Source organism: Coregonus clupeaformis, chromosome 2 (assembly GCF_020615455.1).
Source record: "Coregonus clupeaformis isolate EN_2021a chromosome 2, ASM2061545v1, whole genome shotgun sequence".
Taxonomy (NCBI): Eukaryota; Metazoa; Chordata; class Actinopteri; order Salmoniformes; family Salmonidae; genus Coregonus; species Coregonus clupeaformis.
The window spans coordinates 9,452,491-9,515,712 of NC_059193.1; the positions used below are offsets into that span (position 1 = coordinate 9,452,491).

The following is a 63,222-nucleotide window of genomic DNA, read 5'->3' on the forward strand; positions in this document are numbered from 1 at the left end:
TTTTCACATTTTAGCTTTACAGATGATTATCTCAAAGATTGTTCACAGACATTGAGGGCCAGTTTCCCCGACACAGGTTTAAAATAGTCCTGGATTTAAAAGCATGTTCAATAGAGATTCTCCATTAAAAGTGCATCTTAGTCCAAGACATTTACATTTACATTACATTTACGTCATTTAGCAGACGCTCTTATCCAGAGCGACTTACAAATAGGTGCATTCACCTTATAGCCAGTGGGACAACCACTTTATAATGTAATTTTTTTTTTTTTTTTTGGTGGGGGGGTTGGGGGGGGTTGGAGTAAAGGGGGGGGTGGGGGTAGAAGGATTACTTTATCCTATCCCAGGTATTCCTTAAAGAGGTGGGGTTTCAAATGTCTCCGGAAGGTGGTGAGTGACTCCGCTGTCCTGGCGTCGTGAGGGGAGCTTGTTCCACCATTGGGGTGCCAGAGCAGCGAACAGTTTTGACTGGGCTGAGCGGGAACTATGCTTCCGCAGAGGTAGGGAGCCAGCAGGCCAGAGGTGGATGAACGCAGTGCCCTCGTTTGGGTGTAGGGACTGATCAGAGCCTGAAGGTACGGAGGTGCCGTTCCCCTCACAGCTCCGTAGGCAAGCACCATGGTCTTGTAGCAGATGCGAGCTTCAACTGGAAGCCAGTGGAGTGTGCGGAGGAGCGGGGTGACGTGAGAGAACTTGGGAAGGTTGAACACCAGACGGGCTGCGGCATTCTGGATGAGTTGTAGGGGTTTAATGGCACAGGCAGGGAGCCCAGGCAACAGCGAGTTGCAGTAATCCAGACGGGAGATGACAAGTGCCTGGATTAGGACCTGTGCCGCTTCCTGTGTAAGGCAGGGTCGTACTCTCCGAATGTTGTAGAGCATGAACCTACAGGATCTGGTCACCGCCTTGATGTTAGCGGAGAACGACAGGGTGTTGTCCAGGGTCACGCCAAGGCTCTTCGCACTCTGGGAGGAGGACACAACGGAGTTGTCAACCGTGATGGCGAGATCATGGAACGGGCAGTCCTTCCCCGGGAGGAAGAGCAGCTCCGTCTTGCCGAGGTTCAGCTTGAGGTGGTGATCCGTCATCCATACTGATATGTCTGCCAGACATGCAGAGATGCGATTCGCCACCTGGTTATCAGAAGGGGGAAAGGAGAAGATTAGTTGTTTGTCGTCAGCGTAGCAATGATAGGAGAGGCCATGTGAGGATATGACAGTGCCAAGTGACATGGTGTATAGCGAGAATAGGAGAGGGCCTAGAACTGAGCCCTGGGGGACACCAGTGGTGAGAGCACGTGGTGCGGAGACAGCTTCTCGCCACGCCACTTGGTAGGAGCGACCGGTCAGGTAGGACGCAATCCAAGAGTGAGCCGCGCCGGAGATGCCCAGCTCGGAGAGGGTGGAGAGGAGGATCTGATGGTTCACAGTATCAAAGGCAGCAGACAGGTCTAGAAGGACAAGAGCAGAGGAGAGAGAGTTAGCTTTAGCAGTGCGGAGAGCCTCCGTGACACAGAGAAGAGCAGTCTCAGTTGAATGACCAGTCTTGAAACCTGACTGGTTTGGATCAAGAAGGTCATTCTGAGAGAGATAGCAAGAGAGTTGGCTAAAGACGGCACGCTCAATAGTTTTGAAGAGAAAAGAAAGAAGGGATACTGGTCTGTAGTTGTTGACATCAGAGGGATCGAGTGTTGGTTTTTTGAGAAGGGGTGCAACTCTCGCTCTCTTGAAGACGGAAGGGACATAGCCAGCGGTCAAGGATGAGTTGATCAGCGAGGTGAGGTAAGGGAGAAGGTCACCGGAGATGGTCTGGAGAAGAGAGGAGGGGATAGGGTCAAGCGGGCAGGTTGTTGGGCGGCCTAGGTTTAATCGGTGTCTGGGAAACCGGCTCTAAAGATGTTAAAAGGTTTTGAATGAAACATAAAAGATGTTAAATGTTCATTGTGGAAGAAACATTTCCATTGAATGTTGAGAGGCAGATACATCAGCCATCTGTTGGAAGACCGGAGACTTCGAATGCCGTAAAGGAATTGTAGACTACACTTGTAACTGTGGATTACAACAAAAAATGAAATCAACTATTTTCTATTGTAGTTAAGAAAATCCTACTTGGCATAACGGAATTTCTAAAACGCATCTTATTCCCTCTGATGGTTATTTTGCTAGATTGTGCTCAACTTTACCACAGCATGTTGCCAAAACAGCAGACTAATTGCTGAAAGTCTGCTTGCATTACACATAATCTTCAATGAAGCCATCTGGTTCTACAGTTACACAGCCATCCTACTCTCTAATGCCCACAATTAAACAGTACCTGTCGGCCGTCAGTGTTCTTGGTGTGTCTGACCTCTTAGAGAAACATCCTATCCCTGTAGTCATAAAAACGTTTCATAGTTCATCATTTAAACACAGTATCTGCCTACAAACGTAGTTTGACGGAGGAAAAATGTACATCTTACAGTAAGTGAGCAAAGGTCAAGTAAGCTTAAGGTCTAAGCCATTTGAATATGTTTTTCAGGTTTGGTTTGAACGGTGTTGTATGCACACTACAGTCCACATAACAACCAGTGACACCTGTATTGACATCACTGGACTATGTTGCCTTTCTCACAGTCCTAAGGCCTACTAGTTAGTGTGGCTGAAATACAATGGTTGAAGGGACTACTTAACACTGTGTATACTTGTAAATAAACATTTACCATTAAGGTGCAACATTTCGGTCACATAGATTCAATATTCCCACTTGAGAAATACCAGTAGATAAAAATGATTACTATGTATACAGTGTTTCAGTATGTTGGCATAGCTAGGTGAGTTACAGAGTGGGTGGTGTACTGTTGAATGGAGCTTAAATATTTCCTCCTATCCAGCTCGACCTGAAATCAGAGGAAAACCAGCTCCTTTTGGCTCTGCCCCCTCAGAGTGCTACTTTAGTATCCTCTGTGTCCCTGCCAAAGTGTGTACTCATCTCTCCCAATCTCAACAACATAAAGCGCTGGCAGAGAAGAGGAGTGGGCCTGAGGGAGAGCTGATTTGAGTTACATAAAGGGGATTAGATGTTGCATCTTAAAAGCATGGGATGCATTCCCAAATTGCACCCTGTTCTCTATATAGTGCACTCCTTTTGACCAAAGCCCAATGGGAATAGGGAACAGGGTGCCATTTGGGACACCAGTGTTTTTTAGATCCCAGGGAGTCAGTGATGATACTCTTTAATATGAACTGCGACAAAATTCTCAAGAACAGAGAGGAGCCTTGTACAGTACAGTAGGTCCCAACTGAGATGGGCCATAGAAGACAGTAGCCAATAGAACCTGTGTGTGTGAGCCCAGGGTTTTCAAAGAGCACTGACTGAGGCTACATGTTAGGTAACAGCTAGCGTAAAAGACGTCACGCTGCTAGCTTAGCGAGTACCACATCCTCCTGATTCGGCTCACACAGAAGCTCGAACCCAAGACCTCCACCTTGCTAGCACACTTGACTGCCTTCCTGAAGCGTCTTACCAGTCGGCGTCATGCGAAAAGCTAGCTATTCGCTGGCAGAGGTGGGGATATTTCACACTCCTCCATGTCTTACACTAGGTTTCTATTGTTGAATGTCATTCTCTAAGCACAATAGGATATTAATGAATTTATTTAATACATTGCAATTTGATAAACTAGGTATTGTTACAGACATAAACACATATCCTGTACATAGGCTCCCAAACAGTCAACAAATAAAACCCAATGTGGCATGGTGAATTGTCATATTTGTTGAGCATATATCCAAAGCATGTTAAATATCTCTGTATCAGTAATGTGTTGTTGGGAGATGACAATATGTCAGGGGCATAAGGCATGTAATTGCAGTCCTGAATCATAAGCTTGTGATTAATTCACTTAATTTGTAAGGGAAAATGTTTTAAAAGTAATCAAATTAATTTAAATAGCTTCAATAAGGCTTACATTTTTCGTAAACAAAACCCATTTTGTATTGCACATAGGAGGAATATGGTGATACTCATTTAAATTTATTTCAAATGCTCTATTATTATGTTGGCATTTCTGCCATGCATTGGAACCATACTGATGTAGGATCTTCATTTGATCACTCTTTTGTTGCAGAGCAGGAAATAAACTAGTATATTTGAGGTTTTTAAAAGGCTTCTAAAGTTAGTAATTTCCACTTTCAAATTTCAGACTTGATTTGAAATGTAAATTTGCCCTAACAAAAAATTTATCAACCGCTACAAAAAATATCCATGAATTATAATCCACATAATAATTCACATTTCCTGTTGCTGCAGAATTATTTTCCTGCTGTAGCAAACCTGCTCAAATTAAGATCCTACATCTGTATGCAATAACTGTCTCCATTGGTTTGTCAGGAGGATCAAAGTAATTGCTGTGTGGATGTGTTTACCTGGATCTGGATGTGAATTCATTATACCTGTTTTGACAGTTTGGGTTGTGGGAATTCAAATTGTTTACCAACAGATAGCGTGTCTGTGTTGATGAGTAACTGCAGATGTAAGATCTTAATTTGATCACTCTTTTGTTGCTGAGAATTTTCCTGCCCAACAGGAATTGCAAACTTGTAGCATATTCAAGGTTTAAAAAGGCTTCTAAAGTTTGTAATTTCCACTTTAAAATGTTAGACTTGATTTGCCTTTATGAAAAATGTATAAACTACTACAAAAAATGTCCATTAATTATAATCCACATAATAATCCACATATCCTGTTGCTGCAGGATTATTTTCCTGCTGTAGCAAATTGTCTCAAATTAAGATCCTACATCTGTATGACACCTTGAGGCAGCACTTATGGACTCCCTTCATCAATTCAAACCACAGAATGGATTCCAGGTCTGGAGAATGGAATGACCATTGCAAAATGTTGATTTTGTGTTAAATTCATAATTTTTTGTGGATTTTGATGTGTGATTGGGGTTATTGTCTTGTTGGAAGATCCACTTGCGGCCAAGTTTCATGCACCTGGCAAAGGCAACCAGGTTTTTGGCTAAAATATCCTGGTACTGGGTAAAGTTCATGATGCCATTGACCTTAACATGGGCCTCAGGACCAGTGGAAGCAAAATAGCACCATAACATCAAAGATCCACCATCATATTTTACAGTAGGTATGTGCTTCTTTTCTGCTAATTTTCTGCTGTGTGTGTGGCCAAAGAGCTCTGATTTCATGTCATCTGACCAAAGCACAGGTTCCAATCCAAGTGCCAATGCCGTTTAGCAAACTCCAGGTGTTTACATTTGTTAGATGATATGAAAACAGGGGTGCCAATACTTATAATTGTTTTTATTTTTATTACTTGGTTTCTCTGAGCAATTGTATTAGTAGACTAATATCCTCAATTGGTGTGTCAGTAGGTTCAAAGTCATTGCTGTGTGGATGTGTTTACCTGGATCTCAATGTGAATTCATTATACCTGTTTTGACAGTTTGGGCTGTGAGAATTCAAATTGTGTACCGAAAGATAGTGTGTCTGTGTTGATGAGGAACTATGATGCCTTGAGGCAGCACATTTTGAGTGAATAATTTAACTGAAATAGAAACCCTGCTCATATTTTTTGTCTTCAGTCAGAGGCTATGAATAGAACATGGTATTCACAAAGGGTAAATGGTGTGTGGGTAGTCCCCTTCTACTAGCTAGCTACATTGATATGCTGTATACAGTGGGGTCCGAAATTATTGACACCCTTGATAAAGATTAGCAAAAATAACTGTATAAAATTAATAATTAAAACACTGAGCTATATTGAAATTATATTACATAAAATGATTGACACCCCTGTTTTCAATACCTTTCAATATTTCACCTTGCGAGGAAAACGGCACTGAGCCTTTTTCTCAAATGTTTTAAGAGTCGGAGAACACATCAAATCAAATCAAATTGTATTAGCCACATACACGTGTTTAGCAGATGTTATTGCGGGTGTAGCAAAATGCTTGTGCTTCTAGCTCCGACGGTGCAGTGATGTCTAACAAGTAATATCTAACAATTTCACAACATATACCCAATACACACAAATCTAAGTAAGTAATGGAATTAAGAATATATACATATATGGACAAGCAATGACAGAGCGGCATGGACTAAGATACAGTAGAATATTATAGAATACAGTATATAAATATGAGACTAGTAATGCAAGATATGTAAACATTATTAAAGTGACTAGTGCTCCATTTCTTAAAGTGGCCATTGATTTCAATAGGCAGCAGCAGCCTCTAATGTGCTAGTGATGGCTATTTAACAGTCTGATGGCCTTGAGATAGAAGCTGTTTTTCATTCTCTCTGTCCCAATTTTGATACACCTGTACTGACCTCGCCATCTGGATGATAGCAGGGTGAACATGCAGTGGCTTGGGTGGTTGATGTCCATGATGATCTTTTTGGCCTTCCTGTGACATCGGATGCTGTAGGTGTCCTGGAGGGCGGATAGTTTCAAATCAAATCAAATCAAATTTTATTGGTCACATGCGCCGAATACAACAGGTGCAGACATTACAGTGAAATGCTTACTTACAGCCCTTAACCAACAGTGCATTTATTTTTAACAAAAAAAAAGTAAAAATAAAACAACAACAAAAAAAGTGTTGAGAGAAAAAAGAGCAGAAGTAAAATAAAGTGACAGTAGGGAGGCTATATATACAGGGGGGTACCGTTGCAGAGTCAATGTGCGGGGGCACTGGCTAGTTGAGGTAGTTGAGGTAATATGTACATGTGGGTAGAGTTAAAGTGACTATGCATAAATAATTAACAGAGTAGCAGCAGCGTAAAAAGGATGGGGTGGGGGGGCAGTGCAAATAGTCCGGGTAGCCATGATTAGCTGTTCAGGAGTCTTATGGCTTGGGGGTAGAAGCTGTTGAGAAGTCTTTTGGACCTAGACTTGGCACTCCGGTACCGCTTGGCCGTGCGGTAGCAGAGAGAACAGTCTATGACTAGGGTGGCTGGAGTCTTTGACAATTTTGAGGGCCTTCCTCTGACACCGCCTGGTATAGAGGTCCTGGATGGCAGGAAGCTTGGCCCCAGTGATGTACTGGGCCGTACGCACTACCCTCTGTAGTGCCTTGCGGTCGGAGGCCAAGCAGTTGCCATACCAGGCGGTGATGCAACCAGTCAGGATGCTCTCGATGGTGCAGCTGTATAATTTTTTGAGGATCTGAGGACCCATGCCAAATCTTTTCAGTCTCCTGAGGGGGAATAGGCTTTGTCGTGCCCTCTTCACGACTGTCTTGGTGTGTTTGGACCATGATAGTTCGTTGGTGATGTGGACACCAAGGAACTTGAAGCTCTCAACCTGTTCCACTACAGCCCCGTCGATGAGAATGGGGGCGTGCTCAGTCCTCTTTTTTTTCCTGTAGTCCACAATCATCTCCTTTGTCTTGGTCACGTTGAGGGAGAGGTTGTTGTCCTGGCACCACACGGCCAGGTCTCTGACCTCCTCCCTATAGGCTGTCTCATCGTTGTCGGTGATCAGGCCTACCACTGTTGTGTCGTCGGCAAACTTAATGATGGTGTTGGAGTCGTGCCTGGCCATGCAGTCATGGGTGAACAGAGAGTACAGGAGGGGGACTGAGCACGCACCCCCTGAGGGGCCCCCGTGTTGAGGATCAGTGTGGCAGATGTGTTGTTACCTACCCCTTACCACCTGGGGGCGGCCTGTCAGGAAGTCCAGGATCCAGTTGCAGAGGGAGGTGTTTAGTCCCAGGATCCTTAGCTTAGTGATGAGCTTAGAGGGCACTATGGTGTTGAATGCTGAGCTGTAGTCAATGAATAGCATTCTCACGTAGGTGTTCCTCTTGTCCAGGTGGGAAAGGGCAGTGTGGAGTGCAATAGAGATTGCATCATCTGTGGATCTGTTGGGGCGGTATGCAAATTGGAGTGGGTCTAGGGTTTCTGGGATAATGCTGTTGATGTGAGCCATGACCAGCCTTTCAAAGCACTTCATGGCTAAAGACGTCAGTGCTACGGGTCGGTAGTCATTTAGGCAGGTTATCTTAGAGTCCTTGGGCACGGGGACTATGGTGGTCTGCTTGAAACATGTTGGTATTACAGACTCAGTCAGGGACATGTTGAAAATGTCAGTGAAGACACTTGCCAGTTGGTCAGCACATGCTCGGAGTACACGTCCTGGTAATCCGTCTGGCCCTGCGGCCTTGTGAATGTTGACCTGCTTAAAAGTCTTACTCACATCGGCTACGGAGAGCGTGATCACATAGTCATCCGGAACAGCTGGTGCTCTCATGCATGCTTCAGTGTTGCTTGCCTCGAAGCGAGCATAGAAGTGGTTTAGCTCGTCTGGTAGGCTTGTGTCACTGGGCAGCTCGCGGCTGTGCTTCCCTTTGTAGTCTGTAATAGTTTTCAAGCCCTGCCACATCCGACGAGCGTCAGAGCCAGTGTAGTACGATTCAATCTTAGTCCTGTATTGACTCTTTGCCTGTTTGATGGTTCGTCGGAGGTCATAGCGGGATTTCTTATAAGCGTCCGGGTTAGAGTCCCGTTCCTTGAAAGCGGCAGCTCTACCCTTTAGCTCAGTGCGGATGTTTCCTGTAATCCATGGCTTCTGGTTGGGGGTATGTACGTACGGTCACTGTGGGGACGACATCATCGATGCACTTATTGATGAAGCCAGTGACTGATGTGGTGTACTCCTCAATGCTGTCTGAAGAATCCCGAACATGTTCCAGTCTGTGCTAGCAAAACAGTCCTGTAGCTTAGCATCTGCATCATCTGACCACTTTTTTATTAACCGAGTCACTGGTGCTTCCTGCTTTAGTTTTTGCTTATAAGCAGGAATCAGGAGGATATAGTTATGGTCAGATTTGCCAAATGGAGGGCGAGGGAGAGCTTTGTATGCGTCTCTGTGTGTGGAGTAAAGGTGGTCTAGAGTTTTTTTTCCTCTGGTTGCACATTTAACATGCTGGTAGAAATTAGGTAGAACGGATTTAAGTTTCCCTGCATTAAAGTCCCCGGCCACTAGGAGCGCTGCATCTGGATGAGCGCTTTCCTGTTGATTTATGGCCTTGTACAACTCATTCAGTGCAATCTTAATGCCAGCATTGGTTTGTGGTGGTAAATAGACAGCTATGAAAAATATAGATGAAAACTCTCTTGGTAAATAGTGTGGTCTACAGCTTATCATAAGATACTCTACCTCAGGCGAGCAAAACCTCGAGACTTCCTTAGTATTTGATTTTGTGCACCAGCTGTTGTTTACAAATATACACAGACCGCCACCCCTTGTCTTACCGGAGTCAGCCGTTCTATCCTGCTGATGTAGCGTATAGCCCGCTAGCTGTATGAAATCCATGTCGTCGTTCAGCCACGACTCGGTGAAACATAAGATATTACAGTTTTTAATGTCCCGTTGGTAGGATAACCGTAATCTTAAGTCATCCAATTTATTTTCAAATGATTGAACGTTGGCTAATAGGATTGATGGAAGAGGCAGTTTACTCGCTCGCCGTCGGATCCTTACAAGGCACCCCGATCTACCTCCACGATATCTCTGTCTAATCCTCACGCAAATGACGGGGATTTGGGCCTTGTCGGGTGTCTGTATGATATCCTTCGCGGCCGCCTCGTTGAAGAAAAAATCTTCGTCCAATACGAGGTGAGTAATCGCTGTCCTGATATCCAGAAGCTCTTTTTGGTTATAAGAGACGATGGCAGAAACATTATGTACAAAATAAATTACAAATAACGCGGAAAAACACACATAATAGTACAATTGGTTAGAGGGCTGTAAAACGGCACCCATCTTCTCCGGCGCTGTTTTTGGTCTGTCTTCAGCCCCCGGTAATGTCTGTCTTCAGCCCCCGGTAATGTGTTCGGCAGACCACACCACCCTCTGGAGAGCCCTGCGGTTGCGGGCAGTGCAGTTGCAGTACCAGGCGGTGATACAGCCCGACAGGATGCTCTCAATTGTGCATCTGTAAAGGTTTGTGAGGGTTTTAGGTGCCAAGCCAAATTTCTTCAGCCTCCTGAGGTTGAAGAGGCTCTGTTGCGCCTTCTTCATCACACTGTCTGCGTGGGTGGACCATTTCAGTTTGACGGTGATGTGTACGCCAAGGAACTTGAAGCTTTCCACCTTCTCCACTGCGGTCCCGTCGATGTGGATAGGGGGGTGCACCCTCTGCTGTTTCCTGAAGTCCACGATCATCTCCTTTGTTTTGTTGACATTGACTGAGAGGTTATTTTCCTGGCACCACACTCCCAGAGCCCTCACCTCCTCCCTGTAGGCTGTCTCGTCATTGTTGGTAATCAAGCCTACTACTTTTGTGTCGTCTGCAAACTTGATGATTGAGTTGGAGACGTGCTTGGCCACGCAGTCATGGGTGAACAGGGAGTACAGGAGGGGGCTGAGCACGCACCCTTGTGGGGCCCCAGTGTTGAGGATCAGCGAAGTGGAGATGTTGTTTCCTACCTTCACCACCTAGGGGCGGCCCATCAGGAAGTCCAGGTCCCAGGTGGTCCCAGACCCAGGTCCCAGACCCAGGGCCTCGAGCTTAATGATGAGCTTGGAGGGTACTATGGTGTTGAATGCTGAGCTACAGTCAATGAACAGCATTCTTACATAGGTATTCCTCTTGTCCAGATGGGATAGGGCAGTGTGCAGTGTGATGGCGATTGCATCGTCTGTGGATCTATAGGGGCGGTAAGCAAATTGAAGTGGGTCTAGGGTGACAGGTAAGGTAGAGGTGATATGATCCTTGACTAGTCTCTCAAAGCACTTCATGAGGACTGAGGTGAGTGCTACGGGGCGATAGTCATTTAGCTCAGTTACTTTTGCTTTGTTGGGTACAGGAACAATGGTGGCCATCTTGAAGCATGTGGGGACAGCAGACTGGGATAGGGAAAGATTGAATATGTCCGTAAACACACCAGCCAGCTAGTCTGCGCATGCTCTGAGGACGTGGCTAGGGATGCCGTCTGGGCCGGCAGCCTTACGGGGGTTAACATGCTTAAATGTCTTACTCACGTCGGCCACAGAGAAGGAGAGCCCACAGTCCTTGGTAGTGGGCCGTGACGGTGGCACTGTGTTATCCTCAAAGCGGGCGAATTAGGTGTTTAGCTTGTCCGGAAGTGAGACATCAGTGTCGGCGACGTGGCTGGTTTTCCTTTTGTAGTCCGTGATTGTCTGTAGACCCTGCCACATATGTCTCATGTCTGAGCCGTTGAATTGCGACTCCACTTTACCTCTATACTGATGTCTTGCCAGTTTAATTGCCTTGCAGAGTGAGTAGCTACACTGTTTGTATTCTGCCATATTCCCAGTCACCTTGCCATGGTTAAATGCGGTGGTTCGCGCTTTCAATTTTGCGCGAATGCTGCCATATATCCATGGTTTCTGGTTAGGGTAGGTTTTAATAGTCACAGTGGGCAAAACATATCCTATACACTTCCTGATAAACCCAGTCACCGTTTCAGTGTATTAGTCTAAATTATTTTCGCAAGCTACCCGGAACATATCCCAGTCCATGTGATCAAAACAATCTTGAAGCGTGGATTCCGATTGGTCAGACCAGCGTTGAATAGTCCTTAGCATGGGTACTTCCTGTTTGAGTTTCTGCCTATAGGAAAGGAGGAGCAAAATGGAGTCGTGGTCAGATTTGGCGAAAGGAGGGCGGGGAGGGCCTCATAACCATCCCGGAAGTTCGAATAGCAATGGTCGAGAATTTTAGCAACCCGAGTACAACAGTCGATATGTTGATAAAACTTCAGCAGCCTAGTCCTCAAATTTGCTTTGTTAAAATCCCCGGCTACAATAAATGCAGCCTCAGTATATGTGGTTTCCAGTTTGCATAAAGTCCAGTGAAGTTCTTTGAGGGCCGTCGTGGTATCGGCTTGAGGGGGGATATACACGGCCGTGACTATAACCGTAAAAAATGATCTTGGGAGATAATACGGTCGGCATTTGATTGTGAGGTATTCTAGGTCGGGTGAACAAAAGGACTTGAGTTCCTATATGTTACTACAATTACACCACGAGTCGTTAATCATGAAACACACATCTCCGCCCTTCTGCTTCCCGGAGAGATATTTATTTCTGTCTGCGTGATGAACTGAGAACCCATCTGGCTGGACCGATTTCGACAGAATATCCTAAGAGAGCCATGTTTCCGTGAAACAAGGTATGTTACAGGCCCTGATGTCTCCCTGGAAAGAAACAGCTGTCTCACGACAACACTGTTAGACATGATAAAACAACAGCATGCTTTATTATGAGGTTCCACAGAGACACTACTGCAAAAACTTATTTCTCAGATATCTCGGCTTCAATTCCTTGAATTTCCTCAAACAAATCTTTCATACCTAACTATTTTGTACTGAAACATTATCAAACACTGTTTGAGATTTTCACACAGCGCAGCATTGGTACCGGTATTACATAAAACAAGAAATATTGAGTTAAAACAAGCCTCTGCTCATAAGAAGAGAAGCAGTTCCCTGTGAACTAGGAGACTCCTCTCTCTATATATATCACCTCCCATTGAAAAGAGCACGTCTCAGATGAATGGGTTATAGGAAAGGAAAAACAAGGCTATTTTTAGACTTCACATTCATGCATTTATATGAATCAGTTGGCTCTCCTCTCTTGCCTGTAGCAAATATGCACATCCCTGGCTGGCTTGCCTACAATACATACAGTCTGATTGAATGGCAGTACATGTTTATTCGGATGAAAGGTAATCATTTGTGACAGGTTTAAGGACACGCGTGAACTGGGAGGGAGGCATTTGGGGAGCAGCATAGGCAGGCGCAGCAGAAAGTGTAACTGCCTCAGGGGCTTCTGAAATTATTAGGGTAAACCTGACAGACACTGGAGTCTATTCTCCAACATTAATCAGAGCGAGACTGCAGATCATGATGAGCAGAGAGATGAAGTGGGATGAGAGAAGATGGTAACACATACTTGTGGATGTGAATAGGTTCTCACTTAAGATTAATCATCTTTCTATTCAGAATTCATCAATGAATGTTAATCTGTAACAGTTTCTTATCTACTAGCTTTTCATCTATCTTTACTGATGTCCATTATGGTTTGAACACAAGTACAATACATACCCATGTACAGGTAACTGCCAAAACAAAGGAAACAGCAACATAAAGTGTCTTAATAGGGCGTTGGGCCACCACAAGCCAGAACAGCTTCTATTCACCTTGGCATAGATTCTACAAGTGTCTGGATCTCTATTGGAGGGATGCGACACCATTCTTCCATGAGAAATTCCATCATTTGGTGCTTTGTTGATGGTGGTGGAAAACACTGTCTCAGGTGCCGCTCCAGAATCTGTTCAATTGGCTTGAGATCTGGTGACTGAGACGGCCATGGCAGACACTGGAAGGCTTACATCGTTTTCATGCTCATCAAACCATTCAGTGACCACTCATGCCCTGGGGATGGGCCATTGTCATCCCATAGCCATGGAAGCCAAAATAATGTCCTGCCCAGCATTTTTATACATGACCCTAAGCATGATGGGATGTTAATTCCTTAATTAACTCAGGAACCACACCTGTGTGGAAGCACCTGCTTTCAATATACTTTGTATCCCTCATTTACTCAATGTTTCCATTATTTTGGCAGTTACCTGTAAATTGTATGTTATGATGTTGGATTGTTGGAATATGAGCTCAGCTGCACCATTGGTTACTTTGCTAGGGATATGGGGTGGTGGGGGTCCTATTTCTCAAATAGGGGTCTTTATCCAATTAGGGAATGTTGCACTTCAACAGACACCCATCAAGAGTTATTGGTTTTATCACTTTACCCTCTAAAAGCTGTTTTTAACAAAAAAAGGAATATTTTAAAATCCTAATTTGTGCTAATTGTTCTGAGGGTAAACCTGCCTGGGAGCCAGAGTGCAGCGGGGTAAGCTGACTGCTGGATCAGCCTGCATGGATGAGTGTTTTGTAACCACCGTGGAAAAGTACAATCTCTGTGGGAGTGAATAAAGTCCCATAGTGCCCTAACCTGTAGTCATGAACCATACTTTATTTAGATTCAGGTGTTGAAAAGTGATGGGCATTCTCCGAAATTTCAATTCTCAATGACTTTGATTTTGGCCTTGTAGGAGGAGGGGACCGGAACTGAAGAGGTTTGCACTCTGTGGGCTATACAGTAAAGAGATTCAGTGTCATGGAAGGTATCTACAGTATATCAGTATAGCCCACAGAGTGCAAACCTCTCCAGTTCCGGTCCCCTCCTCCTACAAGGCCAAAATCAAAGTCATTGACAATTGAAATTTCGGAGAATCACACCGCCTCCCACTCCTCTCCCACAAATTTGGATGGTTGGACGAGGTGGGAACACACTGTTAACAGTTTGTCCATCCTCTGATCTCTGAAAGGTATAGAAGCGTGTTGTGGGACTGGACAGGTACAGGTATTGGTTCCCTCCCTTAGATGGCTGATAACAATGAACCTCACCAACCTTGCATCACTTCTAACTGGATCCCGACAGAATCTTTCCAGTCACACACACTAAACCTAAAGATATTAATAAGCAGCAGTTGACTTTGCAACAAGTGGAAATAAACTTCTGGATAATAGGGAGGAGGGAGGAATGACTGTGGTATCCGCTCCTCATTAAATGCACACCACCTTTCCCATCCCAGCAGCCAGCGGATGGAGAGAGGCTGTGTCTCAGTTAGTGGTAATTGGGCAGAGCGGCTCTCACTACTCACAGGTCTCCTCTGCTGCTCTAAGTGCTGTATGTTCCTCATAGGGCCAATCCTGTGCTGTGTCCTAAATGGCTCATGTCCCGGCTCTGGTCAAAAGTAGTGAACTATATAGGGAATAGGGTGCCATTTGAGATGGAAGGATAATGGAGCAGCTCCTCAGGGTCAAAGCCTGGGGCATCCTCCAATCCCTCCCTCCCTTTCAACCAACCCCTCCCTCCCTCCCTCCCTCCCTCCCTCCCAACCCCTCCCAACCCCTCCTTCCCAACTAGAGCTCTGCTACCTGACCCCAACAGGCCCTGACATTATACATCGGGTAAGGTCTGGGTAGGGCCTGTTTTTTCATCAATAAGTAGGGTACGGGCAGGGCATCACTAAATTGTGCACTAACATTTAAGCTGAGCCATTTGCACATGCTATGCAGTAAAGTAATATCTGACTAAAATCATAACATGGTGTCAGAAGTGCTTCAACCTCGTCAAATAATGTTCCTTGAGTTGTCGGAGTTTAGAGTGATGAAAAGTAGCTAAAATCTGCAGAGCCGTTGCTATGGGCACTCAGAGACTCAGAGCCGCCATGAGCAAAGCGAGCTGCCCAGGAAGCGAGTGACAGACAGACAGGAGCAGCTAATGGATTTACTAATGAGGAGGTTATTTCTGATTTCGGGTTTCAGGCAGCGCCAGGCCTTAAATTTGGAAGAAGCAATTGGGCCTGGGTAGGGTAGGACCTGAAAGTTGCGGGCATGGGTAGGGCTTGGGCTTAAAATTCATGCCCGTGCAGGGCTCTACTCCCAACCCCTCCCTCCCTAAAATGTAGTAGCACCAGAAAATAAGGATTTTTAATTAATTGATATACAGCCTTTATTGGTCCTATATGAACTCTACCTACTTTTGAAGCACATATTGTGCCCTAGAAACTAATATGTAACCCTGTAAAGGCATTTGTTTATTATAAAAGTGAAAATGTTGATACACTACATAGGGGTGTTAGAAAGCGGGATAAGAGGAGTTAGTGAGCTACATTATATGACCAAAAGTATGTGGACACCTGCTCGTCCAACATCTCATTCCAAAATCATGGGCATTAATATGGAGTTGGTCCCCCCTTTGCTGCTCTAACAGCCTCCACTCTTCTGGGAAGGCTTTCCACTAGATGCTGGAACATTGCTGCGGAGACTTCCCTTCAGCCACAAGAGCATTAGTAGGGTCGGGCACTGATGTTGGGCGATTAGGCCTGGCTCGCAGTCGGTGTTCCAATTCATCCCAAAGGTGTTTGATGGGGTTGAGGTCAGGGTTCTGTGCAGGCCAGTCAAGTTCTTCCACACCGATCTCAACAAACCATTTCTGTATGGACCTTGCTTTGTGCACGGGGGCATTGTCATGCTGAAACAGGAAAGGGCCTTCCCCAAACTGTTGCCACAAAGTTGAAAGCACATAATCGTCTAGAATGTCATTGCATTAAGATTTCCCTTCACTGGAACTAAGGGGCCTAGCCCGAACCATGAAAAACAGCCACAGATCATTATTCCTCCACCAAACTTTACACTTGGCACAATGCATTCGGGCAGGTAGCGTTCTCCTGGCATCCGCCAAACCCAGATTCGTCAATCACCAGATAGTGAAGCGTGATCCATAATTCCAGTGAACACGTTTCCACTGCTCGTGAGTCCAATGGCGGCGAGCTTTACACCACTCCAGCCGACGCTTGGCATTGCGCATGGTGATCTTAGGCTTGTGTGCAGCTGCTTGGCCATTGAAACCCATTTCAAGAAGCTCTCGGCGAACAGTTATTGTGCTGGTGTTGCTTCCAGAGGCAGTTTGGAACTCGGTGGTGAGTGTTGCAACCGAGGACAGACAATTTTTACATGCTACGCTCTTCAGCACTCTGCGGTCCCGTTCTGTGAGGTCTACCACTTCGCGGCTGAGCCGTTGTTGCTCCTAGACGTTTCCACTTCACAATAACAGCACTTACAGTTGACCGGGGCAGCTCTAGCAGGGCAGACATTTGACAAACTGACTTGTTGGAAAGGTGGCATCCTATGACGGTGCCACGTTGAAAGTCACTGAGCGCTTCAGTAAGACCATTCTACTGCCAATGTTTGTCTATGGAGATTGCATGGCTGTGTGCTCTATTTTATACACCTGTCAGCAACAGGTGTGGCTGAAATAGCCTAATCCACTAATTTGAAGGGGTGTCCACATACTTTTGTATATATATATTATAACTTTGGTCACTTATGTTCAACACAAGATAACCATTGACACGAAGGTGGCTCACCTTTTAGCCAGGTACATTTCTTTGGCAACGAATCTTTCAGCTCTAACCTGCTCTGGGGCAGGCTAACTCACTAACTCCACTAATCCTGAAGGAAGTGTTGATTTCCTTCCTCTTGCAAAGATTGCATCATCCCCTTCATTGGAGAAAGACTACTGATTACATATACATTTTTTTTACATTTTAGTCATTTAGCAGACGCTCTTATCCAGAGCGACTTACAGGAGCAATTAGGGTTAAGTGCCTTGCTCAAGGGCACATCAACAGATTTTTCACCTAGTCAGCTCGGGGATTAGAACCAGCGACCTTTCAGTTACTGGCACAACGCTCTTAACCACTAAGCTACCTGCCGCCCCATATTTTATTCATCAAATGTTTGTGTTAATTTTTTTAATTATTGTACCTATCACATTACACATTTAGTAATGACAGGATGCATTTGAAACCACGCACAGTAAAAAAAAAAGAAATTACTTAACACATTTATTTTATCGATAGAAATGGGGTAAAAAGGTACTTATGTATTGATAAGCACACCAACGATGCCATGAACGAAATGTAATGAATGAAAGACGGCACTTCTATCCTAGTTCACACCATAGCCTGCTGAATTTGCAAGATAACATTTGATTTCAGCAAAAATGTTAACTTTGCCCTGGATGGGTGTTTCAACAATGTCTAAATGAAGAGCGACATGCACGCGCAGTTCCAAGCCTGGCTGGAGTTAACAGCAGCTGGAGGATCAATTTCCACCGTTGTAACATGGATGAAGTCTGAGCTGGAATGTGAAACTAATTGAACCTGGCTAGCTTTATAAATACACCCCTCTGAATCGACATGTAAATGTAAATATAAAATAGACCCATCTTGGCTGATGTCTCATGCTAAGTGTCAAATCAAATCACATTTGATTGGTCACATACACGTGTTTAGCAGATGTTATTGCGGGTGTAGCGAAATGCTTGTGCTTATAGCTCCGATAGTGCAGTAATATTCAACAAGTAATATCTAACAATTTCACAACATATACCCAATACACACAAATCTAAGTAAGGAATGAATTAAGAATATATACATATATGGACTAGCGATGTCAGAGCGGCATGGACTAAGATACAGTAGAATAGTATAGAATACAATATATACATATGAGATGAGTAATGCAAGATATGTAAACATTATTAAAGTGGCTAGTGTTCCATTTCTTAAAGTGGCCAGTGATTTATAGTTTATATGTCTACAGGCAGCAGCCTCTAATGTGCTAGTGATGGCTGTTTAACAGTCTGATGGCCTTGAGATAGATGGAAGCAGTTTTTCAGTCTCTGTCCTGGAGGGCGGGTAGTTTGCCCCCGGTAATGTGTTGGGCAGACCGCACCACCCTCTGGAGAGCCTTGCGGTTGCGGGCGGTGCAGTTGCTGTACCAGGCAGTGATACAGCCCGACAGGATACACTTTCCGATGCAAAATTGAGAGTAAGTAATGAAACACTGGTAATGAAGGTCACTATACATCCTGAGCCAGGCTGTAGAGGAGAGGAGAGGGAGAGAGGAGAGGCTGAGGAATAAAGAATGCTCTTCTCTATTGATTTAAGTGTCTATTGTAAACTGGGTTGTTCGAGCCCTGAATGATGATCGGCTGACAGCCATGATATATCAGAAGGTATACCATGGGTATGACAAAACATTTATTTTTACTGCTCTAATTGCATTGGTAACCAGTTTATAATAGCAATAAGGCATCTCATGGGTTTGTAGTATATGACCAATATACCGCATTGCGTCATACCTAAGAACATCCCTTAGCCATGGTATATTGGCCATATACCACACCACCTCGTGCCTTATTGCTTAAGTAACCAACTATAGTTCAATCGAGTACAGGATTAACTGAATGACAACAGATGCCATATGGAATGTTCTTGAATAGTTTGGGGTAGGCCTCGTATCCGAGGTATGACAGGTTGCCCTATGCATGGCAGCTGGCATCGAAACCCAAAATAAGTGAGTTACTCACCAGGGAGAAGGTACACAGCGGAGCAATTGTTGGATCTAAAGATTGAAGACAAGATAACTAGATGTAAAAGAGATACATGCGAATAGAACAAAAGTGCAATTATGCTGTAATGAAAAGTATTATATGGAATGTTTATTAATGCAAGGTTCGCTGAGCGCAGGATGGAAATCGTGTAATGTGTTTGGTTGAAATGAGACTGCGTGGACGTCTACCCAGCCACGCATGCTGTGTGATATGTATTATTAACATGAAACACTACCCGAGCGTTGAACCCAACAGTGAAAGACGAAATGCGGGAAGATATGGGCACCTGCCCAAGTCCCGGCCCAATGCTGACCTGCAGAGTGCCTCGCATTGTTACGCTGATGTGTTGAGATGAAATGTTACGTACGCTTGTAAGTAGAACCCAACCACACATGCTGCAATGCGATTAGTAGGATATGAGACATTTGCTGCTTCAAGCCCAGTCATGCACGCGGTAAGGAAGCAATAGGGACACATGTCAAAGAGTGTCTGACCCAAAGCCAGGTGTAATAAGGAATGACCGCCACACGCACAAGTGTCATTGGAACCTCACCAACTAAAGTAGCTATTGATAGCTATGGTAAAGGGGTCATTGCTGAGAGGATGGCAAATAGATTGAGCCTAACATATGAGGTGTAGGCAGAGCATGACCTAGTTGCTGGAGAGTGAGGTTGGAATTATAGCTAATGTTGCAGCTCCAGTTCTGAATGAAACACCAGTGTAGCGTAGAGGGGAAAGATAACACCTTTATATAACTTGAGAAAGGAGAGAAGTGAAATAGATGAGGGTTGAAGAGGAGAGTAAGGTGAGGAGCAGAGCGATGAGAAAGTATCACATGTACAGTGCATTCGGAAAGTATTCAGACCCCTTCACTTTTTCCACATTGTTACTTTACAGCCTTATTCTAAAATGGATCGGGTTCAAGTCCGGGCTCTGGCTGGGACACTCAAGGACATTTAGAGACTTGTCACAAAGCCACTCCTGCGTTGTCTTGGCTGTGTGCTTAGGGTCATTGTCGTGTTGGACAGTGAACCGACGCCCCAGTCTGAGGTCCTGAGCAGTCTGGAGCAGGTTTTCATCAATGATCTCTCTGTACTTTGCTCTGTTCATCTTTCCCCTCGATCCTGACTAGTCTACTAGTCCCTGCTGCTGAAAAACATACCCACAGCATGATGCTGCCACCACCATGCTTCACCGTAGGGATGGTATTGGCCAGGTGATGAGCGGTGCCTGGTTTCCTCCAGACGTGATGCTTGGCATTTAGGCCAAAGAGTTCAATCTTGGCTTCATCAGACCAGATAATCTTGTTTCTCATGGTCTGAGAGTCCTTTAGGTGCTTTTTGGCAAAGTCAAAGCGGGCTGTAATGTGCCTTTTACTGAGGAGTGGCTTCCGTCTGGCCACTCTACCATTAAGGCCTGATTGGTGGAGTGCTGCAGAGATGGTTGTCCTTCTGGAAGATTCTCCCATCTCCACAGAGGCACTCTGGAGCTCTGTCAGATTGACCATCAGGTTCTTGGTCACCTCCCTGACCAAGACCCTTCTCGCCCGATTGCTCAGTTTGGTTCCGAACTTCTTCCATTTAAGAATGATGGAAGTCACTGTGTTCTTGGGGACCTTCAATGCTGCAGACATTTTTTGGTACCCTTCCGCAGATCTGTGCCTCGACACAATCCTGTCTCGGAGCTCCAGGGACAATTCCTTTGACCTCATGGCTTGGTTTTTGCTCTGACATGCACTGTCAACTGTGGGACCTTATATAGACAGGTGTGTGCCTTTCCAAATCATGTCCAATCAATTGACTTTACCACAGTTGGACTCCAATGAAGTTGTAAAACAGCTCAATGATTATCAATGGAAACAGGATGCACCTGAGCTCAATTTCGAGTCTCATAGCAAAGGGTCTGAATACTTATGTAAATAAGGTTTTTCTTTTTTTTCTTTTTAATAAATTAGCAAAGATTTTTAAAAACCTGTTTTTTTCTTTGTCATTATGTCATAGATTGATGGTGAATTTGTTTTATTTAATCAATTTTAGAATAAGGCTGTAAAGTAACAAAATGTAGAAAAAGTGAAGGGGTCTGAATACTTTCCGAATGCACTGTAAGTGCGAGCTATCATGATGGTACCCCAGGATCCTGATTTAGAATGCTTAAGAAGGAGGCTTGTGATTAAGCTGGCAAGACCAGATCATAAACCCTAAATCACATGAAGGAATAAGAGTGATAGAAGGAGTTGTGAACTCGCCATTTAAAGGAACCATGGAAAACCAGTAAGAAAACATCCTACCGGAGACATCAATAATGAGGGAAACTGTCTTGTCTGAGGCCGCGAGCATATGCTGGCGAATAGGAAGTAGCAAGTAGCTTAGGGTTGAGATTACAAATGTTGTGTTGTGATGAAGATCAGTCGATAGGAATGGGAAAAAGATGGCATGAGACAAAGCAACTAGACGTAGTAGTGCCTGAATAATGGGATTCACCTAGTGTGGACATGCTGTAGCTAGGCTTATGAGTTGAGGCCCACTATAGGGTAACCAATTATCCATAACGTAAAGCCGATGAACTGCAGACTACTTAGCCTGAAAATCCCCCCAAAAGTACATGGATGGGAATCATCCATATTAAACCCGTACTCAGAGCCTAGTGTCTAACCCATAATGAGTTCTTGAGATCAGGCACTGTTGCAACATAACCATAGAAACTGTAGGACCAACTGCGAAAAGGCACTTGAGTAAAAGTGAAAAACTGAGTGCAGGTGCCATATGAGCCTTACAAGCTAGCAGTAAGGGAACCAATGGGGTAAACCCATTGCAGGGTAGCCTAACTTTGGTGAGGACTATGGGACCAAACTGTTGTTAGTAGGGTAGGATGTTAGAAGCTTGCATAGAGAAGCATTTCCCCGGATCAGTTCAGCAAGGTGTAACACGGTTCTTAGAGACTGAAGCTCCACCTGTAATAAAAACAAATTGTTAGAATGATGACAAAACCATAAAATGAGCATTAATAGGCTATGGGCAACCTAACTGAAGCTGAAAGCCACAGTTCTTAATTGATATATTACTGTCGATGGCCACCAGGCCACTTGGTCTGCTGCTAGGAGGTTGGCGAATATAACCATTATTTGAGATAGAACTGATGCAGGAACTGACACGTCATATGAAGTATTGCAGAAGTGCAGAATAGATTTTGTTTATGATGAGATTAAACACAAATGAAATTAAAATGCCAAGAGTGATGACAGTTAAAGGCAGTAGTAGGTCTCCTGAGCTCAGAAAGCATGGATTAAATATTCAACAGAAAAAATATCGCTGACGACTCAATTGATAAAATGAATAATGTTGCAAAGCACCACTTGTGAAATGCTACGATTATGTCGGCCAACTTAATGTCAAATATGAATGACTAGCTTACAGACTTTATGAAGCATGTTGTCTCTGATTATTATACGATACCATTCCACGATTGCTGGCGATGGATTGTCAGCAAGACCGTTCGACGAGCTCTCTTGGGTTCACCTTAGTTAGAGTCCACTCCTATGCAAACATGTAGCTGTAAACAGCATGCCAGCAATCGCCTGTGTAGATCAGTGGATGGGAGTTCTCACGCACGGCAGGGCACGACCATGAGACACGCCAGTGTTATATGGCGTTCCATACGTTGAGCCACTACCAACAGCTTAGATCCACCCTTGTACCTGTAGAGCAGGGTTCCTCAGCTGGCGGCCCGCCAGTTGGACATAATAGACTAATAGACTAATAGACTAAAAACAGACTAAACACGCCTTCTGTAAGAAAGTTTGGTGAACAGGCCATGGCTCGGGTGGCTGAGGTCCTATTTGAATCAGCACTACACAGTTGATTAAAATAATCAAAGCTTGATGATGAGTTGGTTATTTGAATCAGCTGTGTAGTACTTGGGCAAAAACCAAAACGTGCACCCAGGGGGGGCCCCAGGATCAAGTTTGGGAAACCCTGTTCTAGAGCTCTGACTTTCCAACCTGAAGTTCACTGGCGTCATGATTTGACCTTGTTTTTTTAGAGTTCCCAGTTGTCGTGAAAGCACCATGACCATCAGACCAGTAAAATAAAAAGCCAATTATTTGCAAATTATTTCAATTTATGCTCAGCTGTGCCTCGCAAGTGTTACACCAACTGATCTATTTTGTTATCAAAGCTCGAGTTTTGAAATATAATATGGTCTGAGAAGAACAATATTGACAGGTCAGGCATACAGTGGGGGAAAAAAGTATTTAGTCAGCCACCAATTGTGCAAATTCTCCCACTTAAAAAGATGAGAGAGGCCTGTAATTTTCATCATAGGTACACGTCAACTATGACAGACAAACTGAGATTTTTTTTCTCCAGAAAATCACATTGTAGGATTTTTTATGAATTTATTTGCAAATTATGGTGGAAAATAAGTATTTGGTCACCTACAAACAAGCAAGATTTCTGGCTCTCACAGACCTGTAACTTCTTCTTTAAGTGGCTCCTCTGTCCTCCACTCGTTACCTGTATTAATGGCACCTGTTTGAACTTGTTATCAGTATAAAAGAAACCTGTCCACAACCTCAAACAGTCACACTCCAAACTCCACTATGGCCAAGACCAAAGAGCTGTCAAAGGACAACAGAAACAAAATTGTAGACCTGCACCAGGCTGGGAAGACTGAATCTGCAATAGGTAAGCAGCTTGGTTTGAAGAAATCAACTGTGGGAGCAATTATTAGGAAATGGAAGACATACAAGACCACTGATAATCTCCCTCGATCTGGGGCTCCACGCAAGATCTCACCCCGTGGGGTCAAAATGATCACAAGAACGGTGAGCAAAAATCCCAGAACCACACGGGGGGACCTAGTGAATGACCTGCAGAGTGCTGGGACCAAAGTAACAAAGCCTACCATCAGTAACACACTACGCCGTCAGGGACTCAAATCCTGCAGTCCCCCTGCTTAAGCCAGTACATGTCCAGGCCCGTCTGAAGTTTGCTAGAGTGCATTTGGATGATCCAGAAGAGGATTGGGAGAATGTCATATGGTCAGATGAAACCAAAATAGAACTTTTTGGTAAAAACTCAACTCGTCGTGTTTGGAGGACAAAGAATGCTGAGTTGCATCCAAAGAACACCATACCTACTGTGAAGCATGGGGGTGGAAACATCATGCTTTGGGGCTGTTTTTCTGCAAAAGGACCAGGACGACTGATCCGTGTAAAAGAAAGAATGAATGGGACCATGTATCATGAGATTTTGAGTGAAAACCTCCTTCCATCAGCAAGGGCATTGAAGATGAAATGTGGCTGGGTCTTTCAGCATGACAATGATCCCAAACACACCGCCCGGGCAACGAAGGAGTGGCTTCGTAAGAAGCATTTCAAGGTCCTGGAGTGGCCTAGCCAGTCTCCAGATCTCAACCCCATAGAAAATCTTTGGAGGGAGTTGAAAGTCTGTGTTGCCCAGCAACAGCCCCAAAACATCACTGCTCTAGAGGAGATCTGCATGGAGGAATGGGCCAAAATACCAGCAACAGTGTGTGAAAACCTTGTGAAGACTTACAGAAAACGTTTGACCTGTGTCATTGCCAACAAAGGGTATATAACAAAGTATTGAGACACTTTTGTTATTGACCAAATACTTATTTTCCACCATAATTTGCAAATAAATTCATTAAAAATCCTACAATGTGATTTTCTGGAAAAAAAATTTCTCATTTTGTCTGTCATAGTTGACATGTACCTATGATGAAAATTACAGGTCTCTCTCATCTTTTAAGTGGGAGAACTTGCACAATTGGTGGCTGACTAAATACTTTTTTCCCCCACTGTATAGCCAATATGCTGTGATAATGTATTAGCACTACTGCACAAACCTCATTCCTACAGAACTGTTTTTATTAGGTTAATGTTCCATTTTTTAAGTAATGTTTTTTTTTTTATCTGAGGGGTAGATATCGGCTTGCTTTTTGACTGCGAACGTGATCTTGACTCAGAAAAGGTTGGTGACCACTGGCGTAGACCATCGTCGGAAGACTGTTGCTGCAAAAGAGCAAGTGGGAACACAAGGTTTGAGTTGACATATAAATACTCCCCTAGATTTATGCCCATTGGTTGAAAGAAAGGAAAGTCATTATTGCACCAGTGAGCCCATAGGTTAATCAGCAAGTGTGGTAGAATTGCCTTAGTTTGCCATGCTCATAGACTGAAGTTAATAGGTGAATGACATTCCGCACGCTTGCTAATAGGAAAGGAGAAAGAGAGACATGACACTATGCTGATGAGGTAACATTATAACCACTACCCTATAAATACCTGCTGTGCTGATGAGGTAACATTATAATCACTACCCTATAAATACCTGCTGTGCTGATGAGGTAACATTATAACCACTACCCTATAAATTCCTGCTATGCTGATGAGGTAAGGTAGGAAGCAATGTGAATGATATTGTGTTCACTAGATTAATTAAAAGTGACAAGCCATTCAGACCAGCCTTCCTGATTGAACTTTCCTAAACTACATGAGAAAACCTCCTCACACCATATGCGTCTTAGATGATCAAAACAAACATGATTCTATTATTCTAATAGTATGACGTCAAGAAACACTCACACCTTTGTCTCACACAAGACACACCTGTATTTCCCTATTTGTCCAGAGTGATATTTGTTTTGGTGGAGCGGGGTTTTGCAGTAGGGTGTCATATTAAATGTCTCCATTAAATTAATTAACTGGAGTGTGAACAGGGTTAGGTGATAAGTTATGATACTGTACCGGAGTGAAAAAAAATCCTCATCAATCTACACACAATACCCCATAATGACAAAGTGAAAACAGGTTTTTAGATTTTTTTGCACATTTATTACAAATAAAAAACAGAAATATCTTATTTACATAAGTATTCAGACCCTTTGCTATGAGACTCGAAATTGAGCTCAGGTGCATCCTGTTTCCATTGATCATCCTTGAGATGTTTCTACAACTTGATTGGAGTCCACCTGTGGTAAATTCAATGAATTGGACAGGATTTGGAAAGGCACACACCTGTCTATATAATGTCCCACAGTTGACAGCTCATGTCAGAGCAAAAACCAAGCCATGAGGTCGAAGGAATTGTCTGTAGAGCCCGAGACAGGATTGTGTCGAGGCACAGATCTGGGGAAGGGTACCTAAACAATTCTGCAGCATTGAAGGTCCCCAAGAACACAGTGGCCTCCATCATTCTTAAATGGAAGAAATTTAGAACCACCAAGGCTCTTCCTAGAGCTGGCCGCCTGGCCAAACTGTGCAATCTGGGAGAAGGGCCTTGGTCAGGGAGGTGACCAAGAACCCGATGGTCACTCTGACAGAGCACCAGAGTTCCTCTGTGGAGATGGGAGACTCTTCCAAAAGGACAACCATCTCTGCAGCACTCCACCAATCAGGACTTTATGGTAAATTGGCCAGTCGGAAGCCACTCCTCAGTAAAAGGCACATAACAGCCCGCTTGGAGTTGCCAAAAGGCACCTAAAGGACTCTCAGACCATGAGAAACAAGATTCTGGGGGGGCGGAGCTAGCATGTTGGAGTGAACGGCTGTGTGTGAGAGGCTCCCGCAACTTTTTTGCGAAATAATCTAACCTAACTTACTTTATTGCACTTGTTACAACAAACTTTTCTTTCTAATACAATATTGTAACTTTCTATGTGAAAATGCCTAGTAATAAGCGACCAAAGGACAATAAATCCACATCAGAGGCCTACTCCCCACCAAACAACGAGACAAACATGGCGGAAGGCACAGGTAACAACGTGACACTTACAGAACTTACCCGGGCTTTGGGAGAACTACGTGTTGCTATAGCGGAGGATCTTAAGGCTACTATTGCTGAACTGGACACTAAAATTGAGAGCACCATTCGAACGGTCGCTTCGCAGGGCCAGAGTATTGTGGACCTTGAGAAAGCTTCTGAATTCAACGCTGGTAGGATCGACGAGTTAGAGAAGCTATGCACGTCATTGCAGGATAATGTGCAGAGGCTTTCTGTGAAAGTGGTCGACCTGGAGGGCAGATCCAGGCGTCATAACCTTCGCGTGGTGGGTCTGGCAGAAGGGGTGGAGGCGGGCTCTCGCCCCACTGACTTCTTCGCCAAGCTACTGAAGGATGCAATGGGACTGGATGTTTTGGCGTCGGATCCCCTACTGGACCGTGCACATCGCGCCCTTGTCCCAGTGCCTGGACCGGGCCAGCGTCCTCGCCCAGTAATCATCTGTTGTCACAGTTTCAAGACCAAGGATCTTATCCTGCGCGAGGCTCGAATGAGGGGCAACCTGTTACATAAAGGGCACCCCTTTCGTGTCTATGAGGACTATGCGCCCGATGTGGCAAAGCACCGCGCTGGCTACAGAGATGTCATGACCAAACTCTACAAACTCCATCTTCGCCCAGCCTTGCTCTTCCCTGCAAGACTAAGAATTACCCCGCCTTCCGGGGAGAAGATCTGGCTCTCCTCGGTTCTGGACGCAGAGAAGTTTGTCCGGGAATATACTCCAATCCCCCGTACAGGTTAGAGTGCCTTGTCATTGTGTGTTAAGGTCTGCTCACGGACTCGAATCCATACCATACCATAACGGGTGAAACCGTATTCAACGATCTCAGCAAGGGCTACCGAGCATGTAATACGAGGAGCTGACCAATGGAGGGTGGTCAGAGCTCTCACTTAACGTTAATTTCACTTCCATTCCGACTGGGTTTAGAGCGATGCCTGTTTGGGAGGCCTTCCAGGTCGGATCATTGACACTTTCGGATGGATATACTTATATTCCCCCATTTTTGTTTTGTTTCGTTGTTTATTTTTCAATTCTTACATTATTCCTGTGCGTACATATAATAATAATTATTTGTACTTTATTATTATTTTCTCTTAGCATTTTTGTATTATGTATGTGTATATTTTAAATTTGTATAGATTATTATTCTGGGGTATGCATGTTTGTGTATGTAGATGTGTGTGTATGGATGTATGTGTGTATGCGTGTGTATGTATCTGTATATATTTAAGAATATTTATTTTATATGTATATTTTTTTTGGGTGTGTGTATGTATGTGTGCGTGTATACGTGTGTATATGTGTGTGTGTGTGCGTATATATATATACGTGTGTGTGTGTGTGTGTATGTATGTAGGTATACACATGTATGTATGTATGTATGTATGTATGTATGTATGTATGTATGTGTGTGTGTGGATGTGTATGTGTGCACATATGTATTTTTAATTTTTTTACATTTTTATTTACTTTGTTATTTTTTTGATTGGGGGTACGTTCAATTTATCAAAATCCTTGTTCCCTTCTCCTAACCCACAATATGTAACTGTACTGCTGTCTATGTCGGTTACTGATGGTTTATGTTTAGACCGGTATTGCTTAGCAATATAATCTTGTGATGATACATCTTGCTTATCTCAGGGATTGACCCAAGATGAACCTTAAGTGCGCAATATGTTTAAGTTGCAACTTATTCTGTTTAGGTTTATTAGATGCTAATTGAACACTTTAAGTGCGGGGAGCCTCCTCAGTTCATATGTTAGTAGAAGTTCTAGGATAGTGAGAGGTGAGCGCATAGTTGGGATTTTATTTGTGTTTTACCTCTTGTTCGAGGTCGCGCCGTGCTTTTTGGCATCGGCCAGACAATGTGTTTGTTATTTTTATTTTCATATTTTTTCTGTCCTATGTGTGTATGCCTGTTAAATGTGGGTTGATGGGGGGTAAAGGTTGGGGAAAGTAGGGGAACAGGGTGGAGAGTAAAGGTGCTTGCGGGGGGAGGGGTGGGTTGGATACTGCTCGGGTGTAGGTGCTACATATGCTGATCGTGATGGTTTGGTGCGCTTTCTTACCTTTTTAGTGAGTTACATGTTATGCAGGCCACCATAGGAACTACAAATGAGAGGAGGGCGGGACTTACATTCACTTCCTGGAATGTCAAGGGTTTAAACGAACCAATTAAGAGAGGCAGGGTCCTAGCCCACTTGAAAGCACTTTCGTCTGATATTATATTTTTGCAAGAAACCCATCTGAAAAACAAATCTCATAACAGACTTAAATGTAAGTGGGTGGGACAAGTGTATCACTCTAACTTCTCTGCCAAAACGAGAGGCACAGCGATTCTGGTACGGAAAGGAATTCCCTTTCTACATAAAACCACTATTGTGGATAAAGAGGGTCGTTATGTGATCGTAATAGGAGAGATCCATTCTACTTCTGTAACTCTACTAAATATCTATGGGCCAAACATTGATAACCCCTCTTTTTCAAAAGAGTCCTTGCCCTGATTCCAGATATCTCCCATACTAATCTGGTCATTGGAGGGGACCTTAACTGTGTACTAGACCAATATTTGGATAGATCCTCTACCCGGCGAACCCCCTACCTCCCATTCAAGCGAATTCTTGAATATCTACATAAAAAATTCTAACTTATTTGATATATGGAGGATCTCTAATCCTACGGGTAGGGAATACTCCTTTTACTCTCATGTTCACAATGTATATACTCGAATTGACTACTTTTTGGTTGATGCTAAACTACTCCCCTATACCTGTAATGTGAGATATCATGATATTATAATCTCTGACCACAGTCCACTCACCTTCTCCCTGAGATTGGGTGACATCGTACCAAACGAGAGGGTCTGGAGGTTGAATCCTCAGCTCCTCACAGAACCAACATTCTGTGAACATCTTAAAGACCAAATTACATTTTTCTTTGATACCAACGACAACACAGAGACTTCCCCAGCATTATTGTGGGAAACGCTGAAGGCTTATTTGAGAGGCTGTATCATCTCCTTTCAGACTGCCAGGAGTAGGCAAAACAGAAAACAATTGGTAGAACTGGAGGGACAAATTCACTTACTGGATAGGGAGAATGCTAGACATCCATCTATGGAGAAACATAAACAAATTATGTCTTTAAAATTTAAATACAATCAGATCCTCTCGGCTAAAATTGCTAAATCTTTTCTCTATGCCAAGCAAAAATATTTTGAGTTTGGTGACAAACCACACAAATTACTCGCCAGACAACTTCGAAAAAACGTGAGTGACCGAATGATTCACAAAGTTAAATCTGCATCTGGGGAATTACTCTCCTCCCCCCAAAGACATCAATGACAGATTCCGTCAGTTTTATGAGACTCTATATACATCTAAAGCGGATCCTAACCTCCTTAATTATGCAAAACTTTTTGGAGGACTGTAATCTTCCTGCCCTGAACCAGGAAGACTCTAACTTCCTGAATAAGGAAATATCTCTTGAAGAAATTAGAGAAACAATTAAATCTCTAAAGAGTGGCAAGACCCCGGGCCCAGATGGATACCCTGGTGAATTCTATAAAACATTCAGCAACATGCTATCTCCCTACCTGCACAAAATGTTGGTTCGGGCCAATGAGGATGGAGCTCTCCCATCTACTTTGGATGAGGCGTTTATTACAGTTATACATAAGAAGGGTAAAGATCCGGAAGAGGTAGGGTCATACAGACCAATATCCCTCCTTAATACAGACCAAAAGATTTTAGCAAAAACTCTGGCTAACAGGCTTAGCACTTTAATTGGCAAATTGGTCCATTCGGACCAGACCGGCTTTATCCCTAATAGAAACTCATTCTTCAATCTCAGGCGCCTCTTCAACATTATGTATTCTCAGAGGTTACCTAACGTGGACCTTGCCGTTATGTCTCTTGACGCCGAAAAGGCCTTTGACCAAGTTGAGTGGCCCTATCTATTCAAGGTCCTACAGAAATTTAATATTGGAGATGGGTTCATAAATTGGATCCAGCTTTTATATAGGAACCCCTGTGCGAGAATACTCACTAACCAATCAATGTCGCCCCGATTTAACCTTCACAGAGGGACAAGGCAGGGTTGTGCGCTGTCACCTATGCTCTTCGCCCTAATTATTGAACCTCTCGCTCAAGCGATCAGATCTCATTCAGCAATACACGGCTATAATACTAAAGATACTCTAAATAAGATTTCCCTATACGCAGATGATATTCTCCTCTATGTAACAGAACCCCAAGATAGTATTCCAGCTATTCTTGAGGTGATTAATTTGTTTGGTACCTTCTCGGGATACAGAATAAATTGGAACAAGAGTGAATTAATGCCCATACGGTTGCAAAACACCTCCTGGCTAGAACATCTTCCAGTTAAGTTATCTTCAGAAAAATTTATCTACCTTGGAATTGTAGTTACCAAACAATACTCCTTACTATTTAAAGAGAATTTCCCTTCTCTGATGCAAAATCTCAAGGCAAACATACAGTTTTGGAGAACTCTCCCAATTTCTCTGCTCGGAAGAATTAATGCCATTAAAATGGTCTTCCTCCCACAACTGCTCTACCTATACCAGAACATCCCAGTATTCATACCTAAATCATTTCATAAACAACTGGACTCTATTATCAATCCTTTCATCTGGGATTATAAAACACACAGGATAGGTAAAAAACACCTATGTAAATCCAAGATGGAAGGAGGATTGTCTCTCCCCAAATTTTATATTTTACTATTGGGCCGCTAACCTCCGCGCTGTTACGTTTTTTGCTGGATGACGCAACCCCGCCACCCAGCTGGCTTAGCATGGAGCGGGAGGAGTGTCACCCCTTCTCTATTGGTGCCGTGATTTTGTCACCTGTTAATCTGGAGATGTCACTTTACCATAACAATCCTATTATACATAGCACAGTCCGAATCTGGAAGCAAATTAAAGCCCACTTTGAGCTTAGACCAATATCATTCATGCTCCCTGTTGCCAGGAATCCCTCCTTTGCCCCTCTAACCTTGATAACACCTTTGAGCGATGGGGGAGAGTTGGGGATAAGTACCATAGGGGATTTATATATAGGAGGGACCTTTGCTTCCTTTGAAGCGCTGAGGAAACTTATAACCTTCCCAGAAGTAACTTTTTCAGATACCTACAAATTAGAGACTATGTTAGAAAACACCTCCCAACATTTGAGAATGCTAAACCTTCCATGTTTGACGGATGCATAAAAATATGCCCCACCTCAGACAAACTGATATCTCGTCTATATGACGCTTTTCAATCTGTTAGCGCACCCTCTACTGATGCCATTAAGGCAAAATGGGAGGAAGAACTAGGGACTGACATTTCGGTGGCAGACTGGGAGGATAGCTTGGAGTATATCCACACCTGCTCCATTAACTTCAGACATCGTCTCATACAATTTAAGCTATTACACAGATTACACTATTCCAAAACTAAACTGCATAGGATATTTCCTGATACATCCCCTATGTGTGATAAATGTCAGGCTGAGCAGGGTACACTACTCCACTGCTTTGCCCTATGCTCTAGTCTGTATGGTTATTGGTGTGGAATATTTGGGGTCCTCTCTGAAGTTCTGGAGACTTCAATAGACCCAGACCCGCTTCTGATAATCCTGGGAGTGTCCGACTCCTAAACGGATTAACCAACTCCCAAAAACAACTAATCTCTTACAGTCTCATCTCGGCAAAAAAATAATATTGTTGTTTTGGAAAAGGAGGGAAGCGCCCTCTACCAAATTATGGCTCAGCGAAGTGGCAAAAACTGTACACTTAGAAAGAATTAGATATATTCTGAACAATAAATTATCAACATTTGATCAAATCTGGCAGCCTTTCCTCTCTTACCTGGACCAGTCGGTGCTGTGAATTTGTACTTTTTAACGCACTCTCAATTGTCATATTTATATATACCTTTGGGCAGCGTGTGCTGGCCCCGACACTCGAGCAGTCGGGAGGGGAATAGGGTGGAATAGGGGGGATAAAGGGGGGTATAAGTGGGGGGTTACATCTACCCTTTTTCTTTCTACCTGTCCCTGTTCTGTATGTCGTGTTTTGTAATATTTGTTTTGTGTCCAGAACTCTGGGTCTTGTTGTTCATGTCTGTTCTCTTATGTTTAGATAAGAACTGTACACATGTCTTTCATACCTATACACCATTCTTGTGTGTGTTCAATAAAAAATATTTGAACAGAAACAAGATTCTGTGGTCTTATGAAACCAAGATTGAACTATTTGGCCTGAATGCCAAGCATCACATCTGGAGGAATCATGGTGGTGGCAGCATCATGCTGTGCGGATGTTTTTCAGTGGCTGGGAGACTAATCAGGATCGAGGTGAAAGATGAACGGAGCAACGTACAGAGAGATCCTTGATGAAAACCTGCTCCAGCGCTCAGGACCTCAGACTGTGGCGAAGGTTCACCTTCCAACAGGACAACGACCCTAAGTACACAGCCAAGACATTGCAGGAGTTGCTTCGGGACAAGTCTCTGAATGTCCTTGAGTGGCCCAGCCAGAGCCCAGACTTGAACCCGATCGAACATCTCTGCAGAGACCTGAAAATAGCTGTGCAGCAACGCTCCCCATCTAACCTGACAGAGCTTGAGAGGATCTGCAGAGAAGAATGGGAGAAACTCCCCAAATACAGGTGTGCCAAGCTTGTAGCGTCATACCCAAGAAGACTCGATGCTGTAATCGCTGCCAAAGGTGCTTCAGCAAAGTACTGAGTAAAGGGTCTGAATACTTATGTAAATGTACGATTTCAGTTTTTTACTTGTAATAAATTAGCAAAAATGTCTAAAAACCTGTTTTTGCTTTGTCATTATGGGGTATTGTGTGTAGATTGATGAGGGAGAAAAACAATTTAATCAATTTTAGAATAAGGCTGTAACGTAACAAAATGTGAAGGAGATCACGTTACACTCAACAGCTCTCCACCAATTACAAACAGCACTGAGTGCATCTACCTTTTCTAGGTTACTGTGATTTATATCAATGCTGTACCATAAAAACAACTGACTGACTGACTCAGCAAAGGACAGTACAGGCTGCAAACAATGATGTATGAGCATCTTTTGGTGTCACAGTCAGACATCTTGGTAGTAATCAGACAGAGAAGACTAGACTCAACCTTTACCCATAATCCCATTTGGTCACACTCTTCCAGCTTCATGCAGTGTCCCAAATGACACTCTATTCCCTGTATAGTGCACTACTTTTGACCAGAGCCCTATGGTTCCATGCCAAAAGGAGTGACCTATAAAGGGAATAGGGTGTCATTTGAGACGCAGACTATTTATCTACCAGAGCTGTAACATAAAGGTATAAAGATGTCCTTGTGGATAATTTTATAGTTCATAGAGCATTATAATCATGGGATTGTGCCTGTCTACTCTGGATGACCATGATGTTCCAAACGGCTCCACAATGCCAAGCGATGCCATGAAGGCGCGCACAGCAAGCACAGGTAATGTTTAATATCAGCCCCTGGGGACATAATGTGGCTCCAACACCTCAGTTCTCGATTATTTTCAGTCTCCCCGAGCCCACTCTCAGGGCAAACAGGCCTCTGCTGAACCTTAATGCCTCCAAGAGGGGTTCGATGGGAGATGGATCCACATGCTCAACATAAAGCTTAAAGTACAATTTTGGGAAAAGATTAGATGCATCGTCGTAAAATTGTGAGGTGACCTTTTGGTATGGATGTTGTTTAATATTAGAACATTGTACAAATTGTGATAAAAGTAACACTTTTGCTCTCACTATCGTCCCCCCTATCTAGAAGGGTGACTAAATAACCCATACAGTGAGGGAAAAAAGTATTTGATCCCCTGCTGATTTTGTACGTTTGCCCACTGACAAAGACATGATCAGTCTATAATTTTAATGGTGGGTTTATTTGAACAGTGAGAGACAGAATAACAACAACAAAATCCAGAAAAACGCATGTCAAAAATGTTATAAATTGATTTGCATTTTAATGAGGAAAATAAGTATTTGACCCCTCTGCAAAACAAACCCTTGTTGGCAATCACAGAGGTCAGACGTTTCTTGTAGTTGGCCACCAGGTTTGCACACATCTCAGGAGGGATTTTGTCCCCTCCTCTTTGCAGACCTTCTCCAAGTCATTAAGGTTTCGAGGCTGACGTTTGGCAACTCGAACCTTCAGCTCCTTCCACAGATTTTCTATGGGATTAAGGTCTGGAGACTGGCTAGGCCACACCAGAACCTTAATGTGCTTCTTCTTGAGCCACTCCTTTGTTGCCTTGGCCGTGTGTTTTGATTCATTGTCATGCTGGAATACCCATCCACGACCCATTTTCCATTTGCGAATAATCGCACCAACAATTGTCACCTTCTCACCAAGCTGCTTGGCGATGGTCTTGTAGCCCATTCCAGCCTTGTTTAGGTCTACAATCTTGACCCTGACATCCTTGGAGAACTCTTTGGTCTTGGCCATGGTGGAGAGTTTGGAATCTGATTGATTGATTGCTTCTGTGGACAGGTGTCTTTTATTCAGGTAACAAGCTGAGATTAGGAGAACTCACTTTAAGAGTGTGCTCCTAATCTCAGCTCGTTACCTGTATAAAAGACACCTGGGAGCCAGAAATCTTTCTGATTGAGAGGGGGTCAAATACTTATTTCCCTCATTAAAATGCAAATCAATTTATAACATTTTTGACAAGCGTTTTTCTGGATTTTTTTGTTGTTATTCTGTCTCTCACTGTTCAAATAAACCTACCATTAAAACTATAGACTGATCATTTCTTTGTCAGTGAGCAAATGTACAAAATCAGCAGGGGATCAAATACTTTTTTCCCTCACTGTATATAGGGCCAGTCTACATAAGGCCAGTCTACATAGGGCCAGTCCACATAAGGCCAGTCTACATAAGGCCAGTCTGCAGAGGGCCAGTCTACATAGGGCCAATCTACTGTACATAGGGCCAGTCTACATAAGGCCAGTCTACATGGGGCCAGTCTACATAGGGCCAGTCTACATAAGGTCAGTCTACATAGGGCCAGTCTGCAGAGGGCCAGTCTACATAGGGACAATCTACTGTACATAGGGCCAGTCTACATAAGGTCAGTCTACATAGGGCCAGTCTACATAAGGCCAGTCTACATAAGGTCAGTCTACATAAGGCCAGTCTACACAGGGCCAGTCTACATAAGGCCAGTCTACATAAGGCCAGTCTACATGGGGCCAGTCTACATAAGGCCAGTCTACATAGGGCCAGTCTACATAAGGCCAGTCTACATAAGGTCAGTCTACATAAGGCCAGTCTACACAGGGCCAGTCTACATAAGGCCAGTCTACATAAGGCCAGTCTACATGGGGCCAGTCTACATAAGGCCAGTCTACATAGGGCCAGTCTACATAAGGCCAGTCTACATAAGGTCAGTCTACATAAGGCCAGTCTACACAGGGCCAGTCTACACAGGGCCAGTCTACATAAGGCCAGTCTACATAAGGCCAGTCTACATGGGGCCAGTCTACATAAGGCCAGTCTACATAAGGCCAGTCTACATAAGGCCAGTCTACATAGGGCCAGTCTACATAAGGCCAGTCTACATAAGGCCAGTCTACATAGGGCCAGTCTACATAAGGCCAGTCTACATAAGGCATGTGCATAACATCATTTTAATAACTTAAGTGTTGGTCATTATCAAAATATTAATTATGTACTAATATAATATAATATGTGGTTGAATCCACATTCCCCTTTGAGCATTTTGTTCTGAGTGATCATTTTATTATAGAAATGTTAAGCCTGACAAAAATGGACAGGGAATTTGTTATCATGTTTGTTTTCCAACTTGAATAACATTTTGTAAAACCCCAAATGTAATAACATTTAGTAAAACAGACGATGCCAAAGTTAAGGATTGGCTGGGTGACAGAACAAAGAAAGACCTGTTAGCATTTGCTTTCCTTGACGAATGAACCAACTAAGTAAAACAAGCCCCTTTGTGTGCTCGACAAATAAAGAACATTTCAGGAGGAAACGTCACTGATTTATTTGACAGACAAATAACACAAGGGTTATTGAATACCACCAATGTATGTTACACAATCCCAAGGACAGATGTTATCTACGTCTCAGGGTTGGAAAAACAAAGGGCATCATTTTTAGTAGCTAGTAACCTAAGATAATTTAACCTCTCATGACACTGTTTTCCTAGTGAGACAAAAATAACATGTAAACATTAGTCAACCCGATTACTGGGCTGATAACGTTTTCCAGGACTCTTTAAGGAAAGCCATTGTTCTGAGTGTCGTGGTCTGGCTCCTGCTCAGTTCCTGTCTCGAAACACACACACTCGCACACACACTCAAAAAAACACACACACAAACAAACACACACACACACACACCCTGTCACCCTGTCACTGTGGTCTCGGTCACACCATACCCCAACAATAGACCAGAGAAACCCCATAGGGGCAAACCTAGAGAGCACATTGCCCATGCATGAGGAGGTCTTCTGGAATGATGCTTCTCTACATGTGTTGCCATGGTGATAGATAACATTCACAGCTCATCTGCTGTGTGCTGTTCTGACATGGACGTGGAAGGCTTATCTAACATGGTTGCAATCCAATGGTTCAGGGTGTATGTAGTACAAGGATGGGACATTTTGTCCCAGAGTGAGTCAATTTGTTTGAATGGCTCATTTCTACAAAGTGTTCATTCTCATCATTCTAGCTTTAGGTTTTTACCAATAGGAGATGCAGCAGGGTAGAGAATGGCCCCTGTCTGATGTGGATGAGGACGGTACTGGAAGATAGAGTTGCTTTACTGGAACAATTATCCTTCCACTCTACAAGAAAGAAACAGAAAACAGTCTCCCTGCTCCACAATATGGGTCTACACCGGACATCCTGGGGTTGCCTGTGATGGAGGAAGGTTTCACTGTATCTGGCAGCTCATCCTCCTGTTCAAGTTCATTCAAAAAGCACACCCACTACAGCCAGCTAGTTATAGAGCGGGGTGGCTGCTAGTTCTCAGAACAGCCATGATCCTTTGTAAAGCCAGTTTAGAAGAGATAAACACAATTACTGCAGCCTCCTCAGCTCTTTACAATACCTTTTCATCTGAAAATCCAGAAATAACCAAATTGTGGTAATTGAAGCAGGTCAATCTATAGAACCACTGCCATGTGTTGTATCTAAATATAGCACAACGGAATTGTACAAGCTGTGTATATTATCCAAATGTATGAGTCACAATATAAAACATTTATGTATGGAAATGTGTCCAGTATATGAAGCATCAAACATTTCTGCTGCACTGCAGAAGTGATGGATATCACATCTTAATGTGTTTATATGCCAATGATGTTCCAGTTTTCTATGCAATGCAAGCCCCATGCAACAAGCTGCCCTTTATCTTAGGATTCTTTGTCATCAGTTTTTGAGACTAAACACATACTGTTTTAGAAATAGCACAGCACATAGATGTAGACTGTAACATACAGCGCTATTATACGTGTAAGTGTATATATAGTATCAAATATATGATTTGGATTTTAAATGTCTTTTACACACGGATCTATAGCACATCACCTCAGACAGCCGTATATGACAATATGAAAATGACAGGAAGGAGATTGACACTTTTTGTCAGTTTTAACAGTTTATATTCCCTCCGGCCCTGACTTCTTGAAACCCACCTGCAGCACATATTATTTACTTGCTTATTTATTTCAGTACAGACTAGTCACATTTCACAACTGTAAAATTAAACAAGCAAACTATTTTGTTGTAAACAATGTGTTAACGCTATTTAAACAATTGGTCTTATGGCAATGGTTTATTTGGAGTTATTCTTAATATAGCCATGACTAGAGCCAAATCTGTGGAATGTGTATGTTATCATGTTTGTGTCACATTTCACAGTGCACACTTCACACCAAACATATTGCTTTTCAAGCTTCTGAATTTCCTTTACACTAGCAACCTACAGTATGTAATACAACTTTGATGTTATAGTCAGAAGTACCGATCATTACTATGTTATTTCTCATACAGATACAGATAAAGCACTGTAGACTTGTAAATATAGCATAACGTAAGAAACCCTTTCAGCTCTATGCTGTGACATTTTGTCATATTATCCATTGTCAATATAAAATAAATACATACATTGATAGTTCATTATTGTAAACATTTAGACAGAGGGGAACATACAGCTACTGTAATGCACCTTGACTGAGAAAAATATGTTTAAAAAAATGCATACACGCCGTTAGTCATTGGCTTCAGTTCAGTACACATACATCATAAATACACCTGCAGTCTGGAAGCAGTGTGTGTTTTTAGTATGTCTTTGTTCACAGTGCTCCCTTTATGACCTCTCACACGGAGTCTACTTTCACTTGGTTGTTGTTAGTTATTAAAGGGGCTGGCTTGACTCTCTCCGCAGCGTCGTTGGAACTGTCAGGGAACAACAATGTCACAGTGCAAAGCGAGACAACTATCCGTTTGTACTCCCTCCGGAAGTTCTGGTTGAGCAGTCCATAAACGATGGCATTAAGGCAGCTGTTGAAGTAGGCCATGAAGTAGCTGAACACGAACAGCCACTCTGGAATCATGGGTATTACTGCGGCGGGGTTGACGGCCACCGCCAGTCCGATGAAGTTCAGCGGTGCCCAGCACACAGCGAACAGGACGAACACCACAAACATGGTGACAAAGTTCCTCACGTCATGCGGCGTGAGCCTAGGCCTGAACTCAGGCTTCACCCTCCGCCTCACCTGGATGACCAGGATCCAGATCCTCAGGTAGCAGTAGGAGACGATCATGATGGGCAGGAAGAAGTGGAAGAAGACCACGGCGATGGTGTACGCTGAATTGGCCGACTGGACAAACGTACACGAATACACCCTGGGATCGTACTGCAGCGAGCCCACGAAGAAGTTGGGCAGCAGGGCCACCACAGTCAGCAGCCAGATGAGCAGGACGTAACACAGGGAGTTCTTGTCGCTGTACAGCTTGTGGTATTTAAGACTGTGACATATATAGCAGTAGCGGTTGATAGCGATGCCGGTGATATTGAAGATGGAGCCGATGACGCTGAGGCCCATAAGGAAGCCGCTGACCTGGCAGTGAATGAAGCCCAGGTTCCAGCCGTTGTGGAAGATAGAGGTGAGGACCAGAGGGTAGGGGTAGAAGGCTACCACCAGGTCTGCTACAGCCAGACTCACCACAAACACGTTGCCTGGAAAACAAAGGAACAGTCTGTTTATTTATTTTTTCAAAATCTGCCTATTATCTTATCTGAAAGGATCAACACCTTATACCCCTCGAAACCAGTAAGTATTTATACAGCTCAAAACCAGTACTGATTTGATATTTCAAGAGCTGTTTACAAGTACATATTGAGTCCCGCCGCTTTCATTTAGGATTTGGAGGGATTTGAAATTACATTAAAAACAAATCAATGGATTATATTCCTCAGTCTATATTTCTCAATGGTAACAGGTTGACTGAAATGGAATGACCTTTACTGCTCTTTCTCTTAGAAGGGTGCTGAATCTCTGGGAAAAGTTTATCTTCAAACTTCTGGAGCACCAACAAGTAAATACATTAGACATAGTTGGACACATTCTTTGTATTCTGTAGACCCCCCCCACACACACACACACACACACTAGTCATTTGAGCTATTATGATCAAATAAATGTCTTACGCTGTGTCACAAATGACACCATATTTCCTGTACCCTATTCTCTATGGGCCCTGGTCAAAAGTAGTGCACTATATAAGGAATAGGGTGCCATTTGGGATGCCACCGTATTATGACTTGTCCACTGGTGACCTGGACTGGAACTTGCTTTGCTATGTCTAGCCTCATTAATGCTAATCCTGGGTGACAGTGTGCCTCTTTGTTAGCAATGGTTTGGAACCATAACACACTGTGGGGAACACATTTATAAAAAAGATCCCTAAATGTGAGGTATGCCCTAGTCCCCTCAAACTCAACTCTGGACCTGGAAGCCAGTTCCACTGCCTTTTTTAATTGCTTCCCTCTAACCAGGGACTGATTTAGACCTGGGACACCAGGTGGGTGCAATTAATTATCAGGTAGAACAGAAAACCAGCAGAATTACTACAGTCTTAATATAGCTACTAGCTAGTCTTCATAGCGTTGAGAACTGTTATGACCAGCCTGTGGTGACCAGCTTATAGGAATGTCTCTTCTTTGAACAACTCCACTTATTCATTGTGGTTTCAAAAACAACTATGTTAATTTGTTCGTTAAGTAGGACTAACTAGATCTCCAACCTACGACATGTGATATAAGGTAGGAGAAGAGTCTCTCTCTCTCTCCTCCCCCAACAACAAAATACCTATTAACCTGTTAAACTCTGAGTGGTTGTTTTTGTTTTGTATCATTTGAAAGCCACAGTCCTTGTCTTTTTGGAAATCGAACTCAAATGTTACTGCTGGCAATGTCATAAGAATCTTTCCCACCACCGCCCCCCCACCCCTCCATAAAGGCCATACAGTGGCTTGCGAAAGTATTCACCCCCCTTGGCATTTTTCCTATTTTGTTGCCTTACAACCTAGAATTAAAATGGATTTTTGGGGGGGTTTGTATCATTTGATTTACACAACATGCCTACCACTTTGAAGATGCAAAATATTTTTTTTCATCAATCCCCCCCACATCAACCACCCCCAACATCAACCCCACATCAACCCCCCACATCACCCCACACACATCAACCCCCCACCTTCCCCACATCAATCCCATCAACCCCCTACATCAGCCCCCACATCAACCTCGCCACATCAACCACCACATCAACCCCCCAACATCAACCCCCCCCACATTAAACCCTCCCACATCAACCCCCCCTCAGCCCCCCCAACATCAACCCCCACATCAACCACCACATCAAACCCCCACATCAACCTCCACATCAAACCCCCCATCATCAACCCCCACATCAACCCCCTAAGCATCAACCCTGCTCACACCTTTGGTCACTTCACACAGAGAAAGAGACATGGGCATACATTCCCAGGATCCCTTGAGAGACAGGGGAGTGCAAATACACTACATGACCAAAAGTATGTGGACACCTGCTCGTCAAACATCTCATTCCAAAATCATGGGCATTATTATGAAGTTGGTCCCCCCTTTGCTGCTATAACAGCCTCTACTCTTCTAGGAAGACTTTCCACAAAATGTTGGAACATTGTTGCAGGGACTTAATTCCATTCAGCCTCAAGAGCATTAGTGAGGTCGGGCACTGATGTTGGGATATTAGGCCTGGCTCAAAGTCGGCGTTCAAATTCATCCCAAAGGTGTTTGATGGGGTTGAGGTCAGGGCTCTGTGCAGGCCAGTCAAGTTCTTCCATACCGATCTCGAAAGACCATTTCTGTATGGACCTTGCTTTGTGCACGGGGGCATTGTCATGCTGAAACAGGAAAGGGCACTATGCATTGGCAGGTAACGTTCTCATGGCATTCACCAAACCCAGATTCGTCCGTCGGACTGCCAGATGATGAAGCGTGATTCATCACTCTAGAGAACACGTTTCCACTACTCCAGAGTCTAATGGCGGCGAGCTTTACACCACTCCAGCCGACACTTGGCATTGCGCATGGTGATCTTAGGCTTGTGTGCGGCTGCTCGGTCATGGAAACCCATTTCATTAAGCTCCCAACGAACAGTTCTTGTGCTGACGTTGCTTCCAGAGGCAGTTTGGAACTCGGTAGTGAGTGTTGCAACCGAGGACAGACAAGGTTTTACGCGCTACTCGCTTCAGCACTCGGCGGTCCCGTTCTGTGAGCTTGTGTGGCCTACCACTTTGCGCTGAGCCGTTGTTGCTCCTAGACGTTTCCACTTCACAATAACAGCACTTACAGTTGACCAAGGCAGTTCTATCAGGGCAGAAATTTGACGAACTGACTTGTTGGAAAGGTGGCATCCTATGACAGTGCCACGTTGAAAGTCATTGAGCTCTTCAGTAAGGCCATTCTACTGCCAATGTTTGTATATGGAGATTGCATGGCTGTCAGCAACGAGTGTGGCTGAAATAGCCAAATCTACAAAGTTAAAGGGGTGTCCACATACTTTTGTATATATAGTGTATACACACTCACAATTTGAACTACTGGTCATCTCTGCTTCATGCTCTACCATGATGAAGAGGACACATACTCTCAAACATCAACAGGCTGAAAACAGATACCATGCTATAACTCTGCAGCTGGTTTGCTACAGATACAGTATACTACAAAATATGACATTTCTACAACATGATAAAACAAGTGATATGTCTTCTAACCTCCTGTGGAGACATTCCAGATGTATTTTACCTCAAATTCATGAGGGATTGTTTTTATTCTGAAAGAATTATTAAATGTTTTATATCTTTATGATACATTACATTGGAAAGAATCATTAAATGTTTTATATCTTTATGATACATTACTTCGGAAAGAATCATTAAATGTTTTACATCTTCATGATAAATTATATAACTTGGATCTAATTATCAGTTTTCCTCATTTGACAACCTCTTTTAGACATGGCAGGAGCAAAAGACAGTGAAAGAGAGGCTTAGGGCATTAAAATGTAATAGTCATTTGTGATTAAGTCGACATATGCAGCGTTTACCGTGAATGCAGTCTCCGTGAATGCGGGATCATTGCCTTTACATTTCAATCAAGCTATAACGCGGATACACAAACAATACAAATAATCATAATAATAATAAAAAAACAACAACAACAAGAAATCAAGAAATCTCGGAAACAGTATTTATATACACAGTACAAAATTCAATGTCAAAATGGATAGAATTGCAGGAAATTAGCTTCCGGGCCTGAGTCTGGAATATAAATATATACAGTGCATCGGAAATATTCAGACCCCTTGACTTTTTTCCACATTTTGTTACGTTACAGCCTTAATCTAAAATTGATGAAATTGTTTTTTTCCCCTCATCAATCTACACACAATACCCCATACTGAGAAGGCAAAAATGTGTAATAATAATAATAATAAATATCATATTTACCTAGGTAGTCAGACCCTTTACTCAGTACTTTGTTGAAGCACCTTTGGCAGCGATTACAGCCTCGAGTCTTCTTGGGTATGACGCTGCAAGCTTGGCACACCTGTATTTGGGAAATTTCTCCCATTCTTCTCTGCAGATCCTCTCAAGCTCTGTCAGGTTGGATGGGGAGCGTTGCTGCACAGCTATTTTTAGGTCCCTCCAGAGATGTTCGACCGGGTTAAAGTCTGGGCTCTGGCTGGGCCACTCAAGGACATTCAGAGACTTGTTCCGAAGCCACTCATGCGTTGTCTTGGCTGTGTGCTTAGGGTTGTTGTCCTGTTGGAAGGTGAACCTTCGCCCCAGTCTGAGGTCCTGAGAGCTCTGGAGCAGGTTTTCATTAAAAAACTGTCTGTACTTTGCTCCGTTCATCTTTCCCTTGATCCTGACTAGTCTCCCAGTCCCTGCCGCTGAAAAACATCCCCACAGCATGATGCTGCCACCACCATGCTTCACCTTAGGGATGATGCCAGGTTTCCTCCAGACGTGACGCTTGGCATTCAGGCCAAAGAGTTCAATCTTGGTTTCATCAGACCAGAGAATCTTGTTTCTCATGGTCTGAGAGTCCTTTAGGTGCCTTTTGGCAAACTCTAAGTGGGCTTTCATGTGCCTTTTAGTGAGGAGTGGCTTCCGTCTGGCCACTCTACCATAAAGGCCTGATTGGTGGAGTGCTGCAGAGATGGTTGTTCTTCTGTAAGGTTCTCCCATCTCCAATGAGGAACTATGGAGCTCTGTCAGAGTGACCATCGGTTTCTTGGTCACCTCCCTGACCAAGGTCCTTCTCCCCCGATTGCTCAGTTTATCCAGGCAGCCAGCTCTAGGAAAAGTATTGGTGGTTCCAAACTTCTTCCATTTAAGAATGATGGAGGCCACTGTGTTCTTGGGGAGCTTCAATGCTGCAGACATTTTTTGGTACCCTTCCTCAGATCTGTGCCTCGACACAATCCTGTCTCGGAGCTCTACGGACAATTCCTTCGACCTCATGGCTTGGTTTTTGCTCTGACATGCACTGTCAACTGTGGGACCTTATATAGACAGGTGTGTGCCTTTCCAAATCCTGTCCAATTAATTTAATTTACCACCGGTGAATTCCAATCAAGTTGTAGAAACATCTCAAGGATGATCAATGGAAATAGAATTCACCTGAGCTCAATTTCGAGTCTCATAGCAAAGGGTCTGAATACTTATGTAAATAAGATATTTCTGTTTTTTATTTGTAATAAATGTGCAAAAAAATCTAAAAACCTGTTTTCACTTTGTCATTATGGGGTATTGTGTGTAGATTGATGAGGATTTTTTTTCACTCCGGTACAGTATCATAACTTATCACCTAACCCTGTTCACACTCCAGTTAATTAATTTAATGGAGACATTTAATATGACACCCTACTGCAAAACCCCGCTCCACCAAAACAAATATCACTCTGGACAAATAGGGAAATACAGGTGTGTAAATAGGGAAATACAGGACCTTATATAGACAGGTGTGTGCCTTTCCAAATCCTGTCCAATTAATTTAATTTACCACCGGTGAATTCCAATCAAGTTGTAGAAACATCTCAAGGATGATCAATGGAAATAGAATTCACCTGAGCTCAATTTCGAGTCTCATAGCAAAGGGTCTGAATACTTATGTAAATAAGGTATTTCAGTTTTTTATTTTTAATACATTTGCAAAAATGTCTACAAATCTGTTTTCACTTTGTCATTATGGGGTATTGTGTGTAGATTGATGAGGAAAAAATGTAATTTAATCCATTTTAGAAAAAGGCTGTAACGTAACAAAATGTGGAAAAAGGGAAGGGGTCTGAATACTTTCCGAATGCACTGTATGTATGTCAATGGTGTGTATAGACAGTATGGACACTATGTGAATAGAAAAGGTGTGTACAGCAGTAGTTATATAGGATGAGCCTTGACTAGAATACAGTATATACATATGAAGTGGGTGAAACAGTATGTAAACATTATTAAAGTGACCAGTGTTCCATGACTATGTACATAGGGCAGCAGTCTTTAAGGTGCAGGTTAGACTACCTGGTGCTAGTAACAGTGTCTAAGGTTCAGGGCAGGGTGCTGGGCGGAGGCCGACTAGAGATTACTATTTAACAGTCTGATGGCCTGGAGATAGAAGCTGTTTATCAGTCTCTTGGTCCCAGATTTGGATGCACCTGTACTGTCTCCGCCTTCTAGGTGGTAGCGGGGTGAACAAGCCATGTGGCTGAGGTCCTTGATGATCTTCTTGGCCTTCCTGTGAGACCGGGTGCTGTAGATGTCCTGGAGGGCAGGCAGTGAGTCCCCAGTGATGCGTTGGGCTGACCTCACCACCCCCTGGAAGAGCCCTGCGGTTGCGGGTGGTGCAGTTGCCGTACCTTGCGGTGATACAGCCAGAAGTTTGTGAGGGTCTTAGAAGATGTCCTGCGGAGCAGCACTAATCTCATCAACATAAGAATCACTCTCAACATTCAGCAGAGCCTAAATTATTCATTTGGATATATGTTACTCCCAGCAATACTTTTTTTTCCTTCTAACAATTATGTATGTACTGCATTCTGCCCAGTATGTCTCAGCACATTTGTCATCTAAAATTCTAAATAACTAATAAACCAAACTAGAAACATCCTCCATAAAGCAACAATAAAAACACTGTGAACCATGGAACATCTCATGTCTTATCCCTCCATGAATGATCAATAATATTCTCTAGTTGAAGATAAACTGTTGTGGGACCATTACCGTAATATTGTAATTCATCATAATAAATCCAATGCACGCAGAAGGAAATCCAGTGGTAGTGTGTGATGCTAGTATCCATCTCAAACTTGTCCCTGTCATATTTAACCATTTAACACCCCAGAAAGTACCTTGAAATGTTGCAAAATATTACAGCCATTTACTGTCGTGAATGAGTAGGTTAAGACTGTAGTTGAATACTGATGTGGTGGGAGGAGTGACTCTCAAAAGATCCTAATAATCCTAATAATAACTGTATGCACTTCAATAAATGTTCAAGATGTGCATATGCTGATAGGAATCAACCAACGTCACTAATATTGAAAATTGACTATTCATCTCCGGACTATACGATACAATCTTTGACAAGGTGTCACGCCACAGAACAGTTGATATATATATATATATATATATATATATATATATATATACACTGCTCAAAAAAATAAAGGGTACACTAAAATAACACATCCTAGATCTGAATGAATGAAATAATCTTATTAAATACTTTTTTCTTTACATAGTTGAATGTGCTGACAACAAAATCACACAAAAATTATCAATGGAAATCAAATGTATCAACCCATGGAGGTCTGGATTTGGAGTCACCCTCAAAATTAAAGTGGAAAACCACACTACAGGCTGATCCAACTTTGATGTAATGTCCTTAAAACAAGTCAAAATTAGGCTCAGTAGTGTGTGTGGCCTCCACGTGCCTGTATGACCTCCCTACAACGCCTGGACATGCTCCTGATGAGGTGGCGGATGGTCTCCTGAGGGATCTCCTCCCAGACCTGGACTAAAGCATCCGCCAACTCCTGGACAGTCTGTGGTGCAACATGGCGTTGGTGGACGGAGCGAGACATGATGTCCCAGATGTGCTCAATTGGATTCAGGTCTGGGGAACGGGCGGGCCAGTCCATAGCATCAATGCCTTCCTCTTGCAGGAACTGCTGACACACTCCAGCCACATGAGGTCTAGCATTGTCTTGCATTAGGAGGAACCCAGGGCCAACCGCACCAGCATATGGTCTCACAAGGGGTCTGAGGATCTCATCTCGGTACCTAATGGCAGTCAGGCTACCTCTGGCGAGCACATGGAGGGCTGTGCGGTAGTCTGTCTAAGAACCTCTGCACCTGTGAACTGTGGAGTAGACCTTGGCCACAGGGCTGGCTAGCTAGTAGTGTACGCAGTGTAAGAGAGAGGCATGCAGGACTACCTGGACACTTTCTTCCCTTAGTATTTATTTCCTTCATTGATGTGGTGGTCTGTCTGTAGGACTCTGATGGCTGCCCCGCCCTCTTCGCTGGCCATCTAATGGGATACTTAGGCCACATTCTACTGCGGTTGGACTTAGCCTCAACTGTTTTGGACCCAGGACCTAGCAGGCCTGCCAGACTAATCATAATGTAATGTATCCCTAACATACTGTACTTAGCTACTTCATTGTTTTTCTTTTCACTTCAGATTGTACTGTGGAGACAAGATAGTTCCTACATTAAAGTCATTATACGTTTTTTAGGTCTATTTGCATAAAGAAACAGGAACAATAATAAGAAATCAATAGTAGTGGGACCAAAATGACCATCTATAATAATCATACCGAATAAGATGCAACAGTTTGACAGAGAGTGCAAGAGGCCATGTGAGTGTTGGATGGAAACGAGGATTCTACAGTAATAGAGGCGGCGTGGAGCTGGAGTCCCACTCCAATCACATCAAGTGGAGCTGGAGTCCCACTCTATTTAACATAAACTGTAGATGTATAATGTGTAACAGAGTTCCCCTTGAATGAGCAGTGAGCTTCAGTTGATATGACTGCCCCAGGCACCCAATTCACATCAGACCCACTAAGAGAGACTGAGAGAGAAGAAAGAAGTAGAGAACAGCTCTACTCTACTCTACTCTGCTCTGCTCTGCTCTGCTCTGCTCTGCTCTACTCTACTCTATCCTACTCTACTCTACTCTACTCTACTCTACTCTACTCTACTCTGCTCTGCTCTACTCTACTCTACTCTACTCTACTCTGCTCTGCTCTGCTCTACTCTACTCTACTATACTCTACTCTACTCTACTCTACTCTACTCTGCTCTGCTCTGCCGCTCTGCTCTCCACTCTACTCTGCTCTGCTCGGCTCTGCGCTGCTCTACTCTGCTACTTTTGTGTTTTGTTGTTTTGCTCAGTGAAAAAAAAACAGATGTTCACTTCTGCTAAATTGATCTCAAATGACATGTAACATTTCCATGTTCTCTCCCTCTGTTGTGGCGCTGTAAACATTGGAACAGCAGAACCTTAAGCTGCATGTTAGTTCCATAGGCGCACGGTGGGTGAGCTGATGCGTTGGTTATTGGCAGAGTGACACTGTAGTTACCCAGGGTGTGTTGTTGTTCATTCTTACCAAGCAGCCCATGCTGACTAATGCAAACAGACAGTGGTGGCACAGTACATAGAGTCTCACGAGCTGAATTTGTTTATTAGAAAAAAGAGACGGTGTGGGGAGAGGGCGGAGCAACTGTGGCATGCCATTGAGGAACAATGAGCGTGCAATTAGGTTCTAAATACATGCTTGGTTGGGGCTTTGTTGGAGGTACTATGTGCCTGTGGCAGGGTGTCTGTTGTCAGTCTAGTGGGAGGGAGTGTCTGCTCTGGTCATTACGTATTCCTCTGTGGACCAGCGGGACAGTTTCACAGCACACTGGACAAACAGAATGAACAGGAGGCTAATGGGAGAGTTGGTGGGTAGGGGGGAGGGAGGCCCCAGAACATACAGTAGATACTGGAGGAAGAGATGGTGGTGGAGACAGAAAGATAGCTGTACATACCAACTACCTTATACGGTGTTATCTTTTCAATCAGATACAGATACAGATCTAATTATGTATTTTTCATTCTAAACATCACAGGCCAAAGTAAAGATAGTGCCTAAAAAATTAAAACAAAGGCCTACTCATCCTGAGAAAATATCTTTGTCTTATAAGGTCTCATTCAGTTAATGAAGTGTAGCTGTCCAGATGGTAAATACTGCTGGACCATACATTTACATTTACATTTTAGTCATTTAGCAGACGCTCTTATCCAGAGCGACTTACAGTTAGTGAGTGCATACATTTTCATACTGGCCATACCTCCAGATCTAATGTCACATGGCCACGGGATCGATTAATGAATCAATGAAATGCATGCAAAGACACAAGAACAAAACCAGAAAGAGCTCTACCACTCTTTATGTCTCACATGGAGAGAGAGAGAGAGAGAGAGAGAGAGAGAGAGAGAGAGAGAGAGAGAGAGAGAGAGAGAGAGAGAGAGAGAGAGAGAGAGAGAGAGAGAGAGAGAGAGAGAGAGAAAGAGAGAGAGAGAAAGAGAAAGAGAGAGAGCGAGGGAGCGAGAGACAGAGACAGAGAGACACAGAGAGAGAGAGCGAGGGAGAGAGAGAGGGAGCGAGAGACAGAGACAGAGAGACAGAGACAGAGAGACACAGAGAGAGAGAGCGAGGGAGAGAGAGAGGAGCGAGAGACAGAGACAGAGAGACACAGAGAGAGAGAGTGAGGAAGAGAGAGAGGGAGCGAGAGACAGAGACAGAGAGACAGAGAGAGAGCGAGGGAGAGAGAGAGGGAGCGAGAGACAGAGACAGAGAGAGAGAGCGAGGAGAGAGAGAGGGAGCGAGAGACAGAGACAGAGAGACACAGAGAGAGAGAGCGAGGGAGAGAGAGAGGGAGCGAGAGACAGAGACAGAGAGACACACAGAGAGAGAGAGGCGTGGGGGAGGGCATTTGCAATCATTTAATTTCCAAAGCAAAGTTTTAGAAAACATGAGAGGTTACTACTGCACTCCCTCCAGCACTTAATTTACAAACACTTCTAAAATTACGTTATATCTAAGCACTTAGCTTTATGGTAATTGGCAACAATTTATATTCAGTGCAGGTAAGTACTGTATAGGCTTTGGTTGCATATATATCAGGGATCATCAATCAATCAATCAATTTTATTTTATATAGCCCTTCTTACATCAGCTAATATCTCGAAGTGCTGTACAGAAACCCAGCCTAAAACCCCAAACAGCTAGTAATGCAGGTGTAGAAGCACGGTGGCTAGGAAAAACTCCCTAGAAAGGCCAAAACCTAGGAAGAAACCTAGAGAGGAACCAGGCTATGAGGGGTGGCCAGTCCTCTTCTGGCTGTGCCGGGTGGAGATTATAACAGAACCATGCCAAGATGTTCAAAAATGTTCATAAGTGACAAGCATGGTCAAATAATAATCAGGAATAAATCTCAGTTGGCTTTTCATAGCCGATCATTAAGAGTTGAAAACAGCAGGTCTGGGACAGGTAGGGGTTCCATAACCGCAGGCAGAACAGTTGAAACTGGAATAGCAGCAAGGCCAGGCGGACTGGGGACAGCAAGGAGTCACCACGGCCGATAGTCCCGACGTATGGTCCTAGGGCTCAGGTATAGCTTTCATGGAAAGAGCAGGTGTTCCTAATGTTTTGTCAACTCAGTGTCCCGGAGTCACAGTCAGAGTTAACAGCATGTAGGCTCTAGAATGCATTATGCACACATACTGTATATTCTCCTAAATAAATAAACCATAAAGTGACTATATTTTATATCTAAAAGCTGTATTATGCTGTTGTATTTTTGACTTTATGTTTTGTTTTACTCCATATGTAACTCTATGTTGTTGTTTTATCGCACTGCTTTGCTTTATCTTGGCCAGGTCGCAGTTGTAAATGAGAACTTGTTCTCAACTGGCTTACCTGGTTAAATAAAGGTTAAATAAAAATAAAAATAAATTATAAATCATTTATGAATAATCTGGTGACTGCCATTCCCCCTTTGGTGCAGATTAAAGAATGCAACATGAATACTCCATTTATAGATTAAACTGCAACTGTACTTTGTAGCAAAGGTGATTCCCCAGGCCAGGCGAATATCAACACGAAGCCATCTTGTCTAACTGGCAGAGGAGGAGGGTACCAGAAGGCTTGGTGGTATCGCCAGTGATCACCCCTCCATGAACATGATACAGGGAAGGCTGGGTCCAATATTGCTCGTTCTAATTTTTTCTATTTAAAAAAAAATGTTTGTATTATGTGTGTATTGTTATTGTATTGCTAGATATTACTGACTGTTGGAGCTAGAAACATAAGCATTTTGCTGCACCTACAATAACATGTGTACGTGACAAATACATTTTGATTTGATTTGATCTGTTTGATAGGGAGCCAATTACCTGCTGCTGCTAAAAACAGTGGGCTAAGCTGCAATATGATGGTGTTCAGCTCATGTGATAACCTAAGGTTCCAACAATTAATGTTCTCTCAAATGAAAAGGACTGCATGGAATACAATAACAGCAGCTCTACAGAATAAATGTTGGTTTCACAACTAGGGTTGCAAACTTCCAGGAACTTTCAATAAATTACCTGGTTTACCAGAAATCCTCCAACCAAGATTTCTGGAAAACCAGGAACTTTTGCAACCCTAATCACGACACTTACAGCACTACAGTACCTGCTACAATACCAGTCAATGTTGCTCTTTTGTAAAGTGATTTTTAATCTAGAAGATCATTAAGTTGTTACTTGAGGCCCCACAACAACACACACCTGTCTGTGTAATGCAGTGTGACACTACACAGCAGCTGGTCTGTTTCACACATCATTCATATCTTCTCTGTGATGCTGAACAGAATGAGGTTACAGTAATGAGGATAGATTTTCTCTGTGATGCTGAACAGAATGAGGTTACAGTAATGAGGATAGATTTTCTCTGTGACGCTGAACAGAATGAGGTTACCGTAATGAGGATATATCTACTCTGTGATACTGAACAGAATGTGGTTACAGTAATGAGGATATATTTTCTCTGTGACGCTGAACAGAATGAGGTTACAGTAATGAGGATATATCTACTCTGTGATACTGAACAGAATGCGGTTACAGTAATGAGGATATATTTTCTCTGCGATGCTGAGCAGAATGAGGTTACAGTAATGAGGATATATTTTCTCTGCGATGCTGAACAGAATGAGGTTACAGTGATGAAGATATATTTTCTCTGCGATGCTGAACAGAATGAGGTTACAGTAATGAGGATATATCTACTCAAATTTTATTTGTCACATGCTACCTTACCGTGAAATGTTTACTTACAAGCCCTTAACCAACAATGCAGTTCAAGAAATAGAGTTAAGAAAATATTTACTAAATAAACTAAAGTAAACAATTAAAAATAAAAGTAACACAATAAAATAACAATAACGAGGCTATTTTAAAAATTGTATTTCACCTTTATTTAACCAGGTAAGCCAGTTGAGAACAAGTTCTCATTTACAACTGCGACCTGGCCAAGATAAAGCAAAGCAGTGCGGAAAAAAACAACAACAACACAGATTTACATATGGAATAAACAAAACGTACAGTCAATAACACAATAGAAAATCTATATACAGTGTGTGCAAATGTAGTAAGTTATGGAGGTAAGGCAATAAATAGGCCATAGTGCAAAATAATTACAGTTATAATTTAGTATTAACACTGGAGTGATAGATGTGCAGAAGATGATGTGCAAATAGAGATACTGGGGTGCAAATGAGCAAAATAAATAACAATGTAAATAACAATATGGGGATGAGGTAGTTGGGTGGGCTAATTACAGATGGGCTGTGTACAGGTGCAGTGATCGGTAAGCTGCTCTGACAACTGATGCTTAAAGATAGTGAGGGAGATAAGTGTCTCCAGCTTCAGAGATTTTGTGCAGTTCGTTCCAGTCATTTGCAGCAGAGAACTGGAAGGAAAGGCGACCAAAGGAAGTGTTGGCTTTGGGGATGACCAGTGAGATATACCTGCTGGAACGCATACTACGGGTGGGTGTTGCTATGGTGACCAATGAGCTAAGATAAGGCGGGGATTTGCCTAGAAGGGATTTATAGATGATCTGGAGCCAGTGGGTTTGGCGACAAATATGTAGTGAGGGCCAGCCAACGAGAGCGTACAGGTCACAATGGTGGGTAGTATATGGGGCTTTGGTGACAAAACGGATGGCACTGTGATAGACTACATCCAATTTGCTGAGTGGAGTGTTGGAAGCTATTTTGTAAATGACATCGCCGAAGTCAAGGATCGGTAGGATAGTCCGTTTTACGAGGGCATGTTTAGCAGCATGAGTGAAGGAGGCTTTGTTGCGAAATAGGAAGCCAATTCTAGATTTAACTTTGGATTGGAGATGCTTAATGTGAGTCTGGAAGGAGAGTTTACGGTCTAACCAGACACCTAGGTATTTGTAGTTGTCCACATATTCTAAGTCAGAGCCGCCAAGAGCAGTGATTCTAGTCGGGCAGGTGGGTGCAAGCATCGTTTGATTGAAGAGCATGCATTTAGTTTTACTAGCTTTTAAGAGCAGTTGGAGGCCAGGGAAGGAGTGTTGTATGGCATTGAAGCTCGTTTGGAGGTTTGTTAACACCGTGTCCAATGAAGGACCAGATGTATACAAAATGGTGTCGTCTGCGTAGAGGTGGATCTGAGAGTGACCAGCAGCAAGAGCGACATCATTGATATACACAGAGAATAGAGTCGGCCCGAGAATTGAACCCTGTGGCACCCCCATAGAGACTGCCAGAAGTCCAGACAACAGGCCCTCCGATTTGACACATTGAACTCTATCTGAGAAGTAGTTGGTGAACCAGGCAAGGCAGTCATTTGAGAAACCAAGGCTACTTAGTCTGCCAATAAGAATGCAGTGATTGACCGAGTCAAAAGCCTTGGCCAGGTCAATGAAGACGGCTGCACAGTACTGTCTTTTATCGATTGCAGTTATTATATCGTTGAGGACCTTGAGCGTGGCTGTCGCTCAGATTGCATAGCGGAGACGGTACGGTGGGATTCTAAATGGTCGGTGATCTGTTTGTTAACTTGGCTTTCATATACTTTCGAAAGGCAGGGCAGGATGGATATAGGTCTGTAACAGTTTGGATCTAGAGTGTCACCCCCTTTAAAGAGGGGGATGACTGCGGTAGCTTTCCAATCTTTGGGGATCTCAGACGATACGAAAGAGAGGTTGAACAGGCTGGTGATAGGGGTTGCGACAATTTCGGCGGCTAATTTTAGAAAGAAAGGGTCCAGATTGTCTAGCCCAGCTGATTTGTAGGGGTCCAGATTTTGCAGCTCTTTCAGAACATCAGCTATCTGAATTTGGGTGAAGGAGAAGCGGGGGCATGGGCAAGTTGCAGCGGAGGGTGCAGAGCTGGTGGCCGGGGTAGGGGTAGCCGAGTGGAAAGCATGGCCAGCCGTAGCAAAATGCTTGTTGAAATGTTCGATTATCGTAGATTTATCGGTAGTGACAGTGTTTCCTAGCCTCAGTGCAGTGGGCAGCTGGGAGGAGGTGCTTTTATTCTCCATGGACAGTGTTCCAAAACTTTTTGGAGTTAGTGCTACAGGATGCAAATTTCTGTTTGAAAAAGATTTGCCTTTGCTTTCCTAACTGATTGTGTATATTAGTTCCTGACTTCACTGAAAAGTTGCATATCGCGGTGACTGTTCGATGCTAATGCCGTACGCCACAGGATGTTTTTGTGCTGGTCAAGGGCAGTCAAGTCTGGGGTGAACCAGTGGCTATATCTGTTCTTAGTTCTGAATTTTTTGAATGGGGCATGCTTATTTAAGATGGAGAGGAAAGCACTTTTAAAGAACAACCAGGCATCCTCTACTGACGGAATGAGATCAATATCCATCCAGGATACCCGGGCCAGGTCAATTAGAAAGGCCTGCTCGCTGAAGTGTTTTAGGGAGCGTTTGACAGTGATGAGGGGTGGTCGTTTGACCGCGGACCCATTACGGACGCAGGCAATGAGGCAGTGATCGCTGAGATCCTGGTTGAAGACAGCAGAGGTGTATTTAGAGGGTAAATTAGTCAGGATTAAATCTATGCCCATGTTAACGGATTTAGGGTTGTACCTGGTAGGTTTCATGATAATTTGTGTGAGATTGAGGGCATCTAGTTTAGATTGTAGGACGGCCGGGGTGTTAAGCATATCCCAGTTTAGGTCACCAAGCAATACGAACTCTGAGGATAGATGGGGGGCAATCAATTCACATATGGTGTCCAGGGCATAGCTGGGGGCTCAGGGGGTCTGTAGCAAGCGGCAACAGTGAGAGACTTATTTCTGGAAAAGTGGATTTTTAGAAGTAGAAGCTCAAACTGTTTGGGCACAGACCTGGATAATATGATAGAGCTCTGCAGGCTATCTCTACAGTAGATTGCAACTCCGCCCCCTTCGGCAGTTCTATCTAGACGGAAAATGTTGTAGTTGGGAATGGAAGCCAGGATTCAGACACTGCTAGAACATCAGGGTTGGCTGAGTGTGCTAACGCAGTGAATAACTCAAACTTAGGGAGGAGGCTTCTGATGTTAACATGCAAGAAACCAAGGCTTTTGCGATTACAGAAGTCAACAAATGATAGCGCCTGGGGAGCAGGAGTGATACTGGGGGCTACAGGGCCTGGGTTATCCTCTACATCACCAGAGGAACAGAGGAGGAGTAGAATAAGGATACGGCTAAAGGCTTTAAGAACTGGTCTTCTAGTGCATTGGTTACAGAGAATAAAAGGGGCAGATTTCCGGGCGTTGTAGAATAGATTCAGGGCATTATGTACAGACAAGGATATGGAAGGATATGAGTACAGTGGAGGTAAACCTAAGCATTGGGTAAAGATGAAAGAGATAGCATCACTGGAGGCACCGATTGAGCCGGTCTCCGCGTGTGTGGGGGGTGGGACAAAGGATCTATCTGAGACAGGTTGAGCAGGACTGGGGGCTCTACATTGAAAAAGTACAGTTAGAAGTAACCGAAACAGCAATAGGCAAGGCATATTGACATAGGTGATGGGCATAAAGCAGTCACAGGTGTTATTCGAGAGAGCTAAGACAATAGCTGGTAATGGTGACGAAAGTTTGGGCTGAGTGTAGCTCACCTGTTCAGGTGTAGCTGAGTGATCATAAGGTCATACATACATATACATATACATATATACATATACATACAGTTGAAGTCGGAAGTTTACATACACCTTTGCCAAATACATTTAAACTCAGTTTTTCACAATTCCTGACATTTAATCCTAGTAAAAATTCCCTGTTTTAGGTCAGTTAGGATCACCACTTTATTTTAAGAATGTGAAATGTCAGAATAATAGTAGTGAGAATGATTTATTTCAGCTTTTATTTATTTCATCACATTCCCAGTGGGTCAGAAGTTTACATACACTCAATCAGTATTTGGTAGCATTGCCTTTAAATTGTTTAACTTGGGTCAAACGTTTCGGGTAGTATTCCACATGCTTCCCACGATAAGTTGGGTGAATTTTGGCCCATTCCTCCTGACAGAGCGGGTGTAACTGAGTCAGGTTTGTAGGCCTCCTTGCTCGCACACGCTTTTTCAGTTCTGCCCACACATTTTCTATAGGATTGAGGTCAGGGCTTTGTGATGGCCACTCCAATACCTTGACTTTGTTGTCCTTAAGCCATTTTGCCACAACTTTAGAAGTATGCTTGGGGTCATTGTCCATTTGGAAGACCCATTTGCGACCAAGCTTTAACTTCCTGACTGATGTCTTGAGATGTTGCTTCAATATATCCACATAATTTTCCTTCCTCATGATGCCATCTATTTTGTGAAGTGCACCAGTCCCTCCTGTAGAAAAGCACCCCCACAGCATGATGCTGCCACCCCGTGCTTCACGGTTGGGATGGTGTTCTTCGGCTTGCAAGCGTCCGCCTTTTTCCTCCAAACATAACAATAGTCATTATGGCCAAACAGTTCTATTTTTGTTTCATCAGACCAGAGGACATTTCTCCAAAAAGTACTATCTTTGTCCCCATGTGCAGTTGCAAACCGTAATCTGGCTTTTTTATGGCAGATTTGGAGCAGTGGCTTCTTCCTTGCTGAGCAGCCTTTCAGGTTATGTCGATATAGGACTCATTTTACTATGGATATAGATACTTTTGTACCTGTTACCTCCAGCATCTTCACAAGGTCCTTTGCTGTTGTTCTGGGATTGATTTACACCAAAGTACGTTCATCTCTAGGAGATAGAAAGCGTCTCCTTCCTGAGCAGTATGACGGCTGCGTGGACCCATGGTGTTTATACTTGCGTACTATTGTTTTTGCAGATTAACGTGGTACCTTCAGGCGTTTGGAAATTGCTCCCAAGGATGAACCAGACTTGTGGAGGTCTACAATGTTTTTTCTGAGGTCTTGGCTGATTTCTTTTGATTTTCCCATGATGTCAAGCAAAGAGGCACTGTTTGAAGGTAGGCCTTGAAATACATCCACAGGTACACCGCCAATTGACTCAAATGATGTCAATTAGCCTATCAGAAGCTTCTAAAGCCATGACATCATTTTCTGGTATTTCCCAAGCTGTTTAAAGGCACAGTCAACTTAGTGTATGTAAAACTCTGACCCACTGGAATTGTGATACAGTGAATTATAAGTGAAATAATCTGTCTGTAAACAATTGTTGGAAAAATTACTTTGTCATGCCCAAAGTAGATGTCCTAACCGACTTGCCAAAACTATAGTTAGTTAACAAGAAATTTGTGGAGTGGTTGAAAAACGAGTTTTAATGACTCCAACCTAAGTGTATGTAAACTTCCGACTTCAACTGTATACAGGGGGTACCGGTATCGAGTCAATGTGCGGGGGTACAGGTTAGTCTAGGTAATTTGTACATGTAGGTTGGGGTAAAGTGACTATGCATAGATAATAAACAGCGAGTAGCATCAGTGTAAAATCAAAGGAAGGGGGTGTCAATGTAAATAGTCCAGGTGGCCATTTGATTAATTGTTCAGCAGTCTTATGGCTTGGGGGTACAAGCTGTTAAGGAGCCTTTTGGTCCTAGACTTGGCGCTCCGGTACTACTTACCGAGCGGTAGCAGAGAGAACAGTCTATGACTTGGGTGACTGGAGTCTTCAACATTTTTTAGGGCCTTCCTCTGACACCGCCTAGTATATAGGTCCTGGATGGCAGGAAGCTTGGCCACAGTGATGTACTGGGCCGTACGCACTACCCTCTGATCCTGAACAGAATGAGGTTACAGTAATGAGGATATATCTACTCTGTGACGCTGAACAGAATGAGGTTACAGTAATGAGGATAGATTTTCTCTGACACTGAACAGAATGAGGTTACCGTAATAAGGATATATCTACTCTGTGACGCTGAACAGAATGAGGTTACAGTAATGAGGATAGATTTTCTCTGACACTGAACAGAATGAGGTTACCGTAATGAGGATATATCTACTCTGTGATGCTGAACATAATGAGGTTACAGTAATGAGGATAGATTTTCTCTGACACTGAACAGAATGAGGTTACCGTAATGAGGATATATCTACTCTGTGATGCTGAACAGAATGAGGTTACAGTAATGAGGATAGATTTTCTCTGACACTGAACAGAATGAGGTTACCGTAATGAGGATAGATCTACTCTGTGATGCTGAACAGAATGAGGTTACAGTAATGAGGATAGATATACTCTGTGATGCTGAACAGAATGAGGTTACAGTAATGATGATAGATCTTCTCTGTGATGCTGAACAGAATGAGGTTACCGTAATGAAACGAGAATGAAAGGTAACTCTGGATCAGATATCATATTAACATGGCATAAGCCATGGCAAAATGTGTAGAATAAAAATAAAAAAATGCTTTAAAACTGCAACATTTTTTCTATGCCCCAATGCTAAATGTGTAGCATTGCACAAAATGTACTTTAGAACGCAAAGGAGGTCGGGCCCTTGATACGCGCCCGGTCAGCAATTCGGCCATGATTACTACAAGTTTAGATAGCAGGTCAGACTAATTTACCAATCTAAATTTTTTTTGCTGACATGGGCTAATTAAGTAACTGTCAGTGCCAAGAGGAAAACTGCTGAAGCACTACCAAATTTCGAAATTGCACCTAACGCTCAACAGTTCAACAGACCCCGACTGAGTTCCTAAATCGGGGTCTGTCGGGGGCCCTCGGGACCACCTATGTAGCTTATGCCCAGGGCCGGGCACTGCTCTCAACTATCTCCATAGGACATCTCTGTGGCATGTACTTATGCAGAATAAAGATGTAGGATCTTAATTTGAGCCAGTTTTCTACAGCAGGAAAATAATCCTGCAGTAACAGGAAGTGTGAGTTATTATGTGGATTATAATTAATTGACTTTTTTGTTGGGGTTGATACATGTTTCATAAGGAAAAATCATATCTGAAATATATAAGTGGAAATTACAAACTTCAGAAGCCTTTTTAAACCTTAAATACTACAAGTTTTTAATTTCCTGCATTGGAGGAAAGTTATCCTGCAACAGGGTGATACAATTAAGATCCTACACCTGTAGATAGACACATACGTTTCATTTTGTTGTAAAATACTACATCAAACTACAGTATGCTTTTCCAAATACACACATTTTATTGGGTTAGGCTACTTTGACTTACCTGCGTTTCTGAGTTTTTTGTTTCTGTACACAGAGATAATGACCAGGAGGTTGCCCAAAATATCAATGACAATGGTGAAAATCAGAAAGCATCCCAAAGTTGTCGCAACCCACGGAGGGCGATTCAGGTTAGTGTCGTGGGGGGCCAGCGAAGAACCGTTCGTCGGACCGCTTTCATTTATTATCATTTTATCGTATCCCTTCACCTTCTCTCAGTCTCGTAATACATCTCAGGTTTGCGCTCCATAGTAGCCGTCTTTGCGCAGCTAAAACTTATATTTCACCATGTTGTAACCTAGTCCTCTGCTGAGTGGCCAAGTTAAATTATTCTGCCACTTCTACAAGCAGCTACACTTTTATAGCCTTGCATCATCTTCCATCACTTTGCGCGTCTGTCACATTCAGCGGCAACTTCAGTGCCGGATTCCAAGACCAAACTGTAGCCTAAATGATGAAAATACTGACACCTAGTGGCCGAACGTGGTAAGCACTTCTCCACTCCACAACATCATCAATGTCTTATGTTTGTCTGCTACTGCGCCATTCATATCACCACTCTTCACGACACTTTTCACTCGCACGAGTCTATAATTGATTAATGTGTTCATTCATTATTTTCAGTCATTCATGCTTTATATATACCAAACCAGCCATTTACATATATTTATCAGAAGCGTGTGTTACACAGTATTTATACTATTGTTTCCTTCTGTAATCTGTACTGACCCTTTATTTTATTTTTACCCCACCACAGTTTCGGTAAACAGCTGAGGAATAGGGCTGGAGAAATGTAACCCATATCTATTTAATAGAGCTATGGATGCAAGGACTGACCATCCATGATATCAGAGTTATAGTTTTAACCATGTTTTGAGGCTATACAGTGTTGGTTTACATTGCAATTACAAAAAAAAATGGTAAAACCAGCTTATACAACATTAAGAACACCTGCTCTTTCCATGACATAGACTGACCAGGTGAATCCAGGTGAAAGCTATGATCCCTTATTGATGTCACTTGTTATATCCACTTCAATCAGTGTAGATGAAGGGTAGGAGACAGGTTAAAGAAGGACTTTTAAACCTTGAGACAATTGAGACATGGATTGTGTATGTGTGCCATTCAGAGAGTGAATGGGCAAGACAAAAGGTTTAAGTGCTTTTGAACGGGGTATGGTAGTAGGTGCCAGGCGCACCGGTTTGAGTGTGTCAAGAACTGCAACACTGCTGGGTTTTTCACGCTCAACAGTTTCAAGAGTGGTCCACCACCCAAAGGACATCCAGCCAACTTGACAACTGTGGGAAGCATTGGAGTCGACATGGGCCAGTATCCCTGTGGAACGCTTTCGACACCTTGTAGAGTCCATGCCCCGACTAATTGAGGCTGTTCTGAGGGCGAAAAGGGGTGCAAGTCAATATTAGGAAGGTGTTCCTAATGTTTTGTACACTCAGTGTTAATTTAATAGTAAAACAATGTATGTAGCAATCACAGATTGCCCCTTTAAAGGCAGGGTAGAAAAGCAGATCTTTCCTGTTTTCAAAAAACTCTAAGTTTTGAATACAAAGTAATCTAAAGAAGGTTTCATGACCGTGTCTTTAAAACCAGGGTCCTCAATATTGTAGCTATACAAATATCTTACAATCTGTTTCTTATAGTTGCAACTCTGTTTGGTTACATAATCATTATGAATACATAATCATAATTGAATAATTGATTATATTATAATTGATGATTAATATAATTAATTTTCCATTAGTTTTCTATTACAATTCATGATTACCTCCTTTATACTGTAAATCTACATTTCTTTGGAGGAGGAAGCCATTTCCTGTCCCAGACACCACAACAAGCATTTGGTTTAAAATGTCAAAGTTAAGGTTGAACGGTGAGATTCTTGGAAAAAGGGAACGGAAAAGTGTGTTTTTTGTTATCAGGGATCTTACCTGCAGATAAATGAGCCAACAATGCAATAAAGAACAATTCAATGCGACTTTGCATTTGGTAATTTATCAAGGTAATGTCCCACCACACATATTGATTTCCCATCCTCCTTCACCTCAGTAGGCATTAGTAATGGTTCTCATCACTGTGTGTATCTACAAGGTCTGTATATCTGTATCTATGTACACTGAGTATACCAAACACTAGGAACACCTTCCTTCAAACCGGTGCGCCTGGCACCTACTACCATACCCCGTTCAAAGGCACTTAAATATTTTGTCTTGCCCATTTACCCTCTGAATGGCACACATACACAATCCATGTCTCAATTGTCTCAAGGCTTAAAAATCATTATTTAACCTTCTCCCTTCTCCTAAAACACATAATCATTCCCATCGAGATCTGATGCCATCAGTATAAAGAACGGAAGGGGAATCTTTGATTGTTATTCTTGTGAAGTGAGAAAACAGACAATGTGATGGAGCTTAATGTGATGGAGATGAATGTGATGGAGATGAATGTGATGGAGATGAATGTGATGTAGATGAATGTGATGGAGATGAATGTGATGGAGATAATTGTGATGGAGATAATGTGATGGAGTATATGTGATGGAGATTCATGTGATGGAGATTAATGTGATGGAGAATGTATAGGAAGAGAATGGCACCATTCACACACACACACACACACACACACACACACACACACACAACCCTCACCTGCATGATGTACCCAGCCTTAGGTATTCATATAATTCTTCAGTGCCAGACTCTCTCATCACTTACAGTAAGCGTCTGTTTTCACCCCCTGTCCTTTCATCTGACAGTGTTTTCTCTTCTCCCCTGTAGAGCAGGGTTCCCCAACTGGGGATATTATAGCCGTTTGGGCTTCTTGCAGTCAATTTGCAGTCTACAAATTATATGTATTTATGTTCTAGCCCCCTGTCCATCGCTCAAGAAAAAAAACGTCCCGCAGCTGAATCTAGTTGATGATCCCTGATGTAGAGTGTTCACGTCAGATTGGTTTCAAAGTGACAACATTGCTGGCTGAGGAGTTAATGTATCGTGTAGGCTATACATGATCTGCTCTGTGTTGATAGATAACAAGTTGATACTGACTCTGTTAGAGCGTAGCGAATGTGTTT

At 43.2% G+C, this 63,222-nt stretch overlaps 1 protein-coding gene across 1 annotated transcript; it reads right to left on the reverse strand.

The window, feature by feature from the left end:
* Positions 1-38,371: 38,371 nt before the first annotated feature.
* On the reverse strand, positions 38,372-60,506 carry mtnr1ab (melatonin receptor 1A b). Its single transcript, XM_041843467.2, has 2 exons — positions 60,136-60,506; positions 38,372-40,052 (listed from the first exon to the last, which is right to left on the reverse strand). Exons 1-2 carry the CDS (start codon positions 60,320-60,322, stop codon positions 39,190-39,192), a joined length of 1,050 nt encoding a protein of 349 aa, XP_041699401.2. The 5' UTR covers positions 60,323-60,506; the 3' UTR covers positions 38,372-39,189.
* Between the last annotated feature and the right edge of the window lie 2,716 nt (positions 60,507-63,222).

What these genes read in the sequence shown, in the direction of transcription:
- mtnr1ab (XM_041843467.2), bottom strand. Translation starts at nt 60,322, where the DNA reads ATGATAATAAATGAAAGCGGTCCGACGAACGGTTCTTCGCTGGCCCCC. An exon ending in CAAAAAACTCAGAAACGCAG is followed by an intron (nt 40,053 to 60,135) that starts GTAAGTCAAAGT and finishes TTTGTTTTCCAG; the next exon opens with GCAACGTGTTTGTGGTGAGT.